The sequence below is a fragment of the Denticeps clupeoides genome, unplaced genomic scaffold (genome assembly GCF_900700375.1).
Source record: "Denticeps clupeoides unplaced genomic scaffold, fDenClu1.1, whole genome shotgun sequence".
NCBI lineage: Eukaryota > Metazoa > Chordata > Actinopteri > Clupeiformes > Denticipitidae > Denticeps > Denticeps clupeoides.
In genome coordinates, this window is record NW_021630015.1 from 618,850 (window position 1) to 673,849 (window position 55,000).

General features: G+C 51.8%; 4 protein-coding genes across 11 annotated transcripts in view; all 4 read right to left on the minus strand.

The window, feature by feature from the left end:
• Positions 1–19,322: 19,322 nt before the first annotated feature.
• LOC114780409 (probable E3 ubiquitin-protein ligase DTX2) lies at positions 19,323–25,273 on the minus strand. Of its 2 annotated transcripts, XM_028967687.1 has the most exons (9): positions 24,479–25,273; positions 23,589–24,168; positions 23,167–23,225; positions 22,730–22,846; positions 22,278–22,342; positions 22,028–22,189; positions 21,766–21,927; positions 21,596–21,685; positions 19,323–20,032 (listed from the first exon to the last, which is right to left on the minus strand). In XM_028967687.1, exons 1-9 carry the CDS (start codon positions 24,780–24,782, stop codon positions 19,757–19,759), a joined length of 1,815 nt encoding a protein of 604 aa, XP_028823520.1. In that variant the 5' UTR covers positions 24,783–25,273; the 3' UTR covers positions 19,323–19,756. The 2 variants fall into 2 exon arrangements, with proteins under 2 accessions (XP_028823520.1, XP_028823521.1); XM_028967688.1 differs by lacking the exon at positions 22,730–22,846.
• A 114-nt stretch (positions 25,274–25,387) lies between these two features.
• gtf2ird1 (GTF2I repeat domain containing 1) lies at positions 25,388–35,447 on the minus strand. Its single transcript, XM_028967632.1, has 28 exons — positions 35,153–35,447; positions 33,361–33,487; positions 33,137–33,278; positions 32,898–33,068; positions 32,170–32,353; positions 31,811–32,088; positions 31,571–31,666; positions 31,407–31,490; positions 31,136–31,319; positions 30,365–30,390; positions 30,162–30,276; positions 30,036–30,079; positions 29,873–29,953; positions 29,564–29,650; positions 28,812–28,871; positions 28,669–28,734; positions 28,410–28,593; positions 28,277–28,338; positions 28,132–28,203; positions 27,982–28,047; positions 27,635–27,902; positions 27,531–27,559; positions 27,387–27,434; positions 27,006–27,083; positions 26,718–26,910; positions 26,587–26,630; positions 26,375–26,499; positions 25,388–26,249 (listed from the first exon to the last, which is right to left on the minus strand). Exons 1-28 carry the CDS (start codon positions 35,362–35,364, stop codon positions 26,181–26,183), a joined length of 3,195 nt encoding a protein of 1,064 aa, XP_028823465.1. The 5' UTR covers positions 35,365–35,447; the 3' UTR covers positions 25,388–26,180.
• A 725-nt stretch (positions 35,448–36,172) lies between these two features.
• Positions 36,173–48,143, minus strand: clip2 (CAP-GLY domain containing linker protein 2). 6 transcript variants are annotated; one of them, XM_028967634.1, is made up of 17 exons: positions 47,947–48,143; positions 47,405–47,581; positions 45,667–46,196; positions 43,976–44,100; positions 43,682–43,895; positions 42,337–42,534; positions 42,154–42,257; positions 42,001–42,061; positions 41,766–41,870; positions 39,571–40,488; positions 38,481–38,538; positions 38,310–38,393; positions 37,924–38,080; positions 37,426–37,591; positions 37,155–37,343; positions 36,983–37,045; positions 36,173–36,898 (listed from the first exon to the last, which is right to left on the minus strand). In XM_028967634.1, exons 2-17 carry the CDS (start codon positions 47,517–47,519, stop codon positions 36,887–36,889), a joined length of 3,099 nt encoding a protein of 1,032 aa, XP_028823467.1. In that variant the 5' UTR covers positions 47,520–47,581; positions 47,947–48,143; the 3' UTR covers positions 36,173–36,886. The 6 variants fall into 6 exon arrangements, with proteins under 6 accessions (XP_028823467.1, XP_028823469.1, XP_028823468.1 ...); XM_028967636.1 differs by lacking the exon at positions 47,947–48,143 and adding an exon at positions 47,717–47,913; XM_028967635.1 differs by lacking the exon at positions 47,947–48,143 and adding an exon at positions 47,667–47,913.
• Positions 48,144–49,254: 1,111 nt separating this feature from the next.
• Positions 49,255–55,000, minus strand: part of rasa4 (RAS p21 protein activator 4) — a 15,024-nt gene continuing 9,278 nt past the window's right edge. For both annotated transcript variants that reach the window (XM_028967737.1, XM_028967739.1), the window contains 14 exons: positions 54,408–54,499; positions 53,607–53,724; positions 53,369–53,522; positions 53,131–53,195; positions 52,951–53,063; positions 52,654–52,846; positions 52,441–52,578; positions 52,225–52,369; positions 51,972–52,144; positions 50,521–50,658; positions 50,293–50,428; positions 50,093–50,213; positions 49,973–50,025; positions 49,255–49,899 (listed from right to left, as the gene is read on the minus strand). In XM_028967737.1, coding sequence (XP_028823570.1) covers positions 49,772–49,899; positions 49,973–50,025; positions 50,093–50,213; positions 50,293–50,428; positions 50,521–50,658; positions 51,972–52,144; positions 52,225–52,369; positions 52,441–52,578; positions 52,654–52,846; positions 52,951–53,063; positions 53,131–53,195; positions 53,369–53,522; positions 53,607–53,724; positions 54,408–54,499 — 1,767 coding nt within the window. In that variant the 3' untranslated portion in view covers positions 49,255–49,771. The remainder of the gene's footprint in view (positions 49,900–49,972; positions 50,026–50,092; positions 50,214–50,292; positions 50,429–50,520; positions 50,659–51,971; positions 52,145–52,224; positions 52,370–52,440; positions 52,579–52,653; positions 52,847–52,950; positions 53,064–53,130; positions 53,196–53,368; positions 53,523–53,606; positions 53,725–54,407; positions 54,500–55,000) is intronic.

Consider the following 55,000-nt stretch of genomic DNA (forward strand, 5'->3'; position numbering starts at 1 on the left):
CGTAATGTCCACCATGACACTGGACCAAAATGTACTCTGCACTGTCCTCCAAACATGGACAGATGCTCTATACTACACTTCTACAAATGTAGGACTTTCTCTCTTATTGGACAAACCATCACCAGCCCTGCACTGACACCACCTGCAGACTCACTCCAGCCTGGAAAGGGGGTCCCTCTCTGCATCACTCCTTCCCAACGTCTCTTCCTTTCTTTTTATCTCTCCTTTTTCTCTTATTGTGTGGACTTTTTCCTTGTGAAGGGTCAGCTGTGGGACCTGTCAAAGCCCATTGAGACGTACTGTATGTGATTATGAGCTGTATAAGAAATAAATGGTTTTGTTGTTGCTCACTTCTGTCTATTGACGTTTACGGCGTGGTGAAGCGCGGCGAACATGGCGAACATCACACATCGCGCGTCTTCAGGGTGTTTATTGGATGACGAACAATGATTAACTGTTCCGGCGTGGAGACGCCGCCTCAGGCTCGTTTCCCTCAGATGCAGCCCATCCAATATCAACCAATTAGGAAGTGGAGCAGGAACAGGAGCCCCCTGCTCTCCCAGGTTCCAGCTGCATGTGTGGAACATCTTCTTCTTTCACCAGGCAGAACGGCATCGTGTCGTTCCCTTCAGTCTGCCTGGTATCCTGGAGCCGTTCCTCGAGCCAAGATTGGGACCAAAGTAACCTTCTGCTCGGCTTGCGTATAGATTATTTTGGAGTTGAACGGCTCCAGGAGCTTCTGGCCTGCTCTTAATAACTGCGGCCGAGGAGAGAGCAGCTTTCCAGACATCTTCATTCAGAGCTGCAGGTCCCATTTCCTGTTTCGTTTAGTGCAGATGACGCGGCTGAAAAAAGACGCGTGAATTCACCCAGAGCTCAGGAAGAAGGGAATAAAAACTCTAACTGCTGATTTGGACCTCTGTTGCTGCTCTTTTCAGATCAAAAATATCCCCAAATGTCCACACTTAGCCCTGAACCAGAAACATCATCAGGAGAAGAAGCGCTGAAGGTACGACGCTCTGGACAACAACATCTTCTAAATGCTGTAAATGTAAAAGGTCCATGCCGCTTGGAGATTGATAACTTCACGAGTCATTTTAATCTGTAAGAAAGGCGAGACTCATCAGCCGTAGCGGAGCTGCGGCCGAGCGTAATCTCCCAGGGTCGGAACATCAGACCGTCACGGTGAAGCCGTTATCAGACGTGCTGTGTGATTAGACGTGGAAGTGCTGAGGCGGCATCTGGAACGTCAGGAATCGCCTCCAGAACCTGAGTTCCACAGTGAAAGGTCCTGCTGGCCACTTTCACTGCCATTTTGGTGCCTTTAGGAAGAAAAATTCCAATTCTGTTTGTGACGAAACGAGAACGATTCCAGAGCCTGGCGAGAATAAATTTCCCTCTGACGTTTCATCAAACAAGGTGCCATAAATTAGAGCTGTCAGCATCTCCAGCATCTCCAGCGAAACGGGAATGAAATCTGCGGGCTTTCTGACGGATGATGGCTGTTCCGATGCCGGACAGGAACTTCATAAAACAGGAATAACCCTGAAATCAAATAAACCCGCAGGTCGTGAATTCGGAAAGTTCTGGCTCTGGGTGATGTTTCAGCATCACCTCGCACCAACCACACAGAACCCAGGAGATGTTTTTTCATCCGTTTTTAGTGGCTTCCACGCATCCGCACCCTCAACCTCCTTATCTGGCCTGCAGCCTCCTTCAGCTTATTCATCTGGAGTCATCCTGCTCCGGAGAACGTAATAAACCCCACAGAAGAGAGGAGGTCCTTCCAGAAATGACAGTAATTACAGAATTGTAATGTGTTGGACTGAAGTGACCTTGGAAGCATCTGCCGTTCCTGAAGGGTCACGTTCTGGACTCGGAGCTTGTTCTCATTTTAAAAGAACCCACAGGCTGCTGGAGGAACCGCGGCGGCATTTTGATAAGGTGCCAGATGAAACCATGGAGGGTGTCACCAGGTTTTGACAGGCAATCACCAGTCACAGGCCTTCAGAGATCACAGCCCTCAACCTCGGAAATAGAGGTGCAGGTCAGAGCCGGCGGAACCGTCAGCGAGGGGGGTGTATCTGGACAAACACTTCCAATCTTCTCAGGTCTCATTTCGCTGCTCCGCTCCCCGAAACGCTGGAGCATGTTCCCGCTTCCGACCAGGACTGGAGCGTGGAGATAACGCCTCTGCACACACTTCACCATGTAGTAATACGGACAATTTCCGCCCGACCAACGGAACGGAATGAAATGTCATGTGTGCACGGCGGAACCCGCCGTTTGGCTGCTTTAGATGCGCAGAACCTTCATAACCAGTTGTAGAACAGCAGTGGTGAGATCTTTTTTTTTTTCAATGAATGAAATACAATCACTCCCTAATCCTGCACTCATCCCAGTTAAACACGTTAAGTACATTAAATAAAACTTTGCATTATGGACCATGGCAGGTGTAATGCATGCTCTCTGCACCAGAGTCATGTTTCTCGCTCCGTTTTAGTGCTGTGGGCTGAGCTCATCTGGTTTAAAATGTTGTCTTTATAACAGATGCAAGAACAGCCAGCAACAGTGGAACATAAAGTAAAAAGGAGGCTTCTGAACCGTGTTTAATCCCTGGTAGGAGCTGCTGACTTGGACTTCATAGACCAACACGACTACATGATCATGTCTATACAGGGTGGGCCATTTATATGGATACACCACAATAAAATGGGAATGGTTGGTGATATTAACGTTTTTTCATGTGACATCAAATTTATTGGTAATTTCACAAGAAAAACAATGGTGTGCTTGGTTTTAACGTAACTTTACGTAACTTTTAACATGTCTTCAATGTCACCAACCATTCCCATTTTATTAAGGTGTATCCATATAAATGGCCCACCCTGTAGAACGTGAACCATACAGACAGGGCATAAAATATAATATTTCTCAACCAGGACAAGCATTCATCTGGCACTCAAAATGTGGCTTAGAGATGAAAACGGGCTCACTAAAGCATTCAAAAGGCATGTGTGTACCAGACTGGAGATCTGCAGAGACACACGTCCAGTGAAGATGAATGAGCTTAATAAGATCTCAGTCTTCACTGTCTGCCTTCTTTCATTATGATTGGAATGTAAATGATGAATATCAGCACATCTCTGCCATAAATCCCAGGAACCATTACTGAATATCGCCTCGTCACTGTCTGGTTCAGAAAGGTGGGTTCACATCCTCCAGAAGACCCCATCACCTTCTACAAGATTATATAAAGCTGACAGGAGGACCGGAGAGGCATCTAAACCCTTCACTTTGCTGGTACACCTCATGAAGTCAAGGAACGTAGTGAAGGGGAATTCATGAAGTGGAAAATTGTTATAATGAGTCTGCTGTTCTGAAAATGACTCAAAAAATTATCACTTCATTGCCAATTTTGAAATTAAAAGTAAAACAAACTGAAACAATAATCCACTTGTGTTGTCATGCATCCCAAATTTGTATGTCAATTACTGTTTAAATGTGGCTTCTGCAAGGAATTGGGGGGAGTTAATATCCTAAGGGATGGTTCAGTGGACCCAGTGCCAAAGAGGATGAGAACAGGTGGAGAACTGGACCATCACTATCACCACTCATTCTTCCAGGTTCTGGGATTCACTCTACAAGCAGAGGAACATCAAGCAACATCAACCAACTGACCAGCCGCCCAACTAACAAGCCATCCAACCAACTAACTAACCAAGCAGCCAACTGACAAGACGACCCACTAACAAGCCAACCAACCGACCAATCAACTAATCAGTCAACCTACCAACTAACCAGTCAACCAACTAACTAACTAACCAACCTTCTGACCAACCAATCAGCCAACTAAGTAACCAAGCAGCCAACTGACAAGACGACCCACTAACCAACCAACCGACCACTCAACTAATCAATCAACCTACCAAGTAACCAGTCAACCAACCAACTAACTAACCATCTGACCAACCAATCAACCAACTAACTAACCAAGCAGCCAACTGACAAGACGACCCACTAACCAGCCAACCAACTGACCAATCAACTAATCAGTCAACCTACCAACTAACCAGTCAACCAACCAACTAAATAACTAACCGTCTGACCAACCAATCAACTAACTAAGTAACCAAACAGTCAACTGATAAGACGACCACCTAACCAGCCAAACAACCAACTATTCAACTAATCAACCAACCTATCAACTAACCAGCCAATCAACTAACTAACTAACCGTCTGACCAACCAACCAACTTACCAACTAATCAACCTGTCACGGCGGTGGTGGGCAGTAAGGACGCAAACATGTGACTCCAAAACAAAAAAGGGATTTATTAACAAAACATGAAACACAAGAGGAAAGAGACCAGGTGAAGGTTCAATACGGGACACATTCAGGGCACATACAGGCCCAGACACAACCATTCAACTAACCAAAAAGTCATTTAACCTACTAACCAGCTGACCATCAACTAATCAACGAACAGCATGCATTTAATGCACAACTTACTCCTCCCTTCATCACAACTCTTGTTTGTTTTTCACTGTCAGTTTCTGAAAAACGTTTCATTTTAATGTGAACAATCTGTTTTATTCCCAGCAGCCGGAGACGTGGCACGACCTTCTCAGCTCATGGCACCACCTGTTTTTAAGACAATTCAAAGCAGCCTTTTGACTTTCTGAAACTGTTATGATTTCTTGTCAGTGGAGCTAAAAGCCGACTTGACACAAATTCTTTCCTCAATTTGAAGCTCCATTGCACATTTTTCTGAAGTGGCTGGACTGACAAATTCGGGTATTTTAACACTGACGAGCCGTCCCGGAACCAGGCGACCAAGCATGGCCCAGCATTCAATTCCTTGTTCGCCCGCCCACCCGACTGTCGCTGACCCAGCTGCCGTTCTGCTTCGTCTGCCTGTTGATAAGAGGTGACATCTAGACTGCTCCAGGACCACTTCACTCCACACGTCCGTTTTAACAAGATATACCTGAAACCGTGTCTCTCCATCTCTACATCTGTGTGTGTCCAGGTGTGTATATACAGGTGTGTCCAGGTGTGTATATCCAGGTGTGTAGTAGCCTAGTGGTGGTAGTATACAGGTGTGTACAGGTGTGTATATCCAGGTGTGTAGTAGCCTAGTGGTGGTAGTATACAGGTGTGTCCAGGTGTGTATATCCAGGTGTGTAGTAGCCTAGTGGTGGTAGTATACAGGTGTGTCCAGGTGTGTATATCCAGGTGTGTAGTAGCCTAGTGGTGGTAGTATACAGGTGTGTCCAGGTGTGTATATCCAGGTGTGTAGTAGCCTAGTGGTGGTAGTATACAGGTGTGTCCAGGTGTGTATATCCAGGTGTGTAGTAGCCTAGTGGTGGTAGTATACAGGTGTGTCCAGGTGTGTATATCCAGATGGTAGTAGCCTAGTGGGTAACACACTCGCCTATGAACCAAAAGACCCGGGTTCGAACCCCACTTACTACCATCGTGTACCTGAGCAGGACACTTAACCCTGAGTGTCTCCAGGGGGGGACTGTCCCTGTAACTGCTAACTGTAAGTTGCTCTGGATAAGGGCGTCTGGTAAATGCAGTAAATGTAAAATGTGTTGGTCCCACACTATCAACAGGATTGTGGGTGTTTTGCTTACACTCAAGAAGCTCAGAGACGCTCTTGAAATATGAATGAAGGCTGGAGGATCTTGACCCTGAACCATCCTTCATCTGGATTTGCATGAATTAAGAAACCCTCTTTGTCAGGTTCTGGTCTGTGTTGTTTCTGTAACGGAACGTTGATGTCGTGGGACGACGCCGACCCGGAAGAGGAAGACCCCAGCGCCATGGTTACGCTGCCTGCTCATAGTTTGGTTTCCATAACTGCTGCTCGCCGCCTCCTGCCCTTACTGGTTTCCGACCGCCTGCTTGCCGGATTGTCCAGTCTGCCTTCGTCTGCCCACACGTGTGCCCTCCCATCTTTTTAAACCGTTTTTTCTCCCGGGGCTGATGAGGAGCATGGTTCTATTTACTGGTCTTGCTCTGATGAAGATGCGATCAGCAGGGTTTCCATTATTTCCAAGTGTGAGAGTAAGGAGCTCAGGTTTTACTCTTGGCTGCGTGAGGGTAAAATGTGGGAATAAACCGCTTTCAGAATGATGTATGAGCATCTCAGAGCTCATTAATATAACAGAGTTGACTCCAGCAGATAAAAAAAGAGCAAAATATTTTCTTCTCCACCCTCTGGTGATTTATCACAAGTTGCCGTTGGTCTGAAAGTGCCTCCGCCCGGGCGATTAATAACACGAGATCTTATCAATTATACGTTTTAAATACTTTCTCAGCATTAAAGCCCTAATCTTCAACTTGTAGCTGCTTGTCCCAGAACAGGACGGAGGTGGAGATGTTTCCATATGAAGCTGAGCGCTGCGTGGGTTCTTCTGGACGGGGATCTTTTGCCAGTTTACTCCCGGGTCATTAGCTTGAAGTTCATTAGTGACCATACCCGAAATGCCATCTTCTCAATGTAAAGCCGCCATTGTTTGCTCGCAGCCATTCATCAGACAGTCTTGCAGGTCCACAACATCACTGCGGCTCATTAAACGCGCGTCTCGTTAACCAGCGGCTCCCAGTTTGAATATTAATGGAGTTTCGTTGTTCGCTCTCGGCTCAGCGTTGCGTTAATGAGAGCGTTGTGTCTGACTTTCTGTCGGATTGATGTGCGTCATGTCCAAAACCGAAGCGCAAATCCAGATATGATGAGAAAATGAACTACCTAATGAAGCTGGAGAGAAGGACCTCATCCCCGATCAAAGCCAATTAATCACACGCAGAAATAATTATGGAGCACATTTGATTTATCTAGATGGTGACACCCAACTCATCTCACCTAGAACCAACGAAGTGTTTACTGCCAAGAGTGAAGAGCCAAGCAGTCAGTAGATGCTGAAATGATCTTCTTCTTTATCAGCCTCACTGGTTCTTGACTCATCATTTCACTGTGATCATCAGGTTCCTCACGGAACCATCACCTGCAAACATGAGTTCATGTGGAGAACTGTGTATGCGTCCCTGTTATTTCACATCTGTAGAAGACGGTGGGACCTGGAGAGCCTGATAAGTGGCCCTCAGTTGCCGCGCTAACCTGCTCACCGCTGGGAGGCCTTCAGCCACAGTGCAGATGCTCCAGCGGCGGATTGCAAATGTTCAGATTGATATTCTGAAGGTGAATGGCGGCGCTGCGAGGAAAGTGGCGATCTCGATGGGAGGGTTGGTGAACAATCAGATCCAGCTGCGCGCCACAGTCGACAGGATGTTGTTCCTCTGCGCTGCTACGATTCGCTTCTTTTCGCAGCCTGGACCCCGATATCGGGTCTACTGGAGAGGAACCGCCTCTATCAGTCTGGCTGCTTCAAACTTCATCTCACGTCTGCTGGGAAATACAGAAAATACAGCGTGTGGCTTAAAGGAAAAGTGGGACTTTTCGCAGGTGTGCATCTCCAGGAACATGGTCTCCACCAGGAGAATATCACCATGGGATGCCATGGCCGTGATGAAACCTCATAATAACGGGAGTTTCAGGCAATTAGGGTCACAGGGAATAAAAATCTTTAAAGCAGAGATTTCAAGGCAGAAGCAGAAAGGTCATTTGTGCAAAATAGCAAACTGCTTGAATGGGATTTGGAGCAGATCATTTGAGACATTATTTAATAATTGATTCCCTGAGGGGTGGAACAATAAGGTTTCAAACAGACCTGGCATTAGACCTCGCTGCCGTCAGACATTGATCCTCAGAACCATTCGAGCAGAAAGAGAATAAGAGCAGAAAATGGCTGCGCGCGGACAAAATGCAAAGCAGGATTAAACACCACACTGTAAATACCATGAATCTGCAGGGGCAAAAGAAGACAGCGGGTTGACCAGATAATCAATATAATAAGATTATTTTTTTTTTTTTGCTATATAAATGAAGCAAAAAAGTTTATGTTATTATTGAAAATAAAGATTTTGGCTCAATGTTACACTGAGAATGAATGAAGATGTACTGGTACGGCATCAGAGTCAAATGAAATATAATCTTCTTTTTATGTGTGTAATATAACACAACCACAACGGATTCTTTAATAGAAAGTCAAACAGCCGGGATTCTGCAGACTTGATTCTGTTACAGCTACAGTATAAAGTTAAGGAATATGACAGGTCCCTGAAACCAGAACGGTCTGATATCCACCATTTGAGCATTTCCACTTTATTCCTGTTAGTGTTGTTTTCATCAATGAAACTTATGAGGAAATAACGTACCTTTTTACGGTGACAGAAAGACAAGATGCAGCGTAAATGCTGCCGATAACCACAAACAAAAACAAATAAAAACAAGATTGAACGTTGTTTACAAAATAAAAACTTTACCAAATGTCTATATTTTCATTGACGAAAACAAGACATGGTGGTGGGTTATAGATATATGGTGACGGGTTATAGATATATGGTGGTGGGTTATAGATATATGGTGGCGGGTTATAGATATATGGTGGTGGGTTATAGATATATGGTGGTGGGTTATAGATATATGGTGGTGGGCTATAGATATATGGTGGTGAGTTATAGATATATGGTGGTGAGTTATAGATATATGGTGGTGGGGTTATAGATATATGGTGGCGGGTTATAGATATATGGTGGTGGGCTATAGATATATGGTGGCGAGTTATAGATATATGGTGGTGGGCTATAGATTTATGGTGGCGAGTTATAGATATTTGGTGGTGGGCTATAGATATATGGTGGTGGGTTATAGATATATGGTGGTGGGCTATAGATATATGGTGGTGGGTTATAGATATATGGTGGTGGGCTAATAGATATATGGTGGTGGGGTTATAGATATATGGTGGTGGGCTATAGATATATGGTGGTGAGTTATAGATATATGGTGACGGGTTATAGATATATGGTGGTGAGTTATAGATATATGGTGGTGGGTTATAGATATATGGTGGTGGGCTATAGATATATGGTGGTGAGTTATAGATATTTGGTGGTGGGCTATAGATATATGGTGGTGGGTTATAGATATATGGTGGTGGGATTATAGATATATGGTGGTGGGTTATAGATATATGGTGGCGGGTTATAGATATATGGTGGTGGGCTATAGATATATGGTGGCGAGTTATAGATATATGGTGGTGGGCTATAGATATATGATGGCGAGTTATAGATATTTGGTGGTGGCCTATAGATATATGGTGGTGGGTTATAGATATATGGTGGTGGGCTATAGATATATGGTGGTGGGTTATAGATATATGGTGGTGGGCTATAGATATATGGTGGTGAGTTATAAATATATGGTGGTGGGCTATAGATATATGGTGGCGAGTTATAGATATATGGTGGCGGGTTATAGATATATGGTGGTGAGTTATAAATATATGGTGGTGGGCTATAGATATATGGTGGCGAGTTATAGATATATGGTGGTGGCCTATAGATATATGGTGGTGGGTTATAGATATATGGTGGTGGGCTATAGATATATGGTGGTGGGTTATAGATATATGGTGGTGGGCTATAGATATATGGTGGTGAGTTATAAATATATGGTGGTGGGCTATAGATATATGGTGGTGGGTTATAGATATATGGTGGTGGGCTATAGATATATGGTGGTGGGTTATAGATATATGGTGGTGGGTTATAGATATATGGTGGTGAGTTATAAATATATGGTGGTGGGCTATAGATATATGGTGGCGAGTTATAGATATATGGTGGTGGCCTATAGATATATGGTGGTGGGTTATAGATATATGGTGGTGGGGCTATAGATATATGGTGGTGGGTTATAGATATATGGTGGTGGGCTATAGATATATGGTGGTGAGTTATAAATATATGGTGGTGGGCTATAGATATATGGTGGCGAGTTATAGAAAAATGGTGGCGGGTTATGGATTTATGGTGGTGGGGTTATAGATTATGGTGGTGGGGTTATAGATATATGGTGGTGGGTTATATAGATATATGGTGTCGAGTTATAGATATATGGTGGTGAGTTATAGATTTATGGTGGTGGGGTTATAGATTATGGGGGTGGGGTGGTGGGACCCGTTTTCTTTACAATGTGTCAACGGGTGTCAAAAAACAGAACAAATCCGAGTGTCTTCTGTGTCTGGAATGAGTCTATAAGGTAACAATAATATATATATAATATAAGATAACCATGTTTTAATTATGAAAATGTTGATTTTGTCTTTTCTACTCGTTACTTGTACTATAGTGAGTGGCTTAAATAGAATTGCATTACTAAAATGCAAGTTTGCCTGGAGTAAGATTCTCTCCGCTCTGCATTCGTGGAAGACGTGCTTGAAGCTGAGAGCTTTGATTAGTTTCTAGAACACGCTGTAGGAATTTCTGTGCAGTAAACATCAATAATTATCAAGCGTGAGAAATGCTGTGTATGGCATGTGAGAGTGTGATCTTGTTGAAGATCCTACACTAACAATTCTGACTAAAATAAGACTAAAAAGCTCAGACTTTTAGTCGATTGAAACTTGACTGGACTAAAATGAGTCTGGACGTGACTAAAACTAATAAAGACTAGAATGACAGCTGGACGCAAAGACTGGATTAAAGTAAAATGAAGACGGTATAATTCCTTCTACTATTCGTAGCTGCTTCCTGAGCAGTGCTGTGCAGCTCGAGTTCATTCGTCTTCGGCGGGTCCTGATCTGAATGCAGTGTGTTGGTGCCGGAGCAACGTTCCTTGGTGAACATTCATCACCGGGGACTCCAGGCAGTTTGTTTAGCTTTTCCAGGAAATTCATATTTCATCTGCAGCCTGGGTCATCATTAAGAGAAATTTGTGCTACATCAGTGGGAACGTCGCTGCAAATGTTCCATGATGCCGAGCGCCGGGCCATGCGGGGAAAAAGGGAGCGACTGTGAGGAGCTGACAAAACTGGGGAACCAGATACTGGTTCTGTGGTTCCAGCGCGGCGGTGACAGAACTGGTGACTCGTGCTCATCCAACAACCAGAATGTTGTTAACGCCTCCTGCTTATTCATTAGAACATGATGAAATGAAGCGATTGTCACTTGTGATACACAGCAGCACAGCACACGGTGCACACAGTGAAATGTGTCCTCTGTATTTAACCATCACCCTTGGTGAGCAGTGGGCACCATGACACAGCAGTGTGTGGGGACGGTGCTTTGCTCAGTGGCACCTTGGCGGATCGGGATTCGAACCGGCAACCTTTTGATTACGGGGCCGCTTCCTTAACCGCTAGGGCCACCGCTGATAAGGACCGCAACTATGAAGTCCTCAGTCAGTGCAGAACATCACGTCATTTTTGACGTGAATTTAATTTGCAAACATGTACACAGCCAGCCAATCAAATCCATTTATGCAATTTTCATGAGTGTGTTGGCCAATCAGGCGGGTCGTGGGTAAAGCCTTCATTTTGACAGTATTTGGCTGAGGTTGGCGCTAAGTGGCCGGCGCTGCGGTCGGTGGCTTCGTTTTCCTGAATGGGCTGCTGACAGCTGGACTGACGGCTGGTCCACGGTGTCAGGTCTGAGGAAATGAAGTCACGTGAGGAACGTCCCGGCCTGGTGATTGTTATGAAGAGAATCCCTCGTTCTCCGAGGAGGTAAATCTCCGGGGTTCCGCTCGGTAATTGTTATTCAGGACCAGGTACCTGAGGGAAGAAGGTGGAGTTCTGCTGAGGAACCTTCAGTCCTGCATTCATGTGGCCACTACTCTGACTTGTGTTACCTACCTGAACATTGGTTCAAGGATCGTTTGAGGAACACAGTGAATTCTCCAGGTCTAAATCCAATCTACCATCTATGGTGACGACCTGGTGACAGATACCTTCACGGGTTTAGAGGAGGCCTGTGGCACGGCAGCAGATGGTATTAATGTTGTGGCTGGTGGTGTTTATTTTGCATGATGGGAAGTGAACTGTTTCTCCTCCACAGGAGTCCAGCGATGGTTTGGGCATCATTTGGATGCAGATTGGCTTCATTTACCAGGTGATTTCTCCCGACACCCACACATATGCCAGGCGGCCGGAGCTCCTCTCCTGGAGCTCAGAACGCTGACAGATGGCTGCATTCCGTCCGCATCACTTCTCTTACTCACTCAATTACCTGGAGGCTCCTGGCAGGAGGACCGTGCAGCGTGCGTGTTAGCAGGTTTAAATGAAGATTTTCTGGGCTGATGAGGTGTCAGTATCTGGAATGAGACTGCAGAAGGCGGGCAGCATCTCCATCACGTGGGTCAGCTCTCGCCCGGCCGTGTTTACCTCAGACGCCATTACCTGTGGAGTGAGATTAAGTGGTGGATGCGCCCAGGAGGACAGGAGCTCAGAAATAATGAAAGAGACCTCGGACCTCGGCTCAGCCGAGAGTGGAGACTTTATGTCTAAAAGCATCGGCACTTAGCAGTCAGCTTTTTAAAAGCGAGGAGCATCAGCAGGAACCGCTTCTTCTCCTTTCTTCCTCCATCCCTCTCTCGCTCTCTCTCTCCAGTTTATGGCTAATAGCTTCATTAATGCAGGGATCAATAAGTTAATTCCATTCGGCGCCCACTGCTGGAAGTGTTAATGGCGCGGTCAGAGATCCCTGCAGCAGATGTTCCGCTGTGGGCCAGACCACCGCTGGGGTTCCTGCAGTTCTCCGCGTTCTCCGGGGACATCTTCAGAAGTTATTTACTTCAGAATGCAGCCAGCAAAGTCATGTGACCTCCAGAACTCGCCCTGCGCTGCTTCCTGCGCTGGTTTTATCTGAAGTTCACGTCGAGCTTCATTGTCATTTCAGCTGCATACGTGTTAGACAGAACGGTACGTAGTGACACTTTTCTCCCGAACCGGGTGATACGTGTGACATTTCGACCTCATTTACATAGTGACAATAAATGATCGTGTGTGACATCAAAAACTGGGGACACAAACATTTAGACTACAAAGGACACAGACAGAGACAGACAGTGATGGAGACAGACAGGAGATGGAGAAAGACAGCATTAAAACCAGCTAATGTAATCTAAGGTGCAAAAAAATAGTGCAAATATTGCTGTGCAAAATTGACCAGTGCAATAATAGATCATTATGGAGGGGAGAGAGACTCTGAACATCTTCTTCTGGGTAAGGAAGTGGACTCGTAATCTGAAGGTTCGAATCCCAAACCGCCAAGGTGCCACCGAGGTCCCCTTGATGAAGGTCCCGTCCCCACACACTGCTCCCCGGGGGCCTGTCATGGTGCCCACTGCTCACCAAGGGTGACGGTTAAATACAGAGGACACATTTCATATTCCAAAAGGACACTAGAACATTGCTGTGGTTGTAAAAAAACGTGGCCAAACACCATTCCTAGTTCTTATCTTCTGTGGCTTGTCTTCATCATCTGTGGTTTGTCTTCAGAAGTTCAGAGATCTGAGATCAGCATGGATTGTGGGAAATGTTCTGCTTTGTGTTAAAAAGTTTTGTTGTGTCCCCATTTTGACAGTAATAAGATTTCATCTGACAAGCTGAACCAGGTCCCGTCTCTCCCGTCCCGTCCCTCTAACGTTGTTAAACGTGCTTCCACCCGGTTAAGTGAATATCTGGCAACGTCAGAGTCTCCAGCTCCAGACCTGCAGGCCGCCACATCCAGCGGTAATGTGGACAAACAGGGTCAGCCGTGATGGTGCATTCTGGGAAGGGTCCAGTGAGACCAGTAGCACCAGTCTTCCAGGCTAGAGAAGCTATCTAAACAAATTTCCCAAAAATGTCCTCAAAAGACAAAGCAATGAATGTGATCATTAATATAATTTCACAATTTATGACACTTTATGAAATTCTGTCCAAACTCGTATGTTAAACATTATTTTCTGATGCAAGAAGCCTGTAATTCGGCAGTGTGCAGGGATTTCGCCGGTGGTGACTGGTCCTTTTTGGTCGTTTCCGTCCTTGCAGCAATATTGGCATGAGGACATACCGCCAGGAAACGTCTCTCATCTGAGGAGCTTCAGGAAACGTCTTTCACGGCCGCTCAGAGGTCCAGGCCACAATCACAGGGACCAGCAGTCCTTGCCTGGACATCACGTTCCGACGGGGACGCTCTGATATTCTAATAATGGGTTCAGAAGTAGGTTAAATAGCGTTGAAGAGGATTCTGGTCGCCTCTGATAGCAGCACAAAGGCGCGCCGCTGATGTACGTAATTAGTTACGTTCAGAAAAGCGGAGAGATAAGAGCTCAGCAGTGAATTATCACAGACGCTCCTCCAGCAGCACTTAAAGGAAATGAACTTCTGAAAGCATCACATCTTGAACGTTGTGGCGGTACGGCTCTCTCACGTCCTCACCTCTGGCTCTGGGATGTTTGGCTGAAATGTCTCCACTTGTTCCATTTGTCCCCGGTCATGAATTCGTCACTCGACCTGCACCGCTTCCTGCTCTTAGTGCCACTACACATCTTCACATCAATATTGCATTTCCCCCCCCACAGTCGAGCCGACTCCAGACCCGTCCACCGAGCGGAACCTGGAGCCACGGTTCCATCATTCTGCTCCATTTCTAACATTCTGGGGTATTTATTATAGGGTTCTGCCTGTGAGGTCAGAGGTCAGTAGGTATCAGGGGTCCCCTTGATGAAGGTCCTGTCCCCACACACTGCTCCCCGGGCGCCTGTCATGGTGCCCACTGCTCACCAAGGGTGATGGTTAAATACAGAGGACACGTTTCACCGTGACACCGTGTGCTGTGCTGCAGTGTCTCACAATGACAATCACGTCCCTTTCACTTCTCATCATGACCAGTTCCTGCAGGGGTTAAATAATGGTGAGTAATAACGAAGTAAAAAAATTATCCGCCAGGGAACAGTGTGAGTTAGACAGGGTGCATGTTGAGTAATAGTGAATTATAAATGGTGTGTAAGTGTGTGTGCGCGCGTGTGTGGGTGTGTAAGTGTGTGTGCGTGCATGAGTGTGTGTGTGCATGCGTGTGTGTATGTGTGGTGTGTGTGCGTGTGTGTGTGTGTGTGTGTATGTGTGTGCGTGCGTGAGTGTGTGCATGCATGTGTGTGGTGTGTGTGTGTGTGTGCGTGTGCATGTGAGTGTGTGTGTGTGGTGTGTGTGCGTGTGAGTGTGTGTGTGGTGTGTGTGCGAGTGTGTGTGAGTGTGTGTATGTGTGGTGGTGTGTGTGTGTGCATGCGAGTGTGTGTGTGGTGTGTGTGCGTGTGCATGCAAGTGTATGTGTGTGTGTGCGTGTGTGTATGTATGTGCGAGTGTGTGTGTGTGTGTGTGAGTGTGTGTATGCGTTTGTGGTGTGTGTGTGTGTGTGCGTGTGCATGCGAGTGTGTGTGTGGTGTGTGTGCGTGTGCATGCGAGTGTATGTGTGTGTGTGAGTGTGTGTATGCGTGTGTGGTGTGTGTGTGTGCGTGTGCATGCGAGTGTGTGTGTGGTGCGTGTGCATGCGAGTGTATGTGTGTGTGCGTGCGTGCGTACGAGTGTGTGTGAATGCGTGTGTGTATGTGTGTGGTGTGTGTGTGCATGTGCATGCGAGTGTGTGTGTGTGTGTGTGGTGTATGTGTGTGCGTGCGTGTGAGTGTGTGTGGTGTGTGTGCGTGTGTGCATGCGAGTGTGTGTGTGTGTGTGTGGTGTATGTGTGTGCGTGCGTGTGAGTGTGTGTGTGTGTGTGGTGTTTGTGTGTGCGTGCGAGTGTGTGTGGTGTGTGTGCGTGTGTGCATGCGAGTGTGTGTGTGTGTGTGTGTGTGTGTGTGCGTGTGAGTGTGTGTGGTGTGTGTGCGTGTAAGCATGCGAGTGTGTGTGTGTGTGTGTGGTGTATGTGTGTGCGTGCGTGTGAGTGTGTGTGTATGTGTGTGCATGCGAGTGTGTGTGTATGTGTGTGTATGTGTGTGTGTGTGTAATTATGCCGCCTGATTGCTGGCCTCCATTATCTGAAGTTCTGAGGTGGACATGATTACGTTTGGAGAACTGCGAGTCAGATTTAAAGGACAGCGGAGTCACGGTCGCGCTTCAGAGCGTCTCTCAGCGCGTTGGCGGCTCTGACTGAAGTGCAGGGACAAGTGAGGACGCCCTTGACGGGTGGTTCTAATTCCTGACACGACCGTCACGGAACACGGTGACAAAAAAAGACCCGAGTGTCTGACGGGCGTCTTTCACTTTCTTACTAAATGAGGAGAGGAGCTGCATCCAAGCGGGTTAAACGTGTTACGCCAGCGGTTTATGGGGCGGCGGTGGCCTAGCATAATCAGAAGGTTGCCGGTTCAAATCCCGGTCCGCCAATGTTCCCCTGAGTTCCCCTTGATGAAGGTATCGTCCCCCCACACTGCTCCCCGGGCGCCTGTCATGGCGCCCACTGCTCGCTCAGGGTGATGGTTAAATACAGAGGACATGTTTCACTGTGTGCACCGTGTGCTGTGCTGCTGTGTGACAATCACTTCACTTTAACTTTATACGGCGCTGAGCACAGCAGATATATAAAATATGACACTTCATCCATCCTGCAAAACACATTCGTTTGCATACAGCGTCATGATGCTGACAGAGAAGCTGCTGTGGCCCCGCCCCGCCCCGCCCCGCCCCGCCCCGCCAGCAGCGAGATGGCTCCGGCTCCTTCCTGCGGTAATTAGATGGAGTCCGGCGGAACCCGGGCGAGAGAAGTGCCTTCACTTCTTCTTTGTTAAGGCTGCGCCCGACATAATTGGTTGGCGAGATGGAGAGTCGGGGGTCGCTGCCATTATGAGAATCATAATTATTACGAGAAAATGGCCAAATGCACTTAGGCCGCTACCTAGAAACTCTGCCTCCGATGCCAGAGACATATTTTTAGTGGTGGAACGCTGCCATCGGTTCCCAGAGTGATCATCCAATCCAGCTACAGTGGTGGTGGAACCCTGGTACGTTCCTCCAGACTGAAGGTGGCACCGCGGTAACCCTGGCCGTGTTCGCGGCTGGGGGGGGATTCTAAAAAAATGGAGGATTTGACTGGACATGACCGGACATCTGATGGTAGTTGTGGTTTTGGACAGGCTGGTGAGGATCTTCACGCTTCTACAGCTGCAGCTTGCTGGTTGCATGTAGATTGCTGCTCCATCTCCTGCCACGTAGTCGGTGAAGTGAGAGTGACGTGATCGTCATTGTCATGTATTAATGACAGGCGCCCGGGGAGAAGTGTGCTTCGGGATTCGAACCGGCAACCCTTCGATTACGGGGCCACCACTGCCCCCGTCAGAACGGTGACCGATGACACGCAACTTTTATTTCCTTTTTCCATCTCCTCCCACTGCAAATGAACCCCGAGCTGCTGTCTGGACCTTCATTCCGTCCTTCCTCCAGCACCAGGCAGATACCTGCAGAATCTGTTCTACACATACAGATTCTAGATACGTCATCAATCCCAGAATTAATATGAATTAATAAAGAAGAAATATCTGTTATAGATAATAATAATAATAATAATATAGATAATACGTGCTGATTCAGAACAGAACACGGAGAGAAGGAGTCCCAACGTTCCGAGGTCAATAACACTCTGCGCTGCGGTGGAACCCGACACGGTCTACGTAAACAGATTGGAGCTGGGCTGGACGGGGTCACGTGATGAGGGCTGGACCCGAGGCTCCGCCCAGTCCGCCGTACCGTACCTGCCCGGCGCTTTTATCCGAGGACGACGGCAGCAACTCCCACTCGGTTTCTATAGATTGCGAGTTAGAAACTAGGATCCCTGACAAGGAATAGAATAGAAGTGTTAGATGCTGGACAATATCATTTTTTATTGTGAGTGTGTGTGAGTGTGTGTTGAGTGTTGGTGTTAAGACTCGTCTGTACTTCGGTCAGTAACCGTTACAGTTACCAGGACACTGATAAACGGCCCCGCCCCGCCCCGATTAATAATATCATCATTCACACGGGCAGTCACGTCACTGTCACAGCAACCTCACACCTCCAACATCCCAGCGTTTCTACAGTCGCGACATGTCCTGGTTTCCTCTAGGTCCTCCCTGGCGAGAATAGGCCCCGCCCCCAGCGATCCAGGACGGCCCCCACAACCCTGAACTGGAGAGAAGATGGAGAGTGAGGGAGTGTAGGAGGGACGTTACGGTGGTCCATGCCCCCGTGGGTGAAAGTTCTGAGGCGGAGGAGTAAAGGATCGTACGCGTTCCATTAACGTACATCAGACGTTAAAAATCAGAGAGACGGATTCAGCCGCTCCTTCAGAGGCACTTTAGCCGTTACTCATGGTGGCGTGAGCAGCGATGGCTTTTTCTGGACGGTTCAGTGCTTGCGGGAGGGTGGCGGTGCTCCGTGATTGAGAGGGTCACCCACCAGCAGCCAGCAGGGACCTCCTCGCCTCCAACTTTAATGGCCTCAACACCGCATTCTCCCGGACACCGCGGAGTTATTGATAATAATCACATCGAGATCCACCATCTCCACCAGAGAGCCCAGTCCAAGCGTCCACCACAGTGAACTGGGAGTGGAGAAGGTGGGTCTGGTGCCAGGATCTAAAGAAGCTTTGATGAATAACGTGGATGGAAGGAGGCCCGGAATATTCCTCCACGTAACACCGTTAGGGCGCGGCCCAGCCATCGGAGATGCAAATCCGACAAGAACCTGGAACTTCAGCACTTCTGTATCTTCTGGACCAGCATGATCAGATCAATAATCAATAGTTAGTACCACATCCACACTGGAACATTCGTGTCACGCTGAACCTTTTCAGTTCCATGATCAGCAGAGCGTTTCTGGTGCTGGATGGAATCCTGCTTAGAACGTTCCTGAGCGTTCCAGTTTATATCATTTGGGTCGGTCAGTAACGAACTTCCGGCCCTGAGTTCTGGAGGACACCGTAATGGATGTTCTGCTGCCGCGGGGCCCTCAGCCACGAGAAGTGGCACCCCGGTTAATTACACGCCGCCACGTGCGGATCTCCGCGGCCCTGACCGGCGAGGGGAACCGTGTAAGGGTTCCGCTTCGGCGCAGGATATTGAGCCGCTGGAGTCAATAGCAGCAAACCTGGCCTCACGTGACCTGGAAACACCAACATCAGCTGAGAGGTCTCCTGCCGAGATGAAGGCTCCAGGTGGACGTCGGGGAGGTTCCATGCAGCAGACATGCTGGTGTGACCGGTCGACGACACCAAGAACGGACCTTCCTCATCCAGGCCACGAACGGACCTGGGCTCTGCAGGATTCTGGTGCAGAACATCAGGAGAGGTCGCGTGCCCATCAGCTGTTTAACAGTAGAGACGGGAACTGCGCTAAACAGGAAAAGCCTCGGTGCTGGAGCGCTACTGCCCCCTGGAGGCAAGAAAGGACGAGTCGGCCGGTACGAATGGGCATTTATTGCGTGTTTACATGTTATATGCTTGCATACACGTTGTACGCCGGCGAGCTTCTGCAGGGCTGGGTGGTGGCGGCGGCGAGAGCCCGGCCCCACCCAGTCCGGGTGCTACAGCGGTCCTGCGAAGCCTGCGCCGGCACGGCGGCCAACGGTGAAACGGAATAAACAGAAAAAATAACAATAAAATAATAATAACGACGATAAAATGTAAATTTTCCTAAAATCCCTTGTGCTTTTCTCAAACGACTGAACAGAAAGGCGGGAAGTGAAACGGCGGCGCCGGGGGGATTTTTTTCCCGATTGTTGCTGCGTTTTTACGGTGCTTTTAATTAAAACCAATCAGAGAAGCGCGTCACTGCATCAGTCCGCCTCCTGCTGCCGCACCGTAAAGAATAAAGTGCTACACCGCCCCGGCTCAGATGGCGGAGGCGTGCGCCGCCTGGCCGTGCGCCGCCTGGCCGTGCCGCTCGCGTCTCAGGCACTCCTCAGCCACGCCCTGCGCCGCCAGCTCCGCCAGCACGTTGTCCAGGTAGTTGGGGTCGGGGTAGCCGTGGCCGGAGACGTTGGACATCATCTCCGTCTTGTGGTGGATCTCGTTCCACACCACCGTGTCCGGCTCGCCGGTGGTGCTGGACGTGCCCACGGTGAAGATGAGCCTCCGCGTCCAGGCGACCTTCAGCAGCTCCAGCACCTGCAACAGGAACAGTTCCCCCAGTTACCGCCGGCGTGGGGACTACCGATTTCCATATCGGGAGCGTCCGATGCCCGCGACGTGCCGAAAAACCCGGGAAACTATACAACCGCAGCCCAACTTTCTGGCTACTGTTGGTTCTCTGTGTTATATAGTCACCTAAAAATTGGCAAAATTTGCCCTGGCGTCCTGTACCCTCAAATGGTCAGATCAGCTGATAAATGAAATCACGTGACTTTATGATTTAAGCAGTAAATGGTGACTTGATTTTAAGCGTGATTGTTGGTTGAGGAAGGACGCCATTACTGCGCTTCACACTGGTTACTGTACTCCAATGGGTGGTAGTAGGGTGGTAGTAGCCTAGTGGTTAACACACTCGCCTATGAACCAGAAGACCCGGGTTCGAATCCCACTTACTACCATTGTGTCCCTGTGTCCCACTTACTACCATTGTGTCCCTGTGTCCCACTTACTACCATTGTGTCCCTGAGCAAGACACTTAACCCTAAATTGCTCCAGGGAGACTGTCCCTGTAATACTGATTGTAAGTCGCTCTGGATAAGGGCGTCTGATAAATGCTGTAAATGTAAATGTACTCCGGCTCACTTTGTTACCAGAATTATTTTGCACATCTTTTACTCTTACTTGAATTGTACGAGTTTTGAGTTTAAGAGCACATCAGTTCTGCACTTTAATCTCTTCCTACCTCACGCTGTGCTGCCGGGTTATTATTATAATCACTAAGAGCACCATTTACATTTACGGCATTTACCAGACGCCCGTATCCAGAGCAACTTACAACGTGCTTCCATGTCACCATGGATGAAGTGATCAGTTCTGGTTCACTAGGACCCCCCAACTATGAATACAATCTTTTTATTCACTCTGTTGTAGAGTCTATACAGAAGTCAGACAATAAGAAGGTTACAAGTTCATCTAAATCTTCTCTAAAGAGGAAGGTCTCGAGCTGCCAGGTGAAGGTGCTCAGTGACTGAGCTGGAAGTTCATTCCACCACCGAGGGGCCAAGACGGAGAAGAGTCTAGATGAGCGTCTTCCTTTTACCTTCAGAGATGGAGGACCAGGCGAGCAGTACTGGAGGCTCGGAGTATACGAGGTGCAGTGCGAGGTGTAATAAGGGCTGTGAGGTAGGATGGTGCTACTCCATGTTTGGCTTTGTAGGCCAGCATCAGTATTTAGAACCTGATGCGTGCAGCTACTGGGAGCCGGTGGAGGGAACGTAGCAGAGGGGCGGTGTGGAGAACTTGGGGAGGTGCTGCTGCGTTTTATATGAGTTGTAGACACCACTATTATTATTATTATATACACTATATACTGTCCATACACTGATATATTACCATATTGCTGCCATAGCCTGCACTATATTCTGGGTCGGAGCACAACATCGTTTGTCGTGTTTTGTGTGTTATTCCGTTTGCACTGTGAATCTCGTCTCTCTGTGTACTTGAGATGACAATAAAGTTGACCATGACTCTGAAGAACAACGAACACGCACTGCGACGTGAAGAAATGCTAAATTGTAGAATTGAGAGTATAGAACGTACCTTCCTCCCCTTCTCGTTGTCGGGCAGGAAGCAGTAGCGCGGGAACCCTCGGCAGGTGTACGGCTGGCCGGGGTTGGGGTGCTCGGGACCCTGCGGAGAACGGCAACGCGCCGTCAGTACAGAGAAGCCGCGGCGCTGTCGGCACAGGAAGGGCCCGTGCCGGAACTCACCTGGATGCCCGGCGGAATGCTGTAGACGATCTGAATGGTGCCGCAGTCCGAGTGGCCGGGGAGGGACTGGGAAATGCTGTAGATCTCCATCTTGCCCTTGGGCTGCGTCCCGGTCTTCTCCCCGTAGATTGTCTTGCAAGAAGGACACTGAAGGCTCCCATCCTGCAGAAGAGGGAGCCATCTGAGAACATTCCTTCCTGCTGACTGACCTTGGAACGTTCCGGAAATCTGTGCGGTTACGGAATTGTTCCAGACTCCCTACCTTGGTTCCATTGTTGTACATGGCCAGCATGCAGAGCATGTGGAGGGTGTGGCCACACTTGGTCAGCTTCCCCACGGCGCTGGGCTGGATGGACTCCGCCCCTTCCGACGCCCCCTCGTAACCGGACGGGCAGACCAGGCGCTCCATGCATATGATGCAGTCCTGAGGGAGACGAAAGCAGAGCCTTCGGTGAAGACGGCACGACGGTGGTGAAGAAGACTAGAGCAAGAGGAGAACGTTCTCCAGGTACCTCCTCCGGGGGCGCAGGCACCTCCTCCATGTACTTCTGGATCACGTTCTCAGACTTGTGGGACCCTGGAAGGAGCAGAAAATGGTTCTGGTTTTAATAAAACGATTAATAACCGGCGAATCCACCGGGCCTGTTCTCTACACCGACCAATCAGAGCTCACCTCAGAGCTCGCGTCCGGGGTGTCAGTCTGCACCGGCCCCCTCCACCCCCGTGCCCATAACTCCGCCCACAAACACCCCACATGACACACAGAGGCGTGAACAACCAAGCGTTGGGCGCGTGGGGCGGACAGGATGGGGTGAGCGCGGCATGCAGAACCCGTTCCGGCGGCAGCGGTGACGGAGCAGAGCGGTAAATTCACGGAGCAGAAGCAGCGGAAGCGCTTGCAGGCGGGGGGGAGGGAGGGAGGGAGGGAAGCGGGTGGGCGTGGCGGCCGGGTGGGTGGAGCTACCTGTCCTGTGCGGCCTCTTTGCCCTCCTAACGTCGCCGTGCCGGCCCCTGGGCGGTCCGCCCGCGCTCACGAAGCGAACGCCGAGTCCCGCGGCCGACATCAAAATGGAGGCCATGCCTGGAGCGCCGGGCGGAGGAGGGGCATGCGGGGGGGAGGAGTGGAGGAGAGGAGAAGCCGTGAGCAGGGCGGGGTCCGCGTCCGACCCCCAGCGCGGCCAACCACGGGCCGGCGCGGCACGCGGCCCCGCCCAGCCACACCTGCCCCACAAATCCATCTAACAAACAACTCCAATTCTAACAATTATTACACCTTCAGACCAGTTACCATGGTGACCACGACCTATGACCCCCCGCTGACGATGGAAACATGGCTGACATGGCGGTCACAGCAGACTGACACCCACAAGAGGCCGAGGCGGCGGCGGCGGCACACTTTACCTGCCAGAGCCGACGTGACGCCGGAGGATCCGTTCAGGTGCAGCGGCACGGCGGGGACGCTGCGGGCGAGAAGACACGGACCGTTACTCAGGGGTGGGCGTGGTCCCGGGTCTCTTCCTCTGGCGCCGCGCCGGAGGCCCCGGTTCACAATGGGCTCTAAATCAGGCACTTCCTGTTGTACAGGAAGCACATCCTCTCCCCACGCCAGCAGCACCCCCACCGGTCCCTTCGTCAACCCCGAGTGTCCCCAGGGGGACCGTCCCAGTCACTGCCGGTAAATACTGGTAACGTTTTATCATCACGGTCATCGTCACTTACCGTCCCAACTGACCGGAGACCGTAATTTACCGCCCCGGCTGCTGCGGGACCCTAACTAACCGGCCAGAGACCCCGGACGGACCGGGGACGAGGACCACACCCACCTTAACCCGTTGGCACTGGGCGCGGCGGACGGCGCAGGTCCTGCTCCCACCGCCGGGGCGGAGGTCGCCGGGTTCCAGGGGCCGCCCCACGACATGTGGCCCATGGACAGCGGCCTCCGGGAGTAGGGGGAGTACGCCAGAGTCGGGGCTCCGCGGCCGTGGGGCTGCAGGGCGGGCCGAGCGGCCTGGCCAGCGGAGAAGGAGTGTCGCGAGCGGCTGGAGACGGGGCCGGCGCCGCCACCGCCGCCGCCACCGCCGCCGTGACTCAGGCACTGCTGACAGGTGCAGGCCGGCCCGGAGGCCAGCGGGTACGGCGCACTGGCCTGCCGGCGCACCTGCCGCCGGAACCCCGACGTCTTGTTGACCTGCAGCAGCGCGGTCAGGTCCACGATGTAGTTGTAGCCGTGCGGCCCGAGGTCGGCCGTGGCCTGCCGGGCCTGGTAGCTGTGCTCCAGCAGGATGGAGGTGCGCGTCTCGTACGGCGTCCAGCCGCCCTCGTCGCTGGCCCACTCCCAGAAGACCCCGCTGGCCAGCGCCGAAGACTGCGGGAACAGGCTCTGGCGCACCGAGCGCAGCTTCCCTGCGAAGGCACAAAAGTTCCACTCAGTGAAAGTGACGTGATGGTCATTGTGAAGCACAGCACACGGTGACACTGTGAAACGTGTCCTCTGCATTTAACCATCTCCTTTGGTGAGCAGTGGGCACCATGACAGGCGCCCGGGGACCAGTGTGTGGGGACGGTACCTTGATCAAGGGGACCTCGGTGGCACCTTAGCGTTTCGGGATTCGAACCCACGACCTTCTGATTACGGGGACACTTCCTGACTCGGCCAGCACTGCCACAAAACCCCATGCTGGACCCCTGCACCCGAACCCCGGGCCGAACTCACCGGTGTCCTGGCGGAACTGCTTCAGGCTCGGGATGTCGATGATGTAGGCCGCCAGGCTGGGGTCCGCCTGGCCCAGGGAGACGCTGCCGCCCGCCGAGGGCCCCGGGCCCCTCCAGCCCCGCTGGTGGCTCAGGCTCTGCTCGATGAAGCGGCACACCTGGCCGCTGTAGGGACGCCAGCAGCCCGCGTCGTCCTGCCACTCCCACACCGCCACCATGGGCTGCGCCGGGCCGGGGACGGGCGCTGCCGGGGGCCCGGTCCTGGGGCCGCCGGCCGCCGGGGAGGACCCGGAGCCCGTAGCCATGTCCGCTCGGGGCCCGGAGGAAGTGAAGGCGGCGGCTCCGGAGCCGCTGTAGCCGGTGTAGGATCAGACGACGCCGGATTAACCGGCCGCTAATCGGCGCGCTGAACACAAGCGGAGAAAAACGCAACTAGCTTCCCATCGCCCGAGGCTCCTGGCCGGCTAGAGCCCGACGGCGGCCTTCAGCCGTCATCCACCGAGAGCAGGGCGGACGGCGCGGATGACGAACCGGGGCGCAGCATCGCCGACATGCATTTATACCGCCGCTCCGTCCGTCCGCGCACCGAGGCTAACCGACTAGCGGCTAACCGAGGAAGCGGCAGAATAAAAGTCCCCGCGACGCTGCTACGACGCTGAGGCGTCTTCTCCGAAATATCACCCGCAGCACTTATATACACCGTGTGAATATTACACGTCGCGACTTTACTCCGAGAATGTGAAGACTTAACGTACCTCTGCCTAAAGTGTGCGTTCGTTCTTGCGAGACTTTTACTTTGAAAAGAGTTTCGTCCGAGCGGAAGTGACGATGAGGTTTTTTTTTTATGCAGTGCAGGCGGCGTCATTCATCGTCGACAAATAAATATGCAAGGCAACACATTTTATTTCAAAGGCCTAAATGGCGTTAAGGTACAGCGTATACAGACTGGTGAAACCAGAGACATAAGCCACTCCTTCCTTTACGTACATTATTACATTCATAATGATGAAACATTTCAACGTTACTTTGCTCTGATGTTCCAATAACATTTTTATAGTAATTATAATAATAATAATAGAAAAACCTTGTCATTTTTGAAAATGTTCTTAATCACCTAAGAATATTCCATGGTTGGTGTGTATATATGCGCACCTGCATCGTAAGTGATAATGTTATAATGTTCACAGACAGTAGAGTTGGTATAGGTTCAGTCCAGACCCGGTATGTCGTGTTATACTGAATACAATGCGTCACGTTCCCCATGTAAGAGCATTGTTGAAAATAAATAAATAAATAACATTACAAACGTTCGACGAGGGAGACGGTACAGTCAAAGTACAAAAAAATAAAACAGGCAATGGTCTTTCAGCACCAGTAAAGGATTTGTCCACAGCTCTTTTACGAGTAGAGAATGAGCCCAGCCTTGTATATATGATTGCTGTATGGGGTAAAATAACATTGTTCATGATATGACAGGGATCCTTGTATACCAGTGACTTAAATCGACTCCCTTTGTTAAAAGTGGAACATATAAAACACTGAGATGAACACAGCCGACCACGTCCACTGCTCCCTACTGTCCGGCACCCTCACACGTGGCCAGAGCCGTAAGGTGACGTAGCTGGTTCTAACCACTGCACTCCAGGAAACCGCCATCGGGACCAACTGGAGTCGTGGGGGCTTGTCGATCACGGTCCAGTCCCTCAGTATTTCACTTTTCCAGGAACTTGTACATTCACGCCGCTGTAGTCCACCATGTACATCGGCCATTGCTGGAAAAGGGTCACGTGCATTAATAAGACTGCAGAACAATAATAAGCACATTAATCTCTACACCAACAAAGTTCATATTAGCGTCTTAGTAACTATTGTGTGATCCCTTGGCGCGGGCACGTACCATCACAGGTATCTGACTGGTCGATACAGCAGACTCCGCCCCTGATGAAGCAGACACCTGACTGCTGTCCAGGACTCTTTTACGTTTGCGTCGGTTCGTGGAAACCTCTTTTCCTTCCGAGAAGGCTAACGGAGACAGGAGACATTTTCATTTTTCCCTGAATAAGCGTTCCGTTTTCATTGAAAAGACGAATTGAAGAGCAGAAAAGTTACCTGTTCCTGTATTACACGTCTGAGTACAAAGTTCCGCGAAGGGTCTGAACGAAAGCAGAAAGAAATCAAATCACCTTCAGGACACCCATACGTGCAGCAAGGTTGCGAGTTCGCAGCGCGTCAGCACTCACTGTAACGGCCTTTTGACGTTGATGCTGATTTCATCCCGCGCCTGGAGAATCTTCTCCAAACGTACAATGTCGTAGGTGTTTGGATTTCGGAATGGAATTTCATCAGGGAGCCCGCACACCTCCACCGAGTCTGGACTGGCCCGGACCAGCTTGTACGGTACCAGGACCGAGCGATCCAACCCCAGCGCCTCGCCTTCCAATTAAAAACCACAGAGAAAGTTCACCAAAAAAAATCCCCCAAAATCCAGTCCAGAAGCGAGACGAGGGGGACGCAGGACGTGGGCTGACCGTATTTCTTGTTGAAGAGCTCTTTCACTTGCTCGCGCAGAATGACCTTCTCCCCCATACGACTGACCTCCTCGTCATCTGTCACGCGGTTTAAAGATCAAGAAAGAAGAAGAAGAAAAAAGTGAAGTGACTGTCATTGTGCAATACTGCAGCACAGCACACGGTGCACACAGTGAAATGTGTCCTCTGCTTTTAACCGTCATCCTGAGTGAGCAGTGGGCGGCCATGACAGGCGCCCGGGGAGCAGTGTGTGGGGACGGTGCTTTGCTCAGTGGCATCGGGATTCGAATCGGCAACCTTCTGATTACGGGGCCGCTTCCTTAACCGCTAGGCCACCGCTGCCCAGAACCCCAGAACCCCGCCGCCGTTATTAAAACTCACCGCTTATTGAGGCGTAGGCCTTCTTCAGCAAGGTGATCCGGCGCGGCGCTGAGCGTGCAGGAAAAACACAGAGATCACATGACGTGGGACGATCCCACAGCACGCAGAGGGAACGTGGGTCCAGCAGGCGGTCGGTCTACTTACCTGGTTTGGGGATTAAACCTTGGAAAGGCCTACAGAACACGAGAGGGTGGAAGAGTTAACGTTGATGTCCCACCGCTCCGGCCAGAGGTCTGGAGGCCACTCACCTGGTGATGGTGAACCTGATCTTATCGGCCACCGCCAGGATCCTCTCCAGGTTCTGGGAGCCGAAGGTGCACGGCTTCCGGAAGGGGATGCCTGCCGGCAGGCCCTCGATGATGACGGAGCCGGGGTTACTCTTGATGCGCTTGTAAGGCACTTGGACCGGGTACTTGATGCCCAGCGCCTCGCCGTACTTCCTGTTGAAGAGGTCCTGGACTTGTTCTCGCAGCGTGTTGGCCAGGTCGATCCTGGACAGCTTGGCCTCCAGGCTGTCTGTGGGCGGAGATTCGGAGGGAAATTACGTTGGGGTCGAATGGCCGGCGGAGCATTGCTGATGCGGCCGGGCGCTGACCGGAGAATCCTGGTCTCTTGGTGGCCGGTCCAGGGTCTTCACCTGTAGCGTCTTTGGGGTCGGAGCCTGAAAAAGCCAGGAGAACGTGGCAGAGGTCACCGGTAACAGACGCGAGCGCGTGCGGTTTATTCCGGACCAGAGCTCCTCTACCTAGATCGTCATTCTGTCCCACGTCCCGTCCGAACGCGCCGGGGACAGGCGCGAACACCTGGCCGTCGTGGCCTGTCACGAGATAAAGAATGACACAGGGAACGACGGTCACTCGTCCTGCCTGGTCTCGCCACGGCGGTCTCACCTGGGTCGCCCGGCAGCCGGGTCGCGGGGTCGTGTTTGACGGGATCGGTCAGCAGCTCCGGCCTGAAACGGAGCGCCGGGTCAGTGAACGTTATTGGCCGGCCGCATTGCGGTCAAGATGGACTTCTGCACACCTTTTGATCACGAACTGGACCTGGCCGCTCGCCAGCAGGATCTTGCGGAGCTTCGCCGCCCCGAAGCAGTTGGGCCGGCGGAAGGCGATGCCGTCTGGCAGCCCCGTGACGTACAGGTCCTCCGGATACATCTGGAACTTGGAGTACGGCACTTTAGTGAGTTCGGGAAGGCCGAGGGCCTCCGCTGCAAGGGAAGCGGGACAGTCAGTCGCGTTAAACCGCCTCCGGGGGACGGATGTCCAGAGGAAGCGCTACTTACTGTACTTCGAGCTGAAGAGACTCTCCACCTGCTTGCGAAGCTGAAGAATGATTTCGCCGAGGTCTTCTGGAAGAAACGAGGAGGAGACATGTAGGACGGGTGCCGTCGCTGGGAGAGAGAGAGAGCGGTGAAGAGAGCTTTACCTTCAACCAGCCTCTTCAGACCCTGAGATGCAGGTGGGACACTGTGGGACACAGCTTCTGCTGAAAGAGGAGAACGTTGTCAGCACCGGACTCTACCGGCGCTACACAGTCAACTTGTCCGACTTGTCTCTTACCCGCAGATCTTTACTCCACTGTCCGTACGTGACAAGCAAACGTCAACATGAGACATGAATGCACGTTAAATGACATTTCTCAGCTGAATAAGGACAGTTTGACAGGAATCGGGATCTGAGGTGCAGCTCAGGAGAACCTACAGACAGAAGGTGTCCTTACTGACTACAGTGGGTGTCTACGGTGGACGGGGGGCCTCGTGGGGAATCTACACCAGTCTACGGTCAGGGGACAGGGCTGGTCGGGACTCTACTGCTCACCGTGACTCGGCTTTGGAAAGAGCTGACGACCCGGCGGACGCAGAACTCTAATAAAAAGTGTTAATAATGCGGCCAATTTTAAAAAAGATGATAAAACAGCAAAGCAGGCCTGTCCACATGCCGAGTCACCGGTGTCACCAGCTCCTTTCTGTTGTTCCAGAGGCTGGAGAAACAGAGAGAATGCGTGTGGACGGGGGCGGGTCCGGGCTGAGGTCAGCTGGGTGGGGCAAGGCGGGAGTAACAGTGAGAAGGTCCATACGTCCGGGCCTGCTTCTTTAGACTACCTCCCTAACAGAAGGAGAGCGGCTGGCGGGGGCCCCCGGGGCGGCGCGGTCCTGGCGGTCTGGGCGTGGCAGTTACCTGCATGGCCCTCGGGAGGGCAGCGGAGGTCAGGTGTCACCGTGTCTGCCTGAGGCTCGCTGGGCTCCTCCGAAGGTGCGTTGGCTTCTGCAGGGAAACACAGCGATGGCATTAACCCCGGCGAACCAGAAGACCCAGGATCAAACCCCACTAACTACCATCGTGTCCCTGAGCAGGACACTTAACCCTCAGTGTCTCCAGGGGGGGACTGTCCCTGTAACTACTGACTGTAAGTCACTCTGTATAAGGGCGTCTGGTAAATGCCGTAAATGTAAATGAGCCAGTAATGGCTGTCCGCAGAACCCCTACCTGGCACCATCACCTGAATGATCTCCCCATCCGGCGGCTCCGTCTTGATCTTTTTTAAGGGGACAGAGTCTCCAGAAGGCCCTGGGAAGTCAGTGAGATTTACCTGTATGTGTGTCTCATTCGGCCGTTTCTAAAGCACAGAATGGTGCGTTACGTCGGCTACCTGCTTCACAGTCTGCCAGCGGACTCACACACGCGCTGGTGGACCTGAAAGACACGGGGACAGAACACACACCTCAGACGCTTCCTGCGGCGCCGGGACCGCGCCGCTGCGGCGGGAGGCCGTTACCTGCTGCTGGCCAGCTCCAGGCCTGCAGGGGGCACTCTCAGGCCGTCTGGGAAGCCCTCCTCGGGGGCGGAGCCTCCGTCACACTTGCCCTCCTCTTTAGACGCCTTCCCGGCCGCTGAGCGCACAGAGCAACGTTCAGTTCAGGTCTGGCTGTGAACCAGCGGCAGAACCGTAACAGTTCGTATGGAACCAGAGATGTTTACCTGTGAAGATCCTTTCATCAAACATCCTACAAGAAAGAGGAAGGAACACGTTTAGAACTTCTCAGCAGAACCTGGCTGATAAATTTCATAAAGGGGGTAAAGACTAGTGTTTTTGTCAATGAAATGTATGATGTGATTAAGATGAGATGTAAATGCTTGTTGTGTGACTATAACTATGACAAAATATATCAAAAACGAGACTAAATATGGTTTACAAAATGAAAATTAAACTAAAATGTATCTTCATTGCTGTCGTCGGAAACGAGACATGTTATTTCCTCGTGTTTAATCATTTATATATTATAGTTTCTGTTTCCTGCATCTCCCATCCGGTCACACTGATGATGTCATTTCAATAATAATAAGATAACCTTGTTTTAATTATGAAATGTGGTAGTAGCCTAGCGGGTAACACACTCGCCTATGAACCAGAAGACCCAGGTTCAAATCCATTTAACACTTAACCTAAAACTGCTCCAGGGGGACTGGACTAAAATACAATTTTCCATAAAACGAGTCTGGATGTGATCAAGACTAATAAAGAGTAAAATTACTAAAAAGACTGGACTAAAACTAAAATTAAGACATGACGGCAAAAACAAACTATACTAATGAGCGGTGGACAACATCACCACCTCACACTAGGGACGGTGGCGGAGACAGCTTCTCCCTGGGAGCGGGTCTCGTATATCAGAACATCCCACAGTGACCAGAGTGATGAAGAGCGAAAGAATAAATCGCAGGCAGGCCAGGTCTGGCGATTGTTTTTACCGTTTCACCACGAAGCGCACGGCGTGCCTCTCCTCCAGGATCCGTTTCAGTTTGGGAACTCCGTACGTACACGGCCTCTTAAACGGGATCTTATCCGGGATTCCCATGATCTCCACGGCCTCCGGATCACACGCGATCTTGCGGTACGGGACAGGGACCATGTGATCCAGACCCAACGCCTCAGCTGGAACGGCAGAATCAGCGGCAACGTTTAACTAAAGTCGGATTTGGAGCCATCGGCCTCAGGCGTGACGGATTACGGTTCTCCCACCGTAGCGGCTGTTGAACAGGATCTGGACACACTCGCGCAGGGTGTTGATGTCCTCCGTCTCTCTGATGAACGAGTCCCACTTCTCTGTCGGGGCAAAACACAGACGGCCATGACTACACCCCGACGCGGCGTCCCGCGGCCAGGCCGAACGGACCGGCACCCACCTGATTTCTCGTGCACGATGGAGAAGAGGAGCCGCTTGGAAACGTGGACGCCGGGGGGGCTCTGTCCCAGCTCGGCGGCCATCCCGACCCGCTCGCCTGCAAACGCACACGCACCGTTATTCCAACAGGCGGCGGTGAGGCGGCTCCGCCGGGTCAGAGGAACGTTTTACATGCGCGGGAATAATGACAGTCACGTGACTGGCTACGGGGTCACACTAGAGCTACACCTCAAGCCCGTACCGTTATCGGCACAGTCCTTAGCGGGCGCGCCCTTGTCCGGCGGCGACGCCCACATGCCCAGGCACTCCTTGCCGAGGTTGTGGAGTGCGGCGGGCTTGACCTCCTTGCTGTCTGGGTGGGGCTGGGAAGACATGGGCATCCCGAACAGGAAGCTGGACAGCATGGAGTTGGTCACGGCCACCTCCGGCCCCGGTGGCTTGGCTGGTGGGTGGCTGCTGGTGTTCTTGGTGCCCTCAGCGCAGGACTTTGCATCTCGTGGGCTGGGCTCCTCCGTCAGCCTGTCAACGGCGAGGTGAACGTGTTAGAGATCCAGCCGAACCGCTGGGTTCACTTCCAGTAAAACGCCGACCACCCGCCACCTTTTAACCGCGAACCGGATCCGGTTGCTGTGCTCCAGAATCTTCATTAAGCTCTTTGTGTCGTAGTCTGCAGGACTCCGCAGAACGATCCCGTCAGGCAGACCGTGGACGACTACGGGACTGGGGTCCTTCAGAATGGATTCGTAAGGCACAGGAACCAGGCTGCTCTTCCCAACAGCCTCACCTACGGACAGACGGGCACCAAATCAATAATAACGCGTTCATCAATAATAAAAAGCTGAACTTTTTTACCCCACAATTAAAAGGAATTGCTCAACCTATCTAGAAATGTGGTATCAAATCTGCACACTGATGATTAGGGGTGTTGAAATTAATCTGATAATCGCTGCCTCGCTCTGCATGGATTATGGATTAGATCAGATAACGGATCATAGATTTGGTGATTTCCTAGTTAAAGAAAAGGTCGCCGTATACAGATCTACTATTACAAACCGATAACACACAAACTACAGATCCCATAATGCAGTGCTTCGGTCGCCGTGCCGAACGCGATCTTCTCTACACCCCATCTGTACAGGAGAAGTTTCCTAATGGGTCGCGAATGCTTTTCACCAAAGCGCCGTGCGGACCTCAACTTGTCGGCACCGTGCGCACTGCATTGTGGGATCTGTAGTTTGTGTGTGATCACCGCGTCACAATAACAAGGGTGCTTGGATGTGGCCGGCTGTGGTTGTGTATGGAACGTTGAGGGAACGTTGAGGCCGTACTGTAAAGCACGCTGAACACCTCCTCCACCATCTTCCTCAGGACGAACACGTTGGAGTGCGAGTCGGCCGAGCCTCTCGCCTTCGCCGGGCAGCTCTCCTTGGCTTTGCTGGCGTCGCCGTCCGGCACTTTACCGTGGGAGGGGGCCGCCGCGGCCTGGGGACAGGGTGGCCCTGCCAACGCACAACAGGCGGTCAGCCGAGCGCGAGGCCAGAACGCGGCGCCGCCGAAGGAGACTCACGGCAGAATCGCTGGAACTCCGTCTGGACCTCCTTCCTGGAGTTGAGGAAGACGCGTCCTTTCTCCGTCCCCATGGCGATGACGCCGTCTTCGTGCACCGTCACGCAGGCCACCTCCGCGTTCAGCTTGGACATGGCCGTGCACTGAGGACACGGAGAAGTCGGTGCTCGGGTTTATACCGCTTTTATATACCCCCCCCCGGATTGTTCTGGCCACGTTTCTCACCACAGAGTCCAGCGCCGAAACCAGGCTGGTCAGGATCTCCTGGCGGGCCGACACCTGGGGGACGCGGAGCTCCGCCCGGGCGCCGCGCATCGCGTCGCACCCCGCCTTCCGCAGCTGCGCCATGCCCCTGCGGAGACACGGAGCCCAACGCATGGATTCCTGCGGCGCCGCCCCCTACCCACAATGCACCACAAAACCAACAACAACCCGCCCTAACGGAGCCGCTCTTCACTCGTATAACTTTACTTTGCAAACGCTTTTATCCAAAGTGACTTACAAGAGGACACTAAGAGTCCTGATAAGGCCCAACTTGTCAGGAATAGAGCATGCTGGGAAATTGTTAAGTGCTAGACGTGGTTTTGTGAGTGTGTGTGCATGTGCGTGTGTAAGTGTTGGATTCGTCTGAAATACTTTTTGAACAAGTGAGTTTTAAACTGCTTCTTAAAGGTGGTGGTGGTCTCGGCTAGTCGAATGGAGCAGGACAAGTTGTCCCACCAGCCAGGGACAACGAAGGAGAACAGTCAACTGGGACCAGAGACCCTGTGAAGAGGTCTCAGTCTCGTGCGGGAGTGTATCTGGCTGGTCGCGTGTTGGTAGTATAACCGCTCGGTATTCGCTAAGAGGCTTTAAAAGTGACAGTGCTGCCACGCCCGGCGAAAGGAGTTAATTACGATAATCTTTTTTCAGCCAATTAAAGGCGACTCGGATTATTGCCTTTGAGCCCTTCTCCGTTAATCCGCCCTCCTTAACGGCAACGCGGGGGCCGGGGGACACGGCGAGAGTTCGGTAGATACGTGACGAACCGGAGGAAGAGGGAGAGCGAATCTGCAATCCTAATTCCGGACCGCGCGTTGGCACGGCAACCACAATCTGTCTCCTTGGAAACTAATCTCGAGGCATCCGAACAATGCGGCCCCGGCCTGTAATCTCCCCAGACAGTGGGAGGCATTATCCCGGCCCGCGGGCGAGGCCGACCGCGGCGGGGCGGGGCGGGCCGAGACAAACGGGGACTTGTCTGGATCCGTCCCGCTCTCGGCCCACCGGACTGTGTTCCACCCGGACCTCGGGCCGAGGTTCTGACCGCTGACCTTTAACCCCTGACCCCCCCCCCCCACTCCTCACAATAAAACGGGCCTTTCAAACGTCACTCTGGATGTGCAGGATTTTATTATTTAGTATGAAATCACGTCGTCGACACGAGTTATGGACGAAACCATGTGGCCAGACAGGAATATATATATTTTTTTAACTCTTTCTTGTTGGACGAATCCAGCACCAGAACCCGGACCGCAGAAATGCGGAACCGTCGACCCGGGCCGCTGGTCCGGGGTTGGGCAGGTCCCGGCTGCGGGTCCGGCTCCGGGTCCGTTAGCTGTTAGCTTAGCTCCGTTTGACATTGTAAACATGACCTTCCGGGCTGGACGCGGAGTCCCCGGACCGTCCCGGTTCGTCCCAACCCGACCGGACGCGAACAAAAGACGGCGTCCCGCGGTTTAGACGGCCGCCCGCGGCTCATCCGAGCGCCGCCGCCGCCGCCGCCGTCTGAGGTAGAAGCCGCGGAGCCTCGTCGGTAGAAGGCGGCGGGGCAGGAATTCGCCTCCAGCCTCGTATCCTCACGCCTCCCGCCGCACAAAGAGCCGCGGAGCCCGCCAGCCGCGCCGCCGCCGCCCGCTAGCCGCTAACCGGCTAGTTAGCAGCCCGCCTCCCGCAGAATTATAATCTGTAATTCGGCGTCTTCGCCGCGGATCTCTTCCCCCCCCCCGGAGAACCGCCGGCGACGGGCGCCGCTCACCTGAACTCCGTCCCGGAACGGCGCGCTATCCTCCGCGTAATCTCCCGTCTACAGCCGCGCCGCGGCCGCCCCGCACCGTGTAATCTGGCCCATGGTGTTCCCGGTCGGCGTTCCCGGTCGGTATTCCCGGTGTGGCGCTGCTCCCGGGCCGCGCCGTGTGTCCCCCTTTCCCCCCGTTCTTTGTTCTGTAATCCAGTAAAATTGAAAGTCATTCGCCTCCGCTAATCCCAGCCCGGCGCAACAGCAGCCTCCATTGGCTGGGATTTACATACAGGATTAGGGAACCGCTGGACGTGGAAGCGCCGGGAATACGAGTCCGGACCGGGATTACGGGCGCGGATTTATAATTAAAGGTGATAAAACGACGTTTATAACGTATTTAAAAACCTCCCGCCCGTCATGCTGGCTGTAAAAATTCCACACGAGAGAAGCTGGATAATCTGCGTACAAAATTCACTTTACGTGTGACGAGTACGGATCGTAAGAGGTTCGACTTTTACATTAAATGACAAAAACAACTGAGCAAAATTGTATTTTTCAGATTCACTAGGTTGTGATGTGCATTTGACGGTCAGGAGAAATATGAAAGTTTCTAAATAACAATCCGCAGATTCGCAGGCAACTCCTGCAGTGGCGGCCTGGGGGTTATGGCTGCGGGTTCGAATCCCGAACCGCCGAGGTGCCACCGAGGTCCCCACACGCTGCTCCCCGGGCACCTGTCATGGCCTTATCATGGCTAGAAAGTTGCGGGTTCGAATCCCGAACCGCCAAGGTGCCACTGAGATCCCTTTGATTAAGGTACCGTCCCCACACCCTTCTCCCCAGGCCCCTGTCATGGCCTTATCATGACTAGAAGGTTGCCGGTTCGAATCCCGAACCGCCGAGGTGCCACCGAGATCCCCACACCTTGCCCAATGTCACCATGATGGTGATGGTTAAATACAGAGGACACGTTTCACCGTGTTTCACAATGACATTCACTTTCAACTCCTGAAGGTTTTCATGCAAGACCACACAGTCTTTTGTCCATCTTGTTAATATTTAATGAGCGAATCTCAGAAACCATTACAGCAGGGGGATGAAGCGGTTCCTCGGTTCCAGAGCCCGGGGCCAGCCCTCCTCCTCGCTACAGCAACACGGGGAGAGACGTCTAGACACTGGAGATTGGAAGACCGAGCACACGTACGCAGAGGAACCCAGATGAGAACAGATGTTCAGCCCGTACAGCGAGGTCCATTCTTTACCGCGTCAGACGGGACTAAATGCTGGATTATACACAGATTCCCACGATAGAAAAATGAGCTTGAATGCAATTCTGCCGCCTGTTCTGTAGTCATTGAGCGCTAAGCTAGCAGAAGAGAACAACGCAACCCACACCCTTCAGGAGACGTCCGTTCCAGTCCAGGCCGGGTCCTTCTCACGCTTAATAAATTAGTGACACAGTTCATCCTCCTACAGCAGGGTGGCCGGAACCTTCTTCAGTGTGGACGATGTCCGGTGTGTAGGAGGTAGTCTAGAGGGTCGGCGAAAGCATCTCTATGACGTTGTGGTCCACGTCAGACCACCGGTGACTTTGGGTTGGGGTTTTTTTTTTTTGTCTTAATTAAATGAAATCTGATGTCCAGTGATGCGTTAGTCAGAAGTCTAAGTCTGAAAATGTCTCTCTCTCACTCTCTCCAACACGTTCATAAAAAAAAAAAAAAAAAAAATGGTGAGGTCTTCTGCACTCCTTCATCAGTGTTCTTCCTGTAAAGAACAGTAAAGAGCCTTTATTGCACAGCCGCTGGGTTCGCGCCGGAAGAGAACCTGGCGTGCTGGAACAGAATTTACCTCGCGTGTGAACGGCGAGTCCTGCGGGTGGACGCCATTGGCTGAGTTTGCACTGGCGTGAGTCTTAAAGGAGGAAAAAGATGATGAACATTTGACGTGAACGCGTAATCGATGCCAAGTCTAGTGCCCCTGCTGGACGGCTGCGGTACTGTCACGGGCGTGTGGGGCTTACCTGGCTCTTATCTGGGCGTGTCCGCATGGCCTGCACCAGCTGGTCCACCTGCTGGTTGTGCTCCAGCGCGCTCCGCAGCGCCTCCTCCGTGCTCAGCAGCCGCTGGCGCAGCCGGGCCACCTCCGTCTCCGAGGCCGCGGGGTCCATCATGGAGTACCTGCGGTGGTCCGGAGACGACCTCTCCCGGCCCTGGCGTCGGGGGAACAGGTTCCGCTCGTGTTGGAATATGAGCGCGGCGGTGTTAAAATGGTAAAAAGCGTATCGCCCTCACCAGCAGGAGCAGCTTGTCCCTCAGGGTTTTAATGTCGTCCTGCAGCTTCTGTTCCTTCACCCGCCACTCGGCGCGGTGCACGTCCCGGTTCAAGTCCACCCCGCGGTCCATCCCACCGGGGCTCCGCGAAGAGTCCAGTAACAACACCCGCAGCTCGTTCAGGTTCCTGACACACACACACACACACACACACGTCGCTTTACTTTACCTTACTTAACAGACGGATGTGAGCAGCTACCAGGAGCCGGTGGACAGAGGTGAGGAGAGGCGGGACGTGGGGGTGTTTCGGCTGGTTGAAGATGAGGCGGGCTGACACATTTTGGACCATCTGGAGATGTTTTATGGTGACCGCAGAGGCTCCAGCCAGGAGAGAGTTACAATAGTCCAGTTTGGAGATGACCGCTGCCTGGACGAGGAGCCGCGTAGCCTGGTGTGTCACCACAGCTCCTGCGTTTACCGCAATATGAAGATTTATTTCTGTACCGACGTTCCACGTACCTCTCTTTCTTCAGGAGCTCCTGGCTAATGACCACCAGCTGGCCTGAGGCATCATGGGATTTCTTGGTTATGGCGTCGAGATCGGCCTCCAGACGCATCTTATCCCGGACCAGGCCATCGGTCTTCTTCTCTCCGGAACGAACCTTCCCCTCCAGGGCTGTGGTTTTAAAAGACCAGGGTCAGAGAAGTGACCACACCCAACTTCTAAGCTCCGCACGCATCTTGTTCGGGATCGGGGAGGAGATCTGACTACGGAATCTGTCCGGATGTCATTTTCTACATACGTTGCATGAGATGATATATAGAACAATATATAGATCATTTTTCTGGGTTTAGATTGGACGTGACCTTCCAGGAACCGTAAAGAAAGCGTGTCTGCAAATCACCTGTTACTTGAGACTTGAGCGCGTCCACTTGTGATGAGAGGGTGGTAACTTCTTTTTCCCTTTTGAGAAGTTTCTCCAAGGTTTCTGTGGATATGATGCGTTAATGAAACGGCGTCCCAATCCGAACCCTTCAGGAAAGAAAGCGAGTGCTCTGCGCGCCTCGTTACGTACCGTCCATGTTCTGCTTCAACTTGATTTTCTCCTCCGAGCTGTCGTTGTCCTCGATCACCTGGTGAAATGAGACGTGGAGAGGTTATCCCAGATGACCCACTCAACCATAAAACATCTATATCGACTGAAGCGGACCTGCAGACCAAAAGTCCACACATTCGTCACTCAAGTGCGTTACGGGGCAGTGGTGGCCTAGCGGTGAAGGAAGCGGCCCCGGAATCAGAAGGTTTCCGGTTCGAATCCCGATCCGCCTGTCATGGCCGCCCACTGCTCACTCAGGGTGATGGGTTAAATGCAGAGGACACATTTCACCGTGTGCACCGTGATGCTGTGTATCACATGTGACAATCACTTCACTTTCTTTCTTCTCTTTCAAGTAAAAGTGTAGATACTTCAGCATGACTCCCTCCATTCTACTTGAGTAGAATTCTCGGTTCTGTCTGTGGTCATAAGCTTCTACATCCAATTACGCATCCACAAATCTGGATGGTCCAAAATGATGCCATGTGGAAAAAGGAAAAAGCATCTATATCATATACAGGAATTTTGGAACAACAATCCCATTTACAGCGTTTATTGACGCCCTTATCCAGAGCGACTTACAGTCAGTAGTTACAGTGAAGTGAAGTGATTGTCACATGTGATACACAGCAGCACAGCACACGATGCACACAGTGAAATTTGTCCTCTGCATTTAACCATCACCCTGAGTGAGCAGTGGGCGGCCATGACAGGCGCCCGGGGAGCAGTGTGTGGGGACGGTGCTTTGCTCAGTGGTAACTTGGCGGATCGGGATTCGAACCGACAACCTTCTGATTACGGGGCCGCTTCCTTAACCGCTAGGCCACCGCTGCCACTCAGGGACAGTCCCCCCCTGTTAAGTGTCCTGCTCAGGGACACGATGGTAGTAAGTGGGATTTGAACCTGGGTCTCCTGGTTGGTAGTCAGACATGTTACCCGCTAGGCAGTCTGTAAAACACCAGTCTATTCGGTGTGGAGAAGACAAGCACGGACCCCGTTATTCAAGCCGGTAAAGCTTTTTCAACGTGAAGTAAATGATTTTTGGATTCTAGTTATTATTAAAACTCACGTTGGCGTCCTGGCCGGTGCGGGCGGCCTCCACGGCCTGTAGGCGGTTCTCGCTGACCCTGAGCTTCTCCTCCAGAGACAGCAGCTCCGCCCGGCTCTGCGCCTCCGCCTTCTGCAGGGCCTGGTAGTCGGCCATCTTCTTCTCGGCCAGGTCCAGCCGGTCCCTCAGCAGCGCGGCGGCGGCGCGCTGCTCCTCGAGGGCCTTGTCCAGGTCGAGGAGCCTCAGCTCGGCCCTCTGGACCTTCTCGCCGGCCTCCTTCAGCTCCAGGGCGTGCTGACCGCTCTTGGCGTCGGCCTGGATCCTCCAGTTCTCGCCGCTCTCGTCCAGCTGGTCGCGCAGCTCCTGCAGGCGGCCGCGGAGATCTTCGCGCTCCTTCGCCAGCACCGCCACCTCGATCTCATGTTTGGCCTTCAGGTTCTCCACCTCCAGCTGGTGCTCCATCCTCACGCTCTCTGCCGCCACGGCCTCGCCCTGCGCCCCGCCCTCTGGTGCCGCCCGCTCGCCGGTCATGGAGGCCTTTAGCTCCTCCAGGGCTCGCTGGTGGTCTTTAACCAGGGCGTCCAGCTTGACCTTCCAGGTGTCCATCATCTCCATGTTCTCCCGCGTGGCCTGCTGGAGGCGGAGCCTCAGTTTGGAGATGTCCTCGGCCTGCCGCTCCGTCGTGGCCTTCAGTCGCTCCGCCTCCTGCCGGCTGGTGCTGAGCGCCGCCTCGTAGTGCTCCCGCAGCTGGCTGCTCTCCTCGCGGTGCTCCCGCCCCGCCCACAGCAGGCGTCCCCTGAGGAGGACGGCCTCGGTGTCCTCGCCGGGTTCCTCCGCGCCGCTCTGCAGCCGCGCCTGCAGCTCCTCCACCTCCGCCCGGCGCAGCGCCAGCTCCTCCTCCAGCTGCATCACCCGGCTCTTCTCCTCCACCGTCGTCTGCTGCAGAGACAACAGTCCCACAGAACAGCTTAGGACCCCCCAGAAGACACACCGCGGCCCCGCCCGCTTCACCACAATGGGCGGGGCATCATCAGACGGCAGAAGGGAAGTAGCCAATGAGAGACAGCGGCACGAGCCAATCACTGCAGTCGAGCTTCTACAAGCAGCCAGGCAAGATGAGAGCTTACAGCAGGTCTACTGCGTGCACACACACAGATACACAACACATCTCACACACTCATTCACACACGCATACAGATACACACACTCACACACATACACACTCACATACACAGATACACACATACAGATACACACATACACACACACACATACACAGATACACAACACATCTCACACACTCATTCACACACGCATACAGATACACACACTCACACACATACACACTCACATACACAGATACACAACACATCTCACACACTCATTCACACACGCATACAGATACACACACTCACACACATACACACTCACATACACAGATACACAACACATCTCACACACTCATTCACACACGCATACAGATACACACACTCACACACATACATACTCACATACACAGATACACTCACACTCACACACAGAAAGAGAGGTCCAGCGCGCGGGAATAAGAAGGCGCTACTCGGCTTGTTAGTTGTAAAGCGGCGCGTCCCACACCGGCTTACAGTCCCGGGAACGTCGGAACGTTCAGAGATCAGAGCAGGAAGAGCTGCGCTCGGAGAGAGAGGGCGGAGAAAATCACGCGCTTCACCTGGACGCTCTTACCCGACCGCATGGGGACGCCGCGCCGCTTTCTCCTGTCCTGTTGGCAAACAGCAAGTCTTCAGTCAACTCAGCGTCTCCCTCTCTCACACACACACACACACACACACACACACACACACCAGCGTGCGTTGACCAGTCAGGAGCTACGCCTCTCTCAGATGGATGTCACCATGCCGCGCTCACACACATCAGCCCTCCTCCTTCCCATTCAACACCAAGTGAGAAGGAAAGGGATGAAAATGAAGAGGCGGCATTTCTGGGCGTGGCAGATGTGGGTCGGAGGTCTCCAACCCACAACGTCTTTTTTTAAATAAAGTTACGTTTCAGATGAATAATTAGGAGAAGGTCTTGCTGTCTGTAAAAAAAAGGGGGCGTGGCCTCGAGGCTGGAGACCTCCGGCCGGGTAACGGCTGAAGCAGGGCGGGCACGCCCGGGTGAAGCGCGGGGACGGGGAACAGCCACGGGGGGGCGCTCTTATCTCGTAACTACTTTACCATCTTCTCCTCTAACTCTCTCTGCAGCTTCTCCGCTCTGGACCGTTCAGAGTGGAGACTCTGCTCGAGCTGCCGAATACGAGCATGCTCCAGTTTCGTCTGAGTCTAGAGGGACAGACAGACAGAGGGACAGACAGAAGAGCGCAAGACGCGTACAGCAGAGACCTGCCTGCGCAGGAAATTGGGACACTTCCACTGCAGCCTGTGTTCCGTTTATTTACTGCGTGTAAAGTACCTCCAGATCTCCTTTAGTGATGGATTCCTCCTCCACCCTGAACTGCAGGTCCTCCACCTTCCTGCAATGACACAGAGCAGCCAGTAGGGGTCAGGGACGGTCCTACGTTCAGCTGGAATCCTCTCTGACCTCTGACCTCTCCATACAACATACCTCTTTTCCTCTTCCAGCTGATTGGCCAGTTCCAGCTTGTCTTTCTGCGTGGCGGCCAGCGCGGCGCGGACCTGCTGCAGGCTGTTCTCCGTCTCGGTAGCGTACTGTACACACGGACGAGGGGGACAACTCAGACGGGCGGCGACGAGGCGCGGCCACTCCCACAAGCTCCGGCCCACTGACCTGCAGGTGCTGCGCCTTCAGCGCGTTCAGCTCCTTCTCCACCTCGCAGATGTGGCTGGTGGCCTTGGCCACCTCGGCGCGTTCCAGGTCCCTCTCGGCGAGGAGCTGCTCGATGTGCTGCTGCTTCTCCTTCAGCGCCTCCTGCAGCGCCGTGGTGCCCGAGATCTTCCGCGCGTACCGCGACGACGTCTCAGTCAGCTGAGGGCACAGCGGGCGGTGGCCAGTTACACCTCGGGACCCCGCCCCCAAACCACGCCACTGACACTTCATGGTCCTTATACTTTACAGTCTAATCAGCTGAGTACAGGTCAGACCATGCATTCACTCACTCACTCATACATTTACACACTCATTCATTCACTCACTCACTCATACATTTACACACTCATTCACTCACTCACTCACTCATACATTTACACTCATTCATTCACTCACTCACTCATACATTTACACACTCATTCATTCACTCACTCACTCATACATTTACACACTCATTCATTCACTCACTCATACATTTACACACGCATACACTCATTCATTCACTCACTCACTCATACATTTACACACTCATTCATTCACTCACTCATACATTTACACACTCATACACGAATTCATTCACTCACTCACTCATACATTTACACACTCATACACTCACTCACTCACTCATACATTTACACACACATACACTCATTCATTCACTCACTCATACACTAATTCACTCACTCACTCATACATTTACACACTCATACACTCACTCACTCATACATTTACACACACATACACTCATTCATTCACTCACTCATACATTTACACACTCATACACTAATTGATTCACTCACTCATTCATACATGTACACACTCATTCATTCACTCACTCACTCATACATTTACACACTCATACACTAATTCATTCACTCACTCACTCATACATTTACACACTCATACACTCATTCATTCACTCACTCATACATTTACACACTCATACACTAATTCATTCACTCACTCACTCATCTATTTATTTATGCACTCACTCATTCATGCATTCACTCACTTATACACTTATTCACTCACTCAGTCATCTATTTATTCATGCACTCATTCACCAACTCACTCATTTGTTCATTTACATACTCATTCATTCACTCACTCACTCACTCATCCATTTATTTATGCTCTCATTCACCAATTCATTCATTCATTCATTTACACACTCATACACTTATTCACTCACTCACTCCTTCATCCACTCATTCCTTCAGTTCTCACTTATTCAAGAAAATGCTACAGCAGCGACCACGCCCTTCAACCGCCAACATCTCCCACACCGAAAGAAGGTTTTCCTCACCAGGCCGGTGCGGCTGGGCCTGCCGCCCACAGACGAGGCGACGGAGCTGACGGAGCTGATGGAGGAGCTGCTGGGACTGTGCGCCAGGGACGACACGCCCATGGCCATGCGCTTGCTTTTCTTGGCTTTGGCCGGGCTGGTGGACGGGAATCCGATGCGGATCACCTTGTGGATGGGAGCAAACAGGCCGAACTTGGGAGGACACTGGAAGTACCTGGAAAAACCCCAGCGGCTTCAGAACTAATCCTGGAGCTCAGGCAGTAACCATCAGGAGTGACCCGTCCCCGGTCCTACCTGGTCCCCGCCACCGCGCCGTCGTTCTTCCCCAGCGGCTCGTCCAGCTCCACCCCGCACCACTCACCCTTCGCAAAGTCCGTCTCGCCGACGTAGCGCACCACCCCGGTCTTGGTCCCGCCCACCTGCAGACAAGATCATTCATGACGAAAAGAAGTCACGAGACCAGACTGTCGACCGGCATCCTGTGCAGAATTGAAAAAAATTGGCACATTGTCGGGGCCCAGCGGTTAAGGAAGTGGCCCCGTAATCAGAAGGTTGCCGGTTCGAATCCCGCCCCGCCAGGTTAAATACCGAGGACACGTTTCACCGTGTCACCGCGTGCTGTGCTGCAGTGTCTCGCAATGACAATCACGTCACTTTCTACTTTCCAAATTTGTCATTTTTGATCGCGGAGATATTTAAATGGGGATATGATCAATACCCGGGAATCTTCTATCGACCATTTAACCGTCCAGGCAATGAAATTCCGTCGGGGCCCTAATTTATTGAAATGAAGGAGAGCCACGCCCAACGTGAGCGGTGTGGTCTACATTCTCCATAATCACCGGGAAACGTCCCCGACGGACCCTCTCCGGGTGCCGCAGCACCACGTCTCACTTTCCAACGCGACCCGCCACTAAATTATGCATGACACCGTGTCCAATAAGCTCCCCAACTCGGGGTCGGTGGAATCGAGAAGCGCTGCGACCTTCGCCGGCGACCCCTCAACCAAGACCAAGACGGGAGAGCTCTTCTGGAGAACATGGGACCTGCGAATAAATGCACAGGACGTCACGTCCCCTCTGACCACAGATGACCAGCCGCGCTTCAGGTCCTTTTCCTGCGTCTGAACGTCCATGAACCTCGACTGATCCACAGCTTTTCCTGCCGCGTGCAGCTGTCTCGGGTTTTATGGTACCTGAAGTTATAGTTTTTGTAAGAATGGCATCTCCTGGCCTCCCAGCTCCTCCGTTCCTGGCCTTCTTGTTACCAGGAAGGAGCATCTGCTAAATGAATAAATGTGAACGTTCTGGTCTGCGGCCAAATGAGACACAACAAGGAAGTCCGTTTCCCAAAAAGCAGACCAGAAGCATTTCAGCAGGATGTTCTCGACATTCAGGGGTCCTTCACACTCTGCAGCGCCGGCTGTAACTCGACACGCACGAACAGGTCCACGTACGGCATCTTCATACCAGAACTGCTGAGTTCAGTGCGGCACGAGCGCAGGGACCACGAGTACGAAACGCCAGAAACGGTCCAGAACCAGACTGCCCGCTGCTTCTCTACACGTTCACGCTCATGAGATGATCACCTCAGCCAGTCTTGATCTGGATGTTGAAACGATCCAGAACCTGCACCCCATTTTAACCGGTGGAGAAGCAGCATGATCTGAGCTGCACGAGATCTTGACTGGGTTCCGTTTCAACACTGTGCTGATTCTGTCTTCTGATTGGTCCATGTCTCCGGCACAGAGAAGCCCTTTAAACACCTCCCAGTCAATCAACCCCACAACAGGTCAGTAGATGGTGGACACCATGGACCAGGAGATGGGTGCAGGACAGTAATCTGCTCTGATGGACACTATTGACCATTCTGCTCACAGAGCTTTTATCCAGTGAAGCATTAAATGGCAGGAGAGTGGCCTTACGGCCAATCAGAGGACCCCGAGTGACCCCGATCCGTGTTTGACGGCGTCGATCTGTACTCACCAGCACGCGGTCCCCGACGCGGAGGTCCTTCTCCCCGCCCTTCTTCACCGAGCCGCTGTCGGACATGTTGGACCCCGACTCGTTCCCAGTCTTCACCGCGCTGTTGAGGACGCCCTCCCGGAGGGGCATGACCACGCGTTGGGCCGAGGCCCCGCCCCCATGCAGGGTCAGGTTCTGGGCCGTGAGCGAGTCGCTGGACTGGGCGTCGCCGGCGTCCGCGGCGGGCTGCCGGGTGAGCTTGGAGGGGCGGGTGAAGATCCCCTGGAGCGGCTGGCACTCGAAGTAGCGCACGCCGCCGACGGAGCCGTCGTTTTTACCCACCAGGTCGTGCAGCACGACTCCGGCCCACTGGCCCGGCGCGAACTGCGTCTCGCCGAGGTAGGAGATGCAGCCGGGCTTCACCCCGTTCACCCACACGCGCTCGCCCAGCACGAAGTCCCCCAGCACGTCATCGCCCACCTCCGAACCCTTCGAACCCGACTTGTCCGAGGCGCTGCTGGGGACCGGAGTTGTCGGCTTGTGGGGGGAGTCTGAAAAAAGGAAGGTCAGAGGTCAGACCTGAACATCCCCATCACAACACAACGTGAGAAGATGAGAAGACCGTGGTGCTGGCAAATCGACTGAACGGGTCATTCCGGAACCCACTAAACACACAGGGAAGTAGAGTTCCCATCATCCTGCAGGAACCAGATCTCCACAGAGCCACCTTGCCGAGCGAGTAGAACGTTCCTGCGGAGTAAGTAACCCGTGACGGGCCGCCTGACCCGGCAAGACGAGGATGCCGCTGGTGCCGGGGCGGCCGGGTGGGGGAGGGGCACTAATGGCTGCTTTTGTGCCCCAATTGTTCCCGTATGTTCTGGGGCGCAGAGACGCGTTCTGGACTGTGCGAATACTGCGTGAGGGACGCGTCCGCCGGAGACGTCCCGACCCAGCAGCGCGGCCACGAGCCCCGACCGGGGCCTGGAGCACCAGAGCACAAGGGCCTGCGTTTCCATGACGACGGTGGGCCGGGGGAAAGAGAGGGAAGCAGCAGGAAGAGAAGAACACAGGCCTCAGTCAGAACAGAGACTCGCCCCCCAACACACACACACACACTCCCCCGCCACCGAATTCCTCTATTCAGCACAGCCGCACAATGATCCCAGCAGTTTTCAACCCCCCTGACACACACACACACACACACATCTTGCAACATAAACACCACACAGCAGATAAAAAGTACAATAAACAGAATATTAGAAGATGTCGGGGTCCCCGTGTTCCACGTTTCTGCTGCTGACGGCTTTTTTAAAACCTCGGAACGTCACGCTGTGTCCCTCAAACACACAGTTTAGACATCAATATAAATGATTAAGAGTCTGAAGATGTCTTATATGGAACATCGTTCGCTGAGAACATCCTGCTCATTATACTGACACCGCCGGGCCGCGACCTCACTTCCTGTTAAACTCCGCCCCTTCCTGTCCCAGCCTGCATGTCAGCTGTCTGACAGCACTGGTAGGACGCGTGTGGCCAGGTGACATCTGGAGAACCCTGGGTGTTAGTCTCTGCCCGGAGGGGTTGGGCTTTAATCCTGATGTGTACAGATGTGGAGCAGTTTCATCATCAGGTTCGAATGTGACCAGAACACCGACCCTTAATAATAATTCATAATAATAATAATAATAATCATACTGCTGCTGCTGAAGAAGAAGAAGACGATTGGACGCATGATGACCTGGGAATAAAACACACTTACTGTCCTTCTGTGTAGACGGGCTGGACGACAACCCAGCCGCCGGACGTCCCACAGGACTGGAGTTCTTGGGTCCCCGTCCGGGGATCTTCAGCCCGCTGGATTTCAGCATGTTCATAGTCTCCTCTTCAAACGCTTCAGCCGAGGAACTACAGGCTCCTCTCCATCGTCCCTACAGGTCTGAGAGAAAGATGTCACCAAACTTCATCATCACATCATCATCATCATCATCATCTCAGGTCTGGATCAGCCACCATCAGCCCACCAGGCCCAGCGCTTTATTCTTATTTCTGCAGGCCAATCAGAGGCGCGCACCCCGAGAATAAAGCCGAACGTCTGTACGATGGGACCACGACCGGGACCAAATATTCATTCAAGAAGCGCGTCCGCACCGCCGCTACGACGCGTAATAACGCGCCGGGGTCCGTTCCATTGTTCAGCTCCGCCGCTGCGGCGCTGCTGCTGCTGCCTTTTCTCTCCAGACGCACAAAGCGCCGATTCCTCCTCCTCCTCATCATCATCATCATCCTCCCCACCCTGCGTACCCTGCAAACGCCCGGATCCGAGCCGGGACCACCAGCGCGCCGCTCCGGCCGGGTGCTGAGCTGCTGCCACTCCCTGCGCGCCGCGCCGCACACGGGGATGCGGAAAAAGATGGGTGCGGACGGAGCGGCCGGCAGGAGGAGCGCTCGCCAGCCAGCCAGCCAGCCAGTCCGCCCCTGTGTGTGTGTGTGTGTGTGTGTGTGTGTGCGCGGATGAGAGACGCAGTGGAGGGCTGCTTTTAGGGGCGGGCTCGGCATTTCGGTGCTTTTGTGGTTCTCCGCCGTGGGTGGGGGAGGGAGAGGAGGCAGCAGTCGGGCTTTATTTTACAGTGAAATGTACTCGCGTGGTCAGCGTCGTCAGTTTTCGGACCCGATTTTTAAACGTAGCGCAGAGGCTGCTGGGAAATGGAGTTTCCTGATCGCCCCGCCCCGCCAGATCTCGCGAGAGGACCTAGATCGCGCGACATTGTTGCTTTTAGTCAAGTCAAGTCAGCTTTATTGTCAATTCTGCCACATGTACAGGACATGCAGAGAATTGAAATTGCATTACTCTCAGACCCATGGTGCTTACAAGTAACATTAAATACAAACAGTAACATTAAATACAATGGTATAAATACAATTTTTAAAACACAATATACAAATAAGGGCACATGGTGGAGAGTGCAAACCATGTAAACGTGAACATTTTTTTTTTTTTTTTAAATGGTCAGCATCGTCAGTTTTCGGACCCGAATTTTAAACGTAGCGCAGAGGCTGCTGGGAAATTGAGTTTCCTGGCCGTCCAGCCCTGCCAGATCTGACGAGAGAAACTAGATCGCTCGACATTGTTTGTTGCTTTTATTTAAATATGTTTTGTATGTTTGTTGTTTTTGTGTGTATCAGAATTAGGAAATGTATCCATCATCTGTCCTGGAACCGGAAATGGTAGTTAGTGACGCCATTTTGGATGCTGGCAGGATGACGGAGGGCTGAGTTGAGGGCATCTGCCCCAAAATCTAAAAAGTAACTTCGGAAAGAAAATGTGCGCACACCAAAGAGCCACTCGATAAACCAAGAATCCAGCTGTAATTACACATTTTAAATTAGAGTGGACATAATCCTGTTTCTTTTTTTTTATTTCTAATTATTTTGGTGTCTGCCCCATTGGGACAGTTGCATATATATATTTATAATATATCCGAGATGGTAATTTTAGAATTTTTCAAAACCTAAAAAATATTTTTAGAGTTTAGAGAATAAATAAATTCAGAAGACCGATGACTATTTGTTGCAGCGCCACCCAGCGGCCATTAAAGTCATCAGCAGAGGTCAGACCAACAGCTCCGGTTTTATTTATACAGCAAATCATAAGAAATAAAATCATTACTGTGTACAGGTTTTAAAAATTGGACAATGATCATCTCATCTCTGTACAGACATAAAATACAGTTCAGACAATATGAAAAAAATTGTGTATCAGCCCATAGCTGATATTTCCTGAACACTAACTGGTCACAAATACAGAGGTTATGATAATACCAATGATCCAGACATGATACAAATGGACACGCCTCTACATACAGACTGTGTTTAAAGGCAAGATTCTGTTGTATTAAAATGAAAAACATAGAGAGAAATATAGAGAGAGAAACAAGGTCTATAAAAAAATTAAAGGGAAATGTAATTTTGACATGGCAAATTACGAGCTGCCTATAGAATGGTTCTAAAAATAAATTACCATCGTCACCATCATCACTGCACAGAACACCACATCTCAGCAAATACAGACACGGTCAGAGGGTAAACGTCCCTCCTTAAAACCAGTTTTCCTCCAGAAGCGTGTAGGTCACATCTGCACCTCCAGGAAAAAATTCTTGTTTCTGACATGCTCCTCTTCCTCTGCGGCCCTGTGAGCAGCGTGCAGCTCCTGCAGGACGGTGAAAAGCTCCGCCACGGCGTCCGATTCCCCCCGGCCTGAAAAAGAAGGTGGTCTGATTTCTTTCTGCTGTGAGAACTTGGACTGCGGCGCTCTCAGCTCATTACGTACCTTCTGCAGACTCTTCACCTTCCCTCCGCTTCCTCAATTCGGAGTATTTGTCCCTAAAAACCATACGTTTGTTCATTATGCACGTGCACATTCCCGAAATGCGAAACAACGGAGCATCACCTCATGACCGGCTGCACGCCGAGCAGATGTCGGAATATGAACTGGGCCTGGAGTTCGTGGTCCGGCGGGTCGTACCACTCCTGCAACATCACGCCGCCGTTGGTGCGGTCACACCCCGGATCTGGGCGAGAATAAGAGCGGTGCGGGTGAGATGCGGTGCAGGAAGCGGCCGGACTGTGAAGGGACGATGGCCGCAGTACCGGTTCTGTCCTTCTGGTGGCAGCAGCTCCACCTGTCTGCCTTGTAGACGCCGGGGTGGTAGCAGCTCAGCGTGTCGGCGTTGCGGCTGCACGCCTTCCTCAGGGTGGAGAGCCAGTGGTTGAGCTCGTTCATGCTCTGAAACGGGGAACGTGGCAGATGGTGGAACGAGATACCAATCAGAGAACTCTGAACTCGCTCTTATCTAAAACGTCCTGTGATGTAATGACCTTGCAGTCGAGGTAAAGCGTCTCCATCTGGCCGCTCTCCTCGCTCCAGATGATCTGCATGACGTTGGCGCTGCCGAAGCTCTTCTCCTCCACCTTCTCGACTGCCTTCACCTTGCCCAGAGAGATGAAGGAACTTTTCTGTGGAATGGAGAGGAGAGCGTGACTGTGAGGACCACGTTCCCTGGCCTACTGACATCAAATTGAAATTGTGTTTCATCATCAAATGAGTGAAAGTGAATTGCAATGCAATTGTCATTCTGAGACGCTGCAGCACAGCACACAGTGACATGGTGAAACGTGTCCTCTGTATTTAACCGTCACCCTTAGTGAGCAGTAGGCACCATGACAGGCACCTGGGGAGCAGTGTGTGGGGACGGTACCTTCACCTTTGTCTACAAGGCAGAGAGGACCCAAGCGGCACACTGATTATAGATATATAAGTGAAGTGATTGTCACAAAGCAGCACAGCACACGGTGCACACAGTGAAATTTGTCCTCTGTATTTAACCATCACCCTGAGTGAGCAGTGGGCAGCCATGACAGGCGCCCGGGGAGCAGTGTGTGGGGACGGTGCTTTGCTCAGTGGCACCTGAGCGGGTTATAGATATATGATGGCGGGGTTATAGATATATGATGGCGGGTTATAGATATATGGTTGCGGGGTTATAGATATATGATGGCGGGGTTATAGATATATGGTTGCGGGTTATAGATATATGATGGCGGGGTTATAGATATATGATGGCGGGGTTATAGATATATGGTTGCGGGGTTATAGATATATGATGGCGGGGTTATAGATATATGGTTGCGGGGTTATAGATATATGGTGGCGGGGTTATAGATATATGATGGCGGGGTTATAGATATATGGTTGCGGGGTTATAGATATATGATGGCGGGGTTATAGATATATGGTTGCGGGGTTATAGATATATGATGGCGGGGTTATAGATATATGGTTGCGGGGTTATAGATATATGATGGCGGGGTTATAGATTTATGGTTGCGGGGTTATAGATATATGATGGCGGGGTTATAGATATATGATGGCGGGGTTATAGATTTATGGTTGCGGGGTTATAGATATATGGGTGAGAGTTATAGATATATGGTAACAACAATATAACAATATAGATATAAGGTAACAACAATATAATAATAAGATAACCTTGTTTTAATTAAGAAATGTTGTTTTTGTCTGTTCTACTTGATACTATATTGATTGGGTTAAATAAAATTGCATTACTAAAAAATTGATTAAAATACAGTTTTTATTGACTAAAAGTAGACTAAAATATTTATAGATAATTCTGACTAAAATGAGACTAAACCTGACTGGACTAAAATGAGTTTGGATGTGACTAAAATGACAGCTTGACACAAAGACTGAACAAAAAGTAAAAATTAGACAGGCCGCCAAAAACGACCCCAGCTGGTTGGAGCATCACCTTGGAGTTCTGAGTTCTGGAGTAGGACAGCGTGCTTCTGCTCAGGGTGACAAAGAACTTTTTGAACGGGGAGGTCATGGGCAGGCACTTGTCCTTGGTCCTGTGGAGGAACAAGAACCCCTCCTTCTCCAACGAGCCGCACTGGAGACTCATGCGGGCCTGCAGGCCGAGGTCTGAAACACCAAAGCAGAACCCTGAGAACCGGAGGTCACGGTCCAGGCTGGATAAGAACGGGACATATTTTAGAAGGTACCTTCTGCTTCAGTGTAGCTCACAAGCCTGCTGATGAAGTCTTTGAGCTGGGCGATGCCCTGCTGGACGGCCGGCTGCAGGGGGACAATCCAGGGTTCTTTAGGGCAGCAGGCCAGCGTGTCCATGTTGGCGATGGACTGAACTGTCTGTGGAGGAATGGAGGAAAGATGAGTGGTGGAGATAGTACATCACGGTTCCGTTCTCTCGGAGGAAGCACCTTGGCCAGCAGGAGGAGCGTGCGGCTGGTCCTGGCGTCGGCGTGCTTGTCCCTCAGGTGGAAGAGTTTGGGGGACATGATGGCCGGGGAGATGAAGCGCAGACACAGGAAGCTTGTCACCGCGATGAACTTCACCTTCTGCAGGGGAACACGGTGGAGCTCAGCCCACTGGTCACGTGTTAGAGGACTTTATGTGCGGTTCTGCTCACACACCCGGTACTCGGGCTCGGGGAAGCGGTTCTCCACGCGCTCGTACAGCTGCCGGAAGGCGTGGCACAGCAGGGCGGGGCAGTAGGAGGCTGACTGCTGGATGGCGTGGAGCAGCTCGGAGAGGTAGGACTGGAGGTGGCCGACGCCCTGCTGGATTATCTCAGCTTCGGTGTGGACCCGGTGGAGACCTGTACACCTGACACACACACACACACACACACACACACACACACTGAGCTGCCACTGCGACCATAAACCAGGCGACTGCGGTGAGGTTCTGAAGTCTGAGTAGAACCCTACCCCGCCTCCCTCAGCTCCACCTTGTTGGGGTCCAGCTCCACGTATCGCTTCTCCTCGTAGATCCTGTTGATGACGGGACCCAGGAGCTTGTGCAGATACTGCATCCCGGCCACCTGCCAGCAAAACGTGGAGGAATCAGCAGTCGACAGACTCCACACAAACATCTTCATCCGGATTTACCTTCAAAAACGACTCCATGGATTTGGAAGCCAGAGAGTTGCTCCGAAAAAGGGTGTTTGGCTCACCTGGAAAACAGAATTCTGCTGGGACCAGAAATCTGAACATTTTCCAGACAGAAATTCATAAATGCATAAAGGAAGAGACAAACACATCATCAAAAAAACTATACAACTAGAAACTGAGGAATTATGGGAGATTAATTTTGGATTTCAGGGCCATGTGACCTGCTCCAACTCACTGGTCTTGTCCAGCTCCAGTTTGAACAAGACGTCCAGGAACTCTGTGACCTGCCCCTGACCCAGGAACAGATTGACCAGGTTGGTGGCCACTTCCTGTCGGCTCTCGGCGGTGGTGGTCTCGTCGATGAGCAGGATCAGGTCTGGACAGTTACCCTGCAGATCAGTCAGAATGACAGTGTGTGCGCGAGTGTGTACGCGAGTGTGTACGCGAGTGTGTACGTGTGTCAGCTGACTCACGTTGAGGTGGGAGAGCACAGACTGGCGCAGCAGCTGGGTGAGCGGCTGGTAGCAGCTGGGCGGCAGCACCGTCTCGTCCCTGAGCCTCAGCTGCAGCCGCAGGGCCCCCAGAGCCCCCCTGAGACCAGAGAGCAGACATGAGCATCGTGCCCGCGGCGATGGAGAACCCAGCTCTGGAGAACCCAGCTATGGAGCTCTGACTCATCTCCGCCCTTCCTGCTTAAAAGGGCCTGCGGTCGTGAGGGGGCGGGGCTTTTATTATGGAGTAAACGCTGAGCTTCAAGTTCAGAGGTCAGAGTTCCGCATTTATCTCCGGGGAAACGTGTTTATCTGTGACGGGCCCGGCGCCCGATGCCGCGACAGATGGGCGACAAAAAGATCCAATCAGGGAGAAGATGTCAGTGGGCAAAACATCAACAAGAAGAACCACAACAGCGGCGGGATTAGAGCCACATAATCCCAGGAATTTTCATCACGTTTCGGTTTCAGTTTGTAATCCATCCGTTTTGGAACAAAAAATTCATTTTAAATGATTTAAAAAACTGAAATGAGATTTTACACTTTCTTATGATCTGCACTGATGCCACCGCCCTGCCAGTTCTCGGGTCTCCAAATGGAACCATTTACATAAGAACCTGCGTCAGCGGCCCGTGGCGCTTCTCGATAATCCGTAACGTGGATCCGCATGGCAGGACGAGGGAGGATTTACTCCGTGAGGGGATTAGAACAGACGCCCCAGAGAGGGCGGGGTTCTGGTTCCGGAGGGGTCCATGGAATCGTGGCTCGGTCAGCTCTACTCACTCGTGGTGGTTGTGTTTGGGTTTGTCGGGCCCCAGACGGAACCAGCCTTCCTCCTGCTGCGCCAACTGCAGCCCGCTGATGTTGAACAGAACCTGTGAATGAACAGAACTTTACACACGGGTTCTAATGCATCGGAACATGCTAGAGAAGAAGCCAGCACCACCAGTCAGAACAGATTCACTGATTCTTGTCAGTGAACACTGACTCACTGATTCTCTTTTTTGAATCTATTCTGTGAGTCTAGTTCAGTTTCGTGTTTATATGAAATATGAGCGAAGCTCTGACTCACGATGGCCGTTTCAGGACATGCTAGAGAAGAAGCCAGCACCACCAGTCAGAACATACTGAAGATGTTTGCAATTGTCTTTATATTAAATGTCAGTGAACAGCGACTCACTGATTTGTTCTGTGAGTCTAGTTCAGTTTCGTGTTTATATGAAATATGAGCGAAGCTCTGACTCGTGATGGGCGTTTCAGAACATGCTAGAGAAGAAGCCAGCACCATCAGTCAGAACAGATTCACTGATTCTTGTCAGTGAACACTGACTCACTGATTCTCTTTTTTGAATCTATTCTGTGAGTCTAGTTCAGTT

Excerpts from the sequence above, each read along its gene's own strand:
- LOC114780409 (XM_028967687.1), bottom strand. The coding sequence starts at position 24,782 with ATGGCTACGGGCTCCGGGTCCTCCCCGGCGGCCGGCGGCCCCAGGACC. Across the intron at positions 24,169-24,478 it reads GCAGTTCCGCCAGGACACCG|GGAAGCTGCGCTCGGTGCGC; the intron begins GTGAGTTCGGCC and ends GTGCCTTCGCAG. Across the intron at positions 21,686-21,765 it reads GCATTCCGCCGGGCATCCAG|GGTCCCGAGCACCCCAACCC; the intron begins GTGAGTTCCGGC and ends CGTTCTCCGCAG.
- gtf2ird1 (XM_028967632.1), bottom strand. The coding sequence starts at position 35,364 with ATGACTTTCAATTTTACTGGATTACAGAACAAAGAACGGGGGGAAAGG. Across the intron at positions 28,594-28,668 it reads TCTCTTCAGCTCGAAGTACA|CGGAGGCCCTCGGCCTTCCC; the intron begins GTAAGTAGCGCT and ends CTTCCCTTGCAG. Across the intron at positions 27,560-27,634 it reads ATCAGGTTCACCATCACCAG|GCCTTTCCAAGGTTTAATCC; the intron begins GTGAGTGGCCTC and ends CGTGTTCTGTAG.
- clip2 (XM_028967634.1), bottom strand. The coding sequence starts at position 47,519 with ATGAACATGCTGAAATCCAGCGGGCTGAAGATCCCCGGACGGGGACCC. Across the intron at positions 42,258-42,336 it reads TGAAGGCGCAGCACCTGCAG|TACGCTACCGAGACGGAGAA; the intron begins GTCAGTGGGCCG and ends CCGTGTGTACAG. Across the intron at positions 37,344-37,425 it reads GGGACAAGCTGCTCCTGCTG|GGCCGGGAGAGGTCGTCTCC; the intron begins GTGAGGGCGATA and ends CCCCGACGCCAG.